A 72,089-nucleotide genomic window follows, 5' to 3' on the forward strand; every position below is an offset into this window, starting at 1 on the left:
TATGTTGATCGAAATGCCCATCCGTTTGCGGGCAACCTTCATGTTACAGAAAGAGCTTTGCTTATCTGTAGGGAAGCCGGCGGTGGGTTGTCAACGCATTCAGAGAGGCGAAAGAGACGGACAGTGAGACGGATTGCCGGAGCCTTCGTACCATGGACAGCTCCTGGTACAGAGACGCTGGAGAATTTCCCCCCCTTCTTGCGTGTGTGCGTTAATAACAATAATAATAATAATAATAATAATAATAATAATAATAATAATAATAATAATTAATCCTGCAGTCCACCCCCTATATTAGCAAACGCCTCCAGCTCCTCCTCTCCCTTGGGAACAACCATCTCGATCCGAGCCCGGGAGATCTGACGTCAGGGATCGCTTTCGTCGTTTTGACGTGTCAAGCCCTCATTTCCATTCTTGCTGTGGCGGGTTGGAGTCCTGCTCAAGCATGAGCCGGGCAGAAACAGGCGACCTGTGATCGCAGCCAGACACTTTCTTGAGAACAGCCAGCTCCTTCTCCACCCCCCGCCCCGCACCAGCCTTTCTCCTGATCGCATAGCAACCAGAGTGGGGAAGGAGTTTTCCACTCTTCCTCTTTTTTTTGAACCACGAATCCTGACTTCTCCAGCTGCCTGACTCGATTCCTTGATCGATTCTCCTCGTTCTCTCCAAAGCGCCCGGTCCTCCTTCTTCTTCGCCGGCTGCCATGGAGAGGCGAGGCTGGGCAGGGCGCAGCGCGGCCGTGGCTTTGCTGGCTGCCTGGAGCGCAGCCGTCCTGCTGGCCCGGGCGGAGAGGCAGTTCGTCAACGAGTGGGCAGCCGAGATCCCGGGAGGTCCGGCGGCAGCCCGGGCCATCGCCGACGAGCTGCAGTATGAATTTCTGGGGCAGGTAAGGCTCCCCGCTTCCCTCCCCACTCCACCCCTCTCCCACCCCATTGCGCAAAGCAGGCAAGTTTGTTTCTCCCGCTTTCCCGAATAGGAACCGGGCGGCGCGCGTAATTGACAAGCGATGCCATTGACTAGCAGCTCGAGATAGTGGCTTGTGCGCTAATGGCTCCGTTGCTGAGACAGAGCTACACACGTCACGTGCTCCTTTCTAGACACTGACTCCCTTAAGCAAGGACTTCTCATGCTATTATTATTATTATTATTATTATTATTATTATTATTATTATTATTATTATTATTATTATTATTATTCGGGAGTGGTAGGTGGGTTTCCTAGCTCAGGATGGCGAGTTCTCCCTCCATATGGCAAACACAGTCTCCGGGGAAAGTCCTCAGAGTTCCCAAGCTTTCTCTCCTGCCACAGGATTCTTTGCTTTTCTACGCACACCACAGCATAATAATAATAATAATAATAATAATAATAATAATAATAATAATAATTTTAAACAGAGTTGAGGAAATGACTTTAGGGATAGCACACTCCCTTGCGTTCTGCGAGAGGTGGCTTTCTCGGGGACAATGCCAAACGGAGTGGAATCGGCAGCAGGCGCTGGGAATTACAACTCAGGGGAGACGAGGAATGCTTCCTTCTCGGAAGCCCCCGCAAGGAGACCTTCCTTGCTTTGCATTAACCCCTGCAGCTCCCCAAGGCGAAGGTGGAATGCCTTTAGCTGGGGTTCCAACCTCAGGATCAGTTTCAGTTGCCAGGATTATACGAAGCAACAATCGAGAGAACTGATAATTCCCCGGGGATGGGTGAAGCAGTATGCAGAAGGAGAATGCGTGTGCAGAGTACTTCCCCCATCCTTCTGAGTAACCACAGACATCTGGGTTTATGCAGGAGGAAGCCGTCATTCCGTGAACCGAGCTTTCAGACAAAGAATGAGCTCTATCTTTCTTCCTTCCCTCCCTCCTCCTTTGATAAAGTTCTACCAGCCCAGAGCAATGAATCCACTTGCCGTTTCTCTCCCCAAACCCTCTGCTCTTAGGGAGATATTTGTGCCTCCGTGGTTTGGTGAAGGTGCCATGGGGATTGAGCAAGAGCAATCCTACACTGTATCCTAAAAGTTAACAGCGCCAGGTGTTTTACACAATCTCCTCTCCCTTCCCTTCCCTCCAGCCCACCTCCTCCCCCCGTCTGTCATGCCATGACGTCACTGTTGTCAGGGATGAGTAACTTCATTTACGTAATAGCAACCTTGCCCCGTTATCTAATTGTAGAGTTTCCTACCTGTATCCTGTACCCCAGCAGTTGACTCCAGTAGTGCAGAAACCAAACCCCTCTGATCTGGTTTCTAAAGAAACAGCCTAATATGTCTGTGTGTTAGTCCAGTGATGCAGAGCACGGAGAGGGTGGAGATCAAAGTCTAACATCTGCTTTCTCTTTTATGATCCTCACTTACCTCTTATGCTTGAAACGAGCTCCGTTGTCACTGCTGGAAGCAAATTTAACTCCCCGCGCCCCCATAAAGGTAGTGCTGACGAACTGCTGTGCTGGCAAATAGAAGTGCATAGGATCTGATTCACTGCTGTATCCTGTGTCCTTGTGTCAGCGACACAAGCCTACCCCAGCCTGTTACACAGCAGTGGGTGTTGACAATATTGCATTGGCAACGACTCAGACCACCCAATGAAGCAGAACAGAGGCACCCAGGAATACAGCTTAATGTAGAGATGAGCAATGAGGGGCAATGTAGCCCAGGCAGTGCTGTAGCTGGGGGGGCTAGCCAGTTTTTTTTTTGCCCCTGGTGAAACCTCCAGAGGAGCGCCATTGAGGCTTCCAGCCTGCCTGTGTGTGTGTGTGTGTGTGTACACAAATGTGTGTGGGGCGGGTGTGCCAAACTGGGTCTTTGATCTGGGTGAAATAAAGCCTAGTTTTGCCCCTGAGTCCAGGTCCAGAGACCATGTGATGAGCTTTTGTACCCCAATCGAGTCAGCTACTTTGGCACAATCTAGTGCAGTGAGCTGTTGCAAAGAGATTGCAACTGATAGGGAGCGTGGCAGAGTTAAATGCCCCTCTTGTTTTGCAGAGGGTTCTCTCTACCTGAGAATAAGCCACTGTGAATTTTTGTAGATATGCACATCTCATGGCCAGGTTTCCTATATACAAGATCAACTGATTCATAGGCACTTCGATACTCCCCTCCTGTCAGAACTTAATTTGAGTCAGCAAGTGTCTCTGATTCCATAGCCATAGCTCATCCCTGGAGCTTGTCAAGTAATAATAAAGAAAAGTCTGCCTTTCTTTTGCCATGTATATATCTTGATTTGGAAGACAGGCTTTCTAGCTTGGAGGGTGTTGCTCCAAGCCTGTCGAGAAGCGCTTTGGCACCTCTCGTTTTAGAAATTTTGATTTGTTTATTTTAAATATTTCCGCCTTGCTAAATTTCCCAAAGATCTAAACACGGATAATACATGGGAGTTGCTGTTTGTAATGCATTTGGAATTCAAGTAGTGGCGGACATTTGCAAGCACTCTAATGAAGATGTATAGTACTTAGATTGCTGCTGCATTAAATGGGAGGCGGTAATGTTGTTCTGAGATGAAGCTAACAGGGGTGACATGTTATATGGCCCAGGTCCTAGTGCTGTAAATATGGCGCTGGCTGCCATCAGCAGTAAACCACTTCCACGTGGTAGGAGCTCCACGACACAGCCGCAACACCTATAACTGGCTTTGGCAAATGTTTGCCAGATCCACTGGGGGCAGTGGCCCTAGCATGGCTATTTACTAACTGCTGGCAGGCTTATATGAGTGGCTACCTGGAGCCCCAGAAGTGATTTCAGTGGCAACCAACCTGTGTTCATACTGCCTGAATCAGGCAACAGTTGTAGCTCTAGGAGCTCACATTTCCTGTCCCAATTAAAAACCCGGTAATAATTGTTGCTGAGCAGAACTGAAACTCGGCTCATTTAATGCTTAACAGAAGGCAGAATCACTCAAGCTCTTATCTCTGTTTTAACACTTCCTGTATTATGCCACTAGCTGGGTAGTTTCTAGGCATGCATTGATCACCTCTCCTCCATCTAGATTTCCACATGATTCCTAACATTTGCTCATAATTGCAATTAAATGGCTGGAGTCTACGACCTGCTACTGTTGCAGCCAATGTGCCAGGAATTTTAAAACAGAACCACGCATGCCAGGCCATTACAACCCAACAAATAGGAGTTATGTTTCTGGTGCCACCTTAGCAAAGGGAATTAGATCTCCATCCATGCTGAAAATAAAACCCACTCCCTGTCCTGACTGCTGAAAGACCATATTTGAATAAGCTCCAAGATTTAGTGCTGCTTTTCTGGCCAAGTAAATGTCCTCTCAAAAATCTGCATACCATGTAACATGGTATGCCAGAACACAAAGTAGGAAAAATGGGGATTCTAAGCAAGCCAGAATTTGTACGGCTGCTGCACAAGATCACTGTGGCATTGCAGAAGCAGGCTATTTCAGCAGAGCAATGCAAACAAAACTACCGTAGACATTTCTACCAATTATCATTTCAGCGATGATCACTTGGTAATTAGAAGTGGAGGGCACTGAACATGTTGCATTCAGGCCGACAGCGATTCCATATATCATTCGCTCTAATATCCCAGAGATGAGCAAGACGACTATATACTGGGGGAAATCAATGTTACGGAGAAAGAATGGGAAATGATGAAATGAGCTGTGGGGAATCCAAGAAGTGCTGTCTAATGAAATCCAGAGCAAGGCCATTGGATAAGAGAAAAGCGAGGAAGACAGAGTGGAATACATCATGAGGTGGCTGTGCTCTGCCTCCACAGTTGGAGTCAGCAATGCTTCTGAGTACCAGCTGCTGTGAAAGGGACGCAGGTGGTGCTGTGGTCTAAACCACTGAGCCTAGGGCTTGCCGATCGGAAGGTCGGCAGTTCGAATCTCCGCTGTGGGGTGAGCTCCTGTTGCTCGGTCCCTGCTCCTGCCAACCTAGCAGTTCAAAAGCACGTCAAAGTGCAAGTAGATAAATAGGTACTACTCCGGCAGGAAGGTAAACGGCGTTTCTGTGTGCTGCTCTGGTTCGCCAGAAGCGGCTTAGTCATGCTGGCCACATGACCCGGAAGCTGTACGCCGGCTCTCTCAGCCAATAAGGCGAGATGAGCGCCGCAACCCCAGAGTCGTCTGTGACTGGACCTAATGGTCAGGGGTCCCTTTACCTTTACCAGCAGCTGCAAATCACAGAAGGGGAGGGTGTTCTTTTATTCATGTCCTGCTTCTGGGTTTCCCACAGGCATCTAGGAGCCATGGTGGGAACAGGATGCTGGGCTGGAGGGGCCTGCATCCTGTTTTATGTGATCTATCTATCATCTATCTATCTATCTATCTATCTATCTATCTATCTATCTATCATCTATCTATCTATATCTATATCTATTTATCTATTTATCTATTTATCTATTTATCTATTTATCTATTTATCTATTTATCTATCTATCTATCATCTATCTATCTATCTATCTATCTATCTATCTATCTATCATCTATCATCTACCTATCTACCTATCTACCTATCTACCTATCTACCTATCTATCTGTGTATCTGGAACTGAAAGGATTTGAACAGGGTCTGATGAGGAAAAGCCTGGGCAAATGAAGGTAGGCAAATGCATTTACATGTCCTCAGCCTTTGTTCTGGTTGAGGATAAGGATGGAGAAGTCCTATGCTCTAAACAAAAAGCATCTAACAGTTAATCATCTGTAAACATAGATGGGTAATAGTGTTGGAACCCATTTGTTCCTTTTAATTCTAAGAAAAATCCTGTCCCCTGTGCATATTTACAACACATTGCTCTATTCAAGACACATTACTATTAGTTTAAAAACAGTGTATGTTGACAATTATTCACGTGTTTAATTGCTTGGAAAATATTGGTGGAGACACAGTTCTGTTCCCACAGTCTTTGCACTTCTGCTTTTGAATAAATATTTTATCCAGCAAAATTTAATGTTCTTATGTTCGAAGCATTTCTGGGAAATTCCAATTATCCGTTGCTATTGACTGTTTGCTCCCTGTGGGAAAATATCTCAGAAATCATCCTGTGTATTGCAGATTGGATCACTTGAAAATCATTATCTATTTAGACATAAGAGCCATCCTAGAAGGTTGCGAAGGAGTGCTACTCACATCACAAAAAGACTCTTGGATGATCAACGCGTAAGTATTGCATTTGCAGTTTCCCGTAGACTGCAATACTGAATACACTTACAAGGGAATAAGCCCCCATGAACCCAGATGGGCTTACTTCTGAGCAAACATACATAGGCTTGCAGTCTCCTCTGGCCTTTAATTTATTTATTAAATTCATATCTCCCCTCTCAAGGAGATTAAGGGATTGCCCATAGTTCCCATTTTTATCCCTAAAACAATCTTGTGAGGTAGGTTAGGCTGAGAAACATTGCCAGGCTCAAAGTTACATGGGGAGGTCCACAGCTGTCACAAGTTTGCTCTGTTGGTGTCAAATGGCCCCCCACCCTCAGTTTAAGGTACAGAAGCTGACTGAACCGGCAGTTGAATCTTAGGCCCCAAGTTTACCATGATACCACTTTAAACAGTCATGGTTTCTCCCAAAGAACCCCAGGAACTGTAGTTTGTTATGTGTCCTGAGAGTTGTTAGGAGACCTCTATTCCACTTATATAGCTTCAGTTCCCAGAGTTACCTGGGAAGAGTGATTGCTTGTTGAACTACTCTAGAAAGTGCAGCTCTGTGGTGGGAATATAAGTCTAACAAATTGCTGAACTCTTAAAAAACTACAGTTTTTAGGATTCTATGGAGGAAGCCATGACTGTTTAAAGTGACATGAAACTCCTTTAAATGTTGCAGATGGGGCCTTATTTCAGCTCTGGCAATGGGATGTTATCCTCCACAGCACCTGAGGGCAGTGGGCTTGCTTAGCAGATGCCCAACAGTCTGTGTGGCACATACACCTCTGATTTCTAACAGGTGGAAGTGACCAGGTGACTCAGGGGAGCTGCTTCCTCCTGGTATCTGCTGCCTAATGGTAGAGCCAGCCCTGAACATAGGAGAGTGAAGCAGACTGCTGAAATTTATGGCAAGTAGACAATGTTTGCATAGTAGGGCTATTGTTGCCTCACGGTGTCAATGTCAAGATTTGCCCCACAAAAGGGTGAAAAATATAATCATCAGAAATTTTGGGGTTCATTGAGGAACTAACCCAAGGGGAGTCTGTGGAAATTGGCAACGCTCAGCAACTTGCCAAAAAACAACAACTTTTGTGTCTGGGTTGTCATTTTTTAAATATGGCAACCCTACTTAAAATGCAACAGATTCCTTGCTTTTTAAAGAAAACAAAAGGTGAAGGAAGAGGGAAGAGGGAAGTTGTGATGACAGTGCAAATTCTATGAAGCAAAGTGTTAGCAAATGAGAAGGTCCAGATCTTGATGTAGAATCTTGGCCAGCAGTTTGACAATTGGCTACTGGAATTATGCACTTAGGAAACAAGACGAAAAGCAGATGTGCATCAGATAACAAAGGGCAACATAGACCAGCTGATTGTTGATATCTTAGTTCTTGGTATAGCCACTGGGAAATCAATTGGGTGTATGTTATTTTGTTCACACCACAGCAGCTTCTCTGTCGTGTCTCTCTACACCGGGGGTGTAACCTGCAACAGCCTACAAAGTGGAGAGTGTTCACACCACACCAGATGTCTTGGTGACATCGTCATCAGACATGATGGCAATCGCTCACATCCTTTGAGCATTCTCAGCAACTCTTTCCCCCTTCCCAGTTCAATTCAGAACTGGATTCAGCCAACTGAGTTCTCTCATGTTGGGGCGAGGGGGAGAAGCTTTGTGTATCCTGGACTCTATCCTGTGCCCACTTTGAGCCCAACTGTGCTCCCAATTACATCACTAGCAGCACAACGGGGTCTGAATCCCCTCCTTGCATTGTGAGACACAAACCTAATTGCCTGACTAATGCAGAAGTCTGCTGTTCCTGTTTGCTGAGTCAGTGGCAGAGATGGAATGAGATCTCTGCCTCCTCTCTCCCCTCTTTCTCTCCTACCCACTCCTTCCTCTTTGGTTCTTGAAATACCCGCTATGGCAAATTGCAGGCCCTAGGAATGCCGGGAAATGCAGGTTTTGTGACACCCCTGTGCTAGCATTTCAACTACGAAGGTGAAAGGAAACGAAAGGGAGTAAGACTTTCCTTGCTGCCATCACTGCAGCTACAGCCAGATATATAGGTAGGAAGAGAAGTTCTTTTTCAGCTTGGATTGTAACCTGAGCCACCAAAGAACTATAGGGCTGGGGTGGTTGGTTCAGTTCAGTATATTCTAGTGCGCTTTACAAGCATGGCAGATTTGCCTTCCAAACTGGATCATTGCAATGTTCATTGGCATCAATGTTTTCCATGTGAAATGTGGTGCTACACATGAAATAATCAGCAGGGAGATCCACTTTGCATAATGGGAATGGGTGTCAGTTAAGTAACCCGCCCTCTGCCCCCTCAAACTACTATCTGTCGAAATTGAGCACTTATCAGAATGTGGTCCTCCAGGCTTTGTAAATGCAACGGCTTGGTTGCAGAATTTGTTTTCCGTATTAGAGGTCAACTCTGACATGTGTGCAGTGCAATATTAATTACATTTGCACTAGCAGCAGCTGCTGAAGAAGGCCAGCTTCCTGGCTCTTGCTACGACCTTTTGCAAACAGGGTTATGCCTAATCTGCAAAGATATATTACAACATGAAATAGAGCATGCCTGTCTTGCGATTTAATGCAAATACCCTTTTCTGGGATAGTTCAGTTGGTAGAGCAGGCTTGAATTACCTTTTAGAAAGAAAATACAGTATGTTGAGTTAGAATCATTTAATATAATTTCCTAAAGTAATAAATCACCATATGCCAAGACTAAACAACAACAACACAGCAACCTAAAAAAAATTAAAAATAATTAAACCTATCTTCCAGTAAGTAGGATGCTCTTAGTGCTTCCATAGACAGACATGCTAAATTAAATAGGGTGTAGTCCTCTGTCATTAATGCTCTTATTCTATTATATATCATTATTAGATGTGATCTAATAGTAACAGTTTTCTTAGTATGGAGATTTGCAATGAGATGTAGTTACAGGGCCAGGTGGAAGAGCATATGGACTGTGAATAAACAACTTTGATACTGGTATAACAAGAGACTATATCTCCCACATTCACTGCTATAATTGTTTTTAGTTCACACAGCTAAATGTTAAACTGTAACTCATGGATAAGGTTTTTTTATTCATATGAGTGAGTCTTGTTGCTTAAAAAAAGGAGAGAGATAATTTTCTGTTACTGATGTGCCAAAAACCTGTATGCCTGTTTCTAATTTTTTTTTAAAAAAAAATGCTTTCTTCCCCTGCGAAAGAGGATTCTGTTTTTCTACTTCACTTTTGGAGTGCTTTAGAATTTCAGTAGCTGTTTTATCATTGCAAGGTTGATCTGGGTGCTTCTCTTTCCATTAAATATTTCTCCAGTTCTCCGCAGCCTCCCCAGTGGCTTGCACTTCCAGGTCTGGAAAAGTCCCATGGGTATCATCCCTGGATTTTAATTAAAGTGTGGGAAGCTGGAGAGGCTGTGGAGATCAGTGTGCTTGCTGGTGTTGTTTTTAAGGGAAGTTCTTCCTTTTACCTTAAAAAAAATATATCCACACTGATTTCTCTATAATTAAAAGAGACATAAATGTTGTGAGTCTGAAATGTGCCTCTGAGATTCTTAGAAAGGGGGTGGGATAGAAATGAAATAAAAATACTTTGGTGTAACAACAACAACAACAACAACAACAACAACAACAACAACAACTCCAGGTTCTTTATAGATGTTTCTATTGGCAAATATATTCCAGGTGTCTTGGGCAGAACAACAGTATGAAAAGAAGAGAAGTAAGCGTTCGGTATTGCGGGACTCAGCAGAAAATATTTTCAATGACCCCATGTGGAATCAACAATGGTATCTGGTAAGAGCTTGCATTTATATGTAGACTCTACATGTCTTAAGAAAAGTCAAAAGTCATCTATGAGCTGCAGTGCAACCATTTAGGCTGCAATCCTAAACATTCTTCATAGGGAGCAAGTGTCATTGCACTGAACCGAGTGGGACTTACTTTTGTGTAACGATCCATAGGATTTCACTGTATGAGACATGCTAGGTATTCAACTCTTTCTACTCCTACTCTCAGCTTCCAAATTATAAAATTAAGAGTGCACAAGAAGTTTTGCAAAATCTTTTCACCTTTTGAGATGGATTTTTCTTTTCTCTAATAAGTTTCTTATTGCTCATGTAACTGGCCACTGGCTACCAACAATCCCCCCCCCCCACATTCAGGTTCTGAAAATGGAAAATTCAACAGCTATCAAAGAACAGACTGGTGGTTTGGAATAATCTCTCGACTGCAATTGTTAGAATAAAATGCATTGAAGTTGCAATCAGAAGCAAACTAAGCGAGCAGGAAGGCATTTCCAGTCACACATTGGCGGCACAATTTCTGCCAACGCTTCCCTTCATAGCAGCCCATTGCGCCATACCCCACACTCTGTGTTTGCTACTGTGACACAGAGAATGGGAAATCCCATCCCACAAGTGAGCATGGTTCCGACCCAACAGACTTTACTTATGAGGAAAGAAGATCAGGCTACCAGGCTACGATTTACAGCACGCTTACTGGGAACCAAATCCCATTAAGTATGATATGACTTGTTTTTGCTTAAGATTGGGAAGTACATTGCAAGAATTATTGGGCATAATCCAAAGTTAAGCCCTGCTGATCTGACTGGAGAGCAGGAGAGCACATGCTTTGCAAGCATAAACTGCCAGGTTCAATCCCCACCTTCTCCAGGAATATATATAAATGTATTATCCTTTATTTTTCCTAGCAAGACACAAGAATGACTCCGTCTCTGCCAAAATTGGATCTCCATGTTATCCCTGTGTGGCAAAAAGGGATTACTGGGAAAGGTGTTGTCGTAACAGTGCTTGATGATGGCTTGGAGTGGAACCACACCGACATTTATATTAACTATGTGAGTTTTATACTTCAGCAATCAATCAGTTATTATTTACCAATGGAGTGGCTAGACTCTTGGGGCTTGGAGGTGGAAAATGAGTTTTATCTCCCTGCTCAGCAATGAGGCTCACTGGGTGACCTTCAAGTCACTCTCTGTCTGCCTGAACTGTCTCACGTAGGTATTGTGAGGATAAAAATGGAATCCTTCAATAAAGGCTAGGAGATTACAAAGATGACAGATAGAGTTAAACAAATTAATAATGAACAATAGTTCAAGTGTCTCTCACGAGCTCGTGTCTGTGTGTAAATATTAAAAAAACTGTTAGAAAAAACTAACAGGAGTAGTCACTAAAATATATTATCGGTATATTTTTCTAGAAAAAGAGGTGCTGGAACTCACCATGAACACCTCCCTTGTTCTCTTAGAATGGCAATGGCATCTACCTGACAGGTGCCATAACTGAGTTCCGGCAACTTCCAGCTGAAGAAAAGCCCTGTATATTATCATGCTGCTGCAATTGCTAAATAAATAAATGGGGGTGTTTTCAAAAAGTTAGAATTAATTTATCTCTGCTGCCTCAGCAATTTCAGAAGTGTTCTTTATCCATCCTCTTCCTTTGTTTCATTTTTCAACTTAGGATCCTGAGGCAAGTTATGATTTCAATGATAACGATCACGACCCATTTCCTAGATATGACCCAACAAATGAAAACAAGTGAGTAACGACTTGCTGTTTCTCTCTTTAATATATGCTGCCGATAATCTCTGCCAAACAAATCTTGGTAGTTGACCCTTGGTGAACTTTGGCCACTTTCATAATATGTACGGTGCTATTTAAATGAACCAGCACAGGGGTGGGAAACCATTTTTCTGCTGAGGACTGCATGATGGCTGCCAGCAGGGATTGAGCCAAAACTGAGTGTGAGCAGATCCAAAAGTGGGTGGCTACACCCCTTGTTCTCCCTTTTTCTCCATATGAACCAACCCGGAACCTGCAATCATCACCCAAGGCCCTTCTTCATATGCCTCCTCCGTGAGAGGTCTGGAAGGTGGCAACACGAGAATGGGCCTTTTCTGGGATGGCTCCCCACTTGTGGAATGCTCTCCCCAGGAAGGTTCACCTGGTACCTTCATTACATATCTTTAGGCGCCAGGCAAAACCATTCCATTTGCCCCAGGCCTTTGGCTAATTAAACAATCTATAGCCTTTAAACTCTCTGTGTTTGGGTGGGGGGGAATTATAGTTTTTGTTTGTTGCTGGACTACAATACCCATAATCCCTGGCTATTGGCCCTGCTATCTGGGGCTGATGAGAAATGTAGTCTAACATCATCCAGTTGCGGGACACAGGTTCCCACCTCTGTTCTAGCCAATCAAATAGTACAATATGGTTTTTCGGCAGGCTGGGCCTTGAATGATGGTTTGAGAAGTCCAGGGCAAGGAGAATTGGCTCATTTCAAACATGGAGTCCAGCTCAAGTAGTTGTTCCAAGCCAATTAGAAGGCCAGTTTGTAGTGACACAATAATGAACTTACACGATGGTTCGCCAGCATCTATCAGGCAAAAATGATATTTCATTTACTACATGGATGCTCTTATAACAGAAATAATATCACCGGAGTAGACGGTTTTCAATGGATTAATGTTTCAAGCCTTTTGAAAATCCATCACTCGGCTTCTCTGCAGCAGTTATCGGCAATGGGAGACCATTATCCTCCAATTCAAATGGCATTATCTCTAAAATCTACTATTTCTGCATAACATCAGCTCTTTATTAATATGTAAATGGAATTCAGACTGGCAGCGTTCAACAGCTCAACTGCATACAAAGCTGTACTACTAAATAAGGCAGCTTTTCATCTACAGAAGGTGAGCAATCATATAGAACACATCATAGAAAACATGTTACCATTTACCCTGGGACTGGCAACAAGGACAAGCCATACATATAAATTCTGTTTTCTTCCTCCTAGATACCTTGGTATCTTGTGTACTGGAAACAAGGCAGGCTTTGCTTTATAGTATTTTCATTTTTTCACTTGAGAAACTAGGTTTGCCCTTGGAATTAATTCATTAAAATTGGCTTATCATTCAAATGAATGGCAATGACAGTACTGTATCTGATCCCTGTGGGCTCCATTTGAATCTGATAGATTCAAATGAATAATCATTCATAATAATAGTTGTAAATGTATGGACTTGTGGGTTTTGTTGCAGACATGGAACACGGTGTGCAGGAGAGATCGCCATGCAAGCCAACAACCTGAAATGTGGAGTAGGAGTTGCATACAATTCCAAAGTTGGGGGTAAGAATCCAACACAGAAATTCAGTTTTAATAGTGTTAAATGTGCTCGAGGTCTAAGCAAAGGATGTGCTCGAGGTCTAAGTAAATGGAGCAACTTGCATTGGCGAGAATGTATTATTAGAGGAAGTCTTCCTTTTCTGTTATATGCAATGGCCATGCAGAAGGGCTGGAAAGTATTGCTACAAAAGTTGCATGCTATAGAAGGCTTATAACCTTTCCCCAGGGTCATTGCTCTATTTTATTTTAACAGAAAATAATATATTCACTTAACCCTCATGTTTTTTCTGCCTGTGCACCTGTGCAAGAATTAGGCTGCTAATATGCGCTTCTTCCTATTTCCCTTTAAAATGGGCTAAAATTCAGTTGTGAGGCTATACAATGCACTTTCACAAATGTGGAAGGGGCCATGTAAATGCTTCTCTGCACAGCCAAGAACTCGGCTCCTATGCCAAAGAGGAAAGGTCACAGTTAGGACTCCCAGTACCAGGCACAACTTGAAAGAAAAAGATCTTGTTCTAATGGAAAATAATAGGTTTTCTAATGGAAAATGCTTCTCTAATGATTTTGAAAGTGGCTTACTAATGGGAAAATTGGTGGAAATACTATTTTTTATTAAAAAAAAAACCCACCGTTGTGGATGTTTAAAAGATACAAAAAAGAAAAAATAGTAGTCAGTCTAGTAATGTTAAATAAATATAAAAATGCAAAAAAAATAATAAACAAATCTAAGTATGTTTTCCAAGACTCCTAAGTGCCATTTGTTCATGTCTAAGTGAAAGAGTAATATGGAAATAGAATAGATAGGGGCTTGTTTATGTTTTGCTTTTTAAATCTGAGAATGACAGGCATGTAGTTCCAATGCCTTGTCAAGAGTAATGTAGCCTGCAAAGTAAAAGATTTATTTTTTTTCTACACAGCTTTTCTCACAGTGCCATCAATCAAATTTCCCAATTACCTTGGTGGTGTCCAGGTCATTTGCTTGTCTTATACTCAAATTGTATGCTAATGTTGTACAGCCCCTTTTTACCCACCCATCCGAATTTTAGAAATCTCGATTAACAGAGGATTCTGAAGCAGTACTAAAGGGGGCAGAAACATTGCTCTTTTTACATATATATTAAAAAATGAAAATGGGACAGCTGTAAGCAGTGGCGTAGCGTGGGTTGTCAGCACCTGGGGCAAGGCAAGTAATTTGCGCCCCCTAACCCGTGGATTTGCCCTAACCCCAGATGTTGCGCCCGGTGCGGCCGGCCCCCCCTGCACCCCCCACGCTACGCCACTGGCTGTAAGTGGAGCAGACAACTGGGCTGGCTGCTGTCACATTTAAATTCCTCTGAGTTAACAGCCTTCTCTCCTGCCTTGCAAGCTATCAATCATGCTACATTCCAATCTGACTTCATCAACCTGCTTCACACCTTTCTAACATCCTAAATGAAGCAACTGCCTCTCAAGACAGAACTGGCCCAGTCATCAGAATGCGAGGCTGCTGATGAAAATGGTAGGAATAGCGTGTCCCTATTTTCAGTGAAGAAATGTTGGAGAGTATGGAATTGAATCTCCTGCGTCAAATAAAGTCCTGGATCAGTCTTCCCCAACCTGGTGCCCCCTGGAAGTTTTGGACCACAACTCCCATTAGCCCATGTCAATTGTATTTTAGTTTGTTTCCGCCCCCCAAAAAATTATTCATTTTATAACACAACTAAACAACACAAACAGAAAAAAGACAATACAAACAAATTCTTGTCTTATCCTTATTTTTTCTAAACATTGTTATGTGAGCTTCCCCAAGTCCCCCCTATCTGAGTTTCATTTTACCTCATCTTTAGCAGTTTACATATATCATAATTTTTAACCATTTTTTAATCAGACTTACTTTTACCATAAAAATCTTCACATTTTATCACTTACAAATAATACTATTTTAAAATACACTATCTTCTACTTCTAACCCTGCAGCCTATATCCACTTCCAAAGCTATTCTAGGATTTAAATATTAACATTTTTTTCAAATATTCTTTGAACTTCTTCCAATCTTCTTCCACCGTCTCCTCTCTCTGGTCTCAGAGTCTCCCAATCAGTTCGGCAAGTTCCATATAGTCCATCATCTTCATCTGCCATTCTTCGATAGTTGGTAAATCTTGTTTCTTCCAATTCTTCGCTGTCAATTGTATTTTAAAGCCCTGGTAGCTTATATTGGATAATAATATATTTCTATTCTATAGCAACAAGAAATGTTTCATAATACTAACGTTGAGAAAGCATGAAATAACCACTAGTTTGTCTCTGTCTCTGTCTGTCTCTCTGCTTTCTCACATTAAGGCATAAGAATGCTGGACGGAATAGTCACAGACGCCATAGAAGCAAGTTCAATCGGTTTCAGCCCAGATCATGTGGATATTTATAGTGCCAGCTGGGGCCCAAATGATGATGGGAAAACTGTTGAGGGACCTGGCCGGCTGGCACAGAAGGCTTTTGAATACGGCATCAAAAAGGTGAGGCCTCTTAACCGAGAAAATCACAGTATTTTTAAGCAGTTCATATATGTCAGGGTATAGGGCCTGGGAACTTGTTTCGTTCCAAGGAGCAGTATTTATGTGACTTGTTTCCTCATTCTGCTGTTTTAGAGATGCTGTTTTAGAAAAACTGGAACTATTCCAGAGAAAAGTTGAGCAAGAGTGGCTGAATGCTTTTACATATCCTCCAACTTTCCTCAGATGAAAATAGGGACATTTCTCACCATCCCTGCCCCCAACTGACCCACCTCAACTCCCTATTTTTTTGTCCACCCAGCCCCCCAGCATTTCCTATCCTAGCAGTCCTACCACTGCTAAACCAATGGGACACAACACACATGATAAGTACTGCCCTCCACCATCTTGAGAAAACCTCTTAATCCCGATTCTATTTTATCATTTTCTTTCGTAGATTTACAAAAAGAAAAACACACACCAATAAATAAATTTTAGAGAGGCACAAGATTAGACACACAAAATATTTTTTAAAAAATAAAAATCAAGACTCCTTCCACTTTGCTCCACTTCTTCTTTCTTTCTGACCAGGGCAGCCCTGTCCTCTGCCTGCCCCTCAGAGCCACGGCGGCATGTGGGGCTGGACCTTAGTGGTAGCAGCCTCATCCTGGCTTGCTCTCCAGCAGCTGCTATGAGCTGTCCAAGGGAGGAGGCCAGCGGCAGTGGCCCTGGAGAGGCCATAGAGAGGCAACAGGATGCTCCCTCAGAGCTGCCGCTGCAGCCTCCACAGCCTCCGCCACTGCTGCCACTCAGGACAAACACCAGCTCATCTTCCTCCACAAGCGGTGGCAGCAGTGGTGAGGAAAATAGGGACGTTCCAGGATCAAATCAGAAGCCAGGATGTCCCTGGAAAATCAGGGCACTTGGGGGGTATGCTTTTAGACTCTAGGGCTCAGCTCAAGATCTAGATAGCAGCAGCCCACGTTGTCTTTCAGCTCGTTTCCTTGACTGCCTGTTTTGCTTCCAATACTAATGGGGGTCTTGTGTGTGCAAAGAGGTGCTATAAAATATTGATGGAAACTTTCTGCTTCATGAATATTGCATTTGTCTCTCTTTAACATGCCAAGATTTTATGCATTATTTTGTAAGCCCATGGAGTAACTCAATCCAATTATAATTAAGATGGTGAGAATGCACATTGAGGGGGGAGAAATTCCGTCATGCTAGCTCTTTAGTCTAGCTGAAGATCATGCAGGCCTTTATTGGCATCTTTTTATTCATGCCTACCTATGAAATACACGTGTACCACACCAGTGCTAGGAGATCAGAGGGCCCAGGGCATGGTTGGTTGCAGTGTGTTTTGTTTGTGTGTGTGTGTGTTGGGGAGGGGGGTGTTGCTGAGCCAAATTAGCAATATCAATTTGTATGCTGTTGGATGGGATTGGTCATTAGCTTGTTGGCCTGTATATGTAATAAAGGAAAATGCTGTAGATTCTGTAGGTAACGATGCTGTTTGCCTGATCCAGGAAGGAAGATCTGTTTGCATTGTACCAAAGGTGCTGAGTTCCGCATGACATGGGGGGTCATTGTGTGCATGTGATGTCACACATGCAACACACACATGTGACATCATGCTCATTGGGAGGAGGCCACAAAGCCCAATGAGGCCCTTTGCCACTGAGGGTAGGTCCGGGGGGGCCCACCATTTTAGGGAGGCCTGGCAAGGTCCTCTGCTGTTGCAGGGAGGCCTGGCAGGGCCTGGCCCCTCAAGATTGGGATGCTTCAGCCCCATAGATTTGACACCTATGCTTTATACCCACATAATGGTGCCCATCTGGGCCCATTTGAACAAAGAGGATGCATCTTTTGATGTCAATGGGAATACTCAGCCATGTCCTAGTAGCACTTGCAATAAATCAGCTGTCTGGGATTAGATTTGAGTAGTGCTATTTTTCTAAAAAAAGAGGTGCTTTTCTAGAAAAAGAAGTGCCCCCCTTGTTCTCTTATAATGGCAATGGTGCCCACCTGAGAGATGTCGGAACTGAGTTCCAGTGACTTCCAGCTGAAAAACAAAAAGGCCTGAGTTTGAATAAGGGCCTGCGTGTAAATCCATTGGAAGTTAATTGTATTTGCTTTTAATATATTGCTCCATTTTTGTAGTTTGCCTGTTGGCCCACATAGATCGCACCACAGGGAGCCCCATTTTAGCTGGCAGTAACAACTTGCATAGACATAGTTATGAAAGCGATCCATCAACAAATGTACAGAAAGCAACTTGGCTGCAAGGCAATTTAGAAGACCAGCAGCCTTTCTAGTGCTTCACTTATCTTTTTCATAGTTATCACCTCAAGAAGGTTATCTTTAGTACTGGGAAAGGTTCCAAAACAGGCAACCAAAATGACCAAGAAGTTGGAGCTACTCCCTATTGAATTGGTGGGGGTTTTTTCATTTTTGCTTTTGCTTAGAAGGTGAAAAAGTGGATAAGGAGAAGTTTTCCTCCTTGCCTTATCCTTAATTAATTGTGCCATATCAGCCCTGGACTACTGCATGGCCTCTGTTGTGGCCTATATGAGGGTGAGTAAACTGATTCTGAATCCTGGCAAGATGGAGGCATTGTGAGCGGGTGGCTCCTGAGTCAGGATAATTGATCAATGGCCTGCTTTGGGTGGGGTTGAATTCCCCCTGAAGGAGCAGGTACATAGTCTAGGGGTGCATCTTTGTAGCTGGAGACCCAGCACAATGTTGCATTTTATTTGTCACATGTTTGCTTGTTACTCTGACTCAGGCATGGGGAGCCTTTTTCAGCCTGAGGGCCTGAGGACAACCTTCTGGGGGCCCCATTCAAGGGTGGGTGGGTCCAAAGGCAACAGTGGGTGGTGGAACAGATTGTGAGCTTTTAGTTATATCTATCTAAGTTATATGTAGAGTAAACCCATTGAAATTAATGGACATAAGTTAGCCACATCCATTTATCCCACCCATGGAAAATCAAAGGTTTCTGACTTTTGACAGATATGTTTGACACAGACACTTTTTCATCCAGGCAAGCAAAGAGGCATTGTCACAGTCCAATGACAAATTCTTGCCAAGCAAAGGCAGTCGGGAAGAGCATGGAGCAGGACTGGGGAGGGATGTGTCTGGGGGAGAATCCTATGGGTCAGATAAAGAGTCTTGGAGGGCCAAATTTGCCCCTGGACCTGAAGTTGCCCACCCCCACTCCAGTCAATCAAATGCATTCCTTACAAACATTACTAGCAATAATTTCTTTCTTACTACTCTTTGTCCTCTTTGGAAATTCACCCAAGCAGATTAATAGTGGACCACACTGTTCTTTATAGTGAGTGTAAGTTCATTAATTCATTTTTTTAAAAAAAGACTCAACATAAACTATCTGCTGAAAGGTCACCAGTAAGCTACTACAAGATCTAGCCAATATTTTTTTTTCATGCTGCTCTAGCTCTGAGTGTTTGCATTTTTATAGCTGCCTCTCACTCATCACCCATGACTCAAAAGGCAATGGGGGCGATTGGTCCCTGACTTTAACTAATGGAGAGTCATGGATTTTGAAACAACAGGAAGGCACAGATTATATATTTTGCTATTCCGCTGCCATGAAAGTACACGCCAAACATAGAACACTTGAAATGCCAATGCACTTGTGTGAATCATACACTAGTCACATGGGTAATAAATCAGCAATATTATACATGAAATTCATGGAAATGAAATGAATTCTTAGCATCTATTTAAGTGTTGTTTTAAAAATATATACCTGGAATCGGTGGTGTTCCCTCAGAGCAATTATTTATGTTGGTTACGTTTTGTTTTTCTGTGTATATTGACTGTATATTGTTCAACTGAGCAAATCATGAGAAATTCAGATGCAATTACTACCACCACCCCTATTGTAAAAAGTGGTGTTAGATACTGCTAAAGCTTTAGAAGTTGTTGTTCTGCGTATCTAAGGATAATTCTGAATGTTTCTTTTTTTAAAAAAGAAATGTTCATATACTCAGTATTGTCTTCTCTGAACGGCTGCGACTCTCCAGAGTCTCAAGCAGAAAGCTTCCTCATCACCTGCTATTTGATCTTTTTAACTAGAGATTTCAGGAACTGAAACTGGAGCCTTCTACGTGCAAACCGCATTCTTTAGTATGGAGCCTCAGCCATTCATCAGCCACACAGCCATGCTATTCAACCAAGCACCCCTCATACCCCTCCATCACTAAAAACCACTTTGTCCCCCAATGTGAAGTCTTCACCGCATATTCCTCCTGTCTCATTCCCCTTAGCCTTAAGGGGTCAAGCCTTTGAAAACCCCTGTGTCTCCAATCCACCGCACCGCACTAGACCACATGTGAGAGTTTCCCTAATCAAGTTATCCTTTCATTTACAAGAGAGAAACTGCATTCATTTTCAACCTTCCATGACTGACCCTTCCCACTTCAGACTGTTCTTATAGCTACTCAGTGAATGTTCATCTACTTAGTATTGTCTACTCTGTATGGATGCAACTCTCCAGAGACCTTATAGCCATGCAGTGAATGAAGTGCTGTACTCTTGCACCAATTGCAAATTGTTATATAGTGTTATATTGTATTATTCCAAAAAAAGGGGATAACCTTTTCTCAATTGATTTATATAGCTCACTTATTGCTGATGTGTTCAGTTCAGCCTACGAAATGGCTGCAACAATGATTTTTTGTGGGAACGTACAGCATAGGGGCTTCTACCCTTGTGATAACCATGCTGTTCCTTTGATTTCCTATAGGGGCGAAAGGGGAAAGGTTCTATTTTCGTCTGGGCTTCTGGGAATGGCGGCCGCCAAGGAGACAACTGTGACTGCGATGGCTACACAGATAGCATCTACACGATCTCCATCAGCAGTGCTTCTCAACAAGGCCATTCTCCCTGGTATGCAGAGAAGTGCTCTTCAACAATGGCCACAGCATACAGCAGTGGGGATTATACTGACCAGAAAATTGTAGGTTGTTTTTACCAGATTTAACAAGCTTTCATTTTTGAGGGGAGGGGAGGAAATCGCTTGATCCATGTTTTATGTTCTAATATGCCAAGTCCTTCTGTAGTGGAATGTAGGATACTGCATTTCCCTAATGATAAGACAAAACAACCTTTCACTTAAGAGCAAAAAGTGATCTATAATTTTGTCTTCATGGTGTTGATTGCTGAAAAAAAGAATGTCACTTATGGGTTAGAGGAGGCTCTCTCAAATCTGTCACCCTGAAGGACCAAACTGCCTCTGTATCACTATTTATTTATTTATTTATTTGTTTGTTTATTTATTTGTACCCCGCCCATCTGGCTGAGTTTTCCCAGCCACTCTGGGTGGCTCCCAATCGAGCGTTAAAAACAATACAGCATTATTAAAAACTTACCTAAACAGGGCTGCCTTCAGATTTCTTTTAAAGATAGGATAGCTGCTTATTTCCTTCACGTCTGAAGGGAGGGTGTTCCACAGGGCAGGCGCCACTACTGAGAAGGCCCTCTGTCTGGTTCCCTGTAACCTCACTTCTCGCAATGAGGGAACCTCCAGAAGGCCCTCGGTGCTGGATCTCAGTGTCCGGGATGAACAATAGGGGTGGAGACGCTCCTTCAGGTATACAGGACCAAGGCCATTTAGGGCTTTAAAGGTCAGCACCAACACTTTGAATTGTGCTTCTTGGACAGGGAATTGGATTGAATTTGCTTTCAGTGTTTGGGTAGAAAATTTGTGGGTTTCCTGTTCCTTTCATGGCAGGGAACATCTCTGCTCATAGACCAACTGATAGATTTAATATTGCAGCGAACAGATCACCCTTCTTGTCATGTGTCTAAAACAGGAGGTAGTATGCAAACCCACTGCAACGCTATCAGAAAACCACATGGAAGTAGCAATCATATTGCTCCTATAGCATGGAAGGGCGGCGGCGGGGGGGGGGGACGGACGACCCTGGTCTGATTGTGAAACAGGGATGAGGGTTAAAATAATTGAAGTGTGATTGGTCAGAAATACTTCCAGTTTGGGGTTGACTTATAAAGCTAAGTAAGTGCAAATAAGAATATGCCCTGTCATTAGTTCTTCACTTCCACACATTGTACCTTTCCTTGCTGACATGTTAGGTACTTTATCTAAGTGGGAAACTTCATTTTCTAATAAATCATCTACTTCATTTTCTGAATGACCGTGTTCTGCTTCTGTTGGAGGGGAAGAACAGCATTCAGTCTCAAACTCTGTGATTTTAAAGCCAGAAAGCTCTTTATAAATTCCTAAGCCCAACATAGCAATGTGCTTTATGATTCATTTGTAAACATGGAAAGTTAACTTGTATGCTCCTTGAGATCTCAGAATAAGGCAAGTTGCTTGACTTGGACATATTTTCCTTCAGTGCAAAAAATGTTTGGATACAAAAACTAGAATTAAAATGCATGCAGCAAAGAAGAGTCTTCCAATCTCATCCACGTTATTTTATTAGAAAGAGTCAAATGTGCCCTCAGGTTGGACTCATTACAAAAATGGGAACTAGATCCAGGCTCAACAATCAGACATGATTATTGAGTTTGTTCTAAGCATAACTCATTCTGGATCCCACCCATAGACAAGAGTGTTTTAGTGCATGGAGACAGTAAACTCAAATTCTGTAATTTATGATGTTTATCTCCTTCAGATAAGTGCTGACCTTCATAATGAATGCACTTCCACACACACTGGGACATCTGCTTCTGCTCCTTTAGCCGCAGGGATCTTTGCTCTCGCACTGGAGGCCAAGTAAGTCTTCTTAAACTCCCTTTTAGTACCCATCTCTTTCTTTCTTGTTATCATCACTGTGAAAATTATGGCAAAAACCCTCCAGCAGTTCAGGTCTTGAAAGTTAGCTGGATTGTTTTTAATCGGCTCTCACTGTTCTTCACACTGTTTAACATATAGGCTCGTCTCCAGACTTAATCATGTTTAGAGTAGATCAATGGGACATACAGGTAGTCTGCAATCCTAACCCCTCTTACCTGTGAGTAAACCCCACAGAATTAAACAGGACTTTACTTCTGAGTAGACATGGTTAGAACTGTTCTGTAACTTACATCCCCCTGGTTCCAGGCATGACTAAATATGGATCCAACCCACGGTAAATATAAAAGCCACTGGCATTGACAATTATTGATTTAGATCCTAGGAATTAGACGCCCTGCAAGTTTCAAGGTGGTGATCTTTCTCAGAGGCTGAATGAAAGAAGGGTGGGAGAGAAATGACAAAGCTTTCATCCATAAATCATTATGATCTTCCTTGTTCAACCCCAAAATTGCCTTCATAAATGTTTACAGTGAAGGCTGCAGATATATATAATAGGGAATAGTATTATGACACAATAGTGAATTGACTTAACAAATGTTATATAATGAAGTAGCATTGATCTTCTAACCTACTATTCCAGCCAACACAACATAATCTCTTTCTCTATAAAAGTCCCTGCAAAAACATGGCTGGGGAGTCTAGTAGGGATCTGCTGACTGATGGAACTATGTGAAGAACAGTGGACAGCATGAAAGCCCCAGGATATTTTGCTAAGAATGCCAAAATTCATGAGCTTAGCCCCACCCACTGGAAAGAATGTGCTGAGTGTGTGGAAGAAAATTCCAGTGGATTGTGGCCAAATACCATTGGGTGAGATATTTAGAAATTGACTAGAATTTTGTTTGTGATAGTCCTAATCTAACCTGGAGAGATATGCAACATTTGGTAGTCTGGACATCTGAATTCGATCCGTTGGCCAACAATCCGGGATGGAAGAAGAATGGAGCTGGACTGATGGTGAACAGCAGATTTGGATTTGGATTGCTCAATGCCAAAGCACTGGTAGATTTGGCTGACCCTAAAACCTGGAAAGAAGTACCCGAAAAGAAAGAGTGCATTGTTAAGGACAGCAGCTTTGAACCAAGGTAAGAATTCCATTGTTAGTTAATAGCCTATGTCTACCAGAAATATTTTATCCTATTAAAGACACTTGAAAAGCCTAGAAGGTGAGTCACTGTTGCTTATCAGGAGAGAGGCAGCAGGGTGGTCAGGGTGGTGCAAACAAAAGTGGTTGCTTCCAATTGGCTCTGTCAGTGCATTTGCATTGTGATTACCTCCCTGCCACCTCATCCTGCTCCCTCCATGTAAGAAGCAATGTTCCACCTGCTGGGAAGCTAGCATAGAGGGTCTGGTCCAGTCAGCAACTCACTTAAGTTAAAAAAAACCAGTGTTCCTGGTCTACTGCTTCCCTTTCGGGTGCATTAGAACAAGAAGAAGGTGAAGAATTGGAAAGGGACTACTATTCATTGGTAGCAAAACATCTGGCTTTGCATGTAAATGGTTCAATCCAGTCAAAAGTCTTTCAGGGTAATGGATTGGCCCTGCATTGCTGCTGCCAGAGAAGACAGAAATGATATCTGCTCTGTGCCACCACCACCCCAATACCAGGCTGCTTTGAAAACTTCCCCATGGTTCTCACAGGTGTATGTAGCATTGTAATCTTAGGCATTGTGGAAAATTTAGCCCATAGCTGCCTGGTACAGAGCAAGCATCAAAGACCAGTGGATCCTTGAACCTGGCTTAGGTTGTCAGTTCAAGTGCTGATGCTGGACCTGTGAAATACTAGGGGTCCCCCATACAGTGGGATGAAAAAACCATTATACACGTTCCTGCTTGTTCACCCAGAATTTATTTCAAAGGAGCTTTACAGGAACAATAAATGAAGCAAAATGTCCATATCTTACCTTGAGACTATTAATATCACAAGTGTAAAAAGGCAACAGAACCTCACTGAATCAATGAAGAGAATAAATTGACATTGGGGGGGAAATAACTTGATAATTTCCTTGTAACATTGCCAGGTTATTAAGATCTAGTGGTGAAGTTACCATTGAAATTCCCACAACAGCTTGCGAAGGTCAAGAAAATGCCATTAAATCCCTGGAACATGTACAATTTGAAGCAACGATTGAATATTCCCGCAGAGGTGATCTTCATGTGACCCTGACTTCTCCATCAGGTACAGGAGACAAACTACCTAGTTCTGCTATGTCTAGTAATTATACCCTAGACACAACCAGTTTCTCTTTTCTTTTAGCTGTTTTGTAGTGTTTTGGGAGCTGCAAAGATTAAGCATCCCTTTGGGAAGTGGGATGCTAGTATCAGCACACAAAAAAACCTGAAATGTCAAACTAAAAATGTGTATCAATGAGGGCACTTTTAGATGGCAAAGCATTGTTTGCCAGTAGCAAGCACAACTGCATGTCAACATGCATATCTTCTAACAAACCTACCAGAACTGAGCGGGTATTTGATCCAGAGATTTTCATGGGTTTGGGGAGGGGTGAGCCAGCCACCAGAATGCTCCTGGTGCATGTTTCAAGGAGAAAACCCAAAGTAATGGAAAAAGAAATGAAAGCACGAAGGAAATTAAAAAGGAAATGAAATATCTTCCCCAATCCATATACTGTGTACCTGCCTCCAGCTCCCACTTCCTGGAAAATTAATTTACTCCATGGTTTTCTTGGAGATGGCCATGATTCATGTTCCCTCTGGCAAATTAGGCAAGGGAAAAACAATGGCTAAAGGCAGAGGTGTTGTACCTGGGCTCTTGGTAGCATCACCTTGCTGAAAGTACACGTGGAACACTTTTTCAGTGATTTAAGAGGATTAAGCAAAAGGGGAGAAGAAAAAGTGGAGGAAGTCAATTGAGGCAACCATCTCTTTTTTAAAACCCAGAGCACTCTGGGAATGAGGCTGCACATCATGGTCTAGCACCATCCCCATTGGGTCTTTCTCAAAGAGTAGCACCTACCGAGATGTTGCTTCTTGTTGCAGAAAGTCTCTGAAAAGGTCCGTCACCACTTTCACTAAGATGCGGGGATACTTCCTTGGCTCCACCTTAGTTAGATTGTGTACATAAATCCCTGCTAAGGCCAATAATGTAAAGTAGAGAGGTCTAGCAGTGTTAAAATTGAAATATAACTCTCCCTTATTGAGGGCATGTGGAGTTTAATCTATTTGCAACTAGCCATTGTTGTCTTAGCAACAGAACTCATCTACAACAGAGCTCTCCTTTTTTATATCTTCCATTTTATAGCTTCTAGGCATTTTTTAAAAATTCTTATTATTTCTCATGACCAATCCTCAGGGCCCCTTCAAGCGCTCATTAAAATTAGAAGTGAGCTTTCTGGTGCTTCATCCATAAAGAAAATAATAGTGTGAGAGATCACAAAACCTGTCAATTTGCAAAATAGGGACGCCACCTCCCTTATCTACTCCTTTAGGTTGTAATCTCTAAGTTGCTTGCTCCAGAGCATGCCGATTGTCATCAGGACTACTCTCAAACAAATGTGTTGCAGAAAGCAAATTGAGAGAAGAGAAAATGATAGAGCACATGGTTTGTATGCAGCAGACCCCCCCTTTCAATTCCTAGCATCCCCAAGGAGGAAACCTGTTTCTGAACCTGCTGTCAATCAATTTAGAGCTGCTACCCACCAGTACACTAAGCCAGATGGACCACTGGTATGACTTAGTATAAGGCATGTTATTATGTTCATTAAAATCAATGACAAAGGCACTGATCATAGCCCATGTACTCCCACCAATACTATATTCTGAATCTTATTCCCCAATCATAAAATCTGAACCAATTACTGAAAAACTAAGCCAAAGCCAAGACTTTCAGGCCTTTAAGGGCCATTTCCTCTACTCATGGCAGTTTCTTTTTTCCTTTTGCCTGTGCAGTATATCGACACATTAATGGACAAGTTGTTAGTTCCATTCAACATATGCAGAACCTACAATCTTGCACAACAATTATATATTGAAGGAGAAGCAGAGCCATGCTACCATCCCCATCCTTGAGTTTGAGCGTCTACCTGGCCCTACTCTTAGGCATGGACATCTAAGCAATGGAATTTGGTGTATGTTGACTCTCCATGCATAGGATTTCACAGGAACTGGAAACCTGGGTGACCAAGACTACAGCTTCTGTGGAAACCTCTTTGCATACTGCTTAGACCTGGCTTCCACTGCTCAGATGTCCATGTCCAATGTGTGGGTTTTGGTAGTGGAGCAGGAGAAGACTTCCAGTGTCAGGGATGGTGCTGGTAGTGTGGCCCAAGTATCTCTTTCAACAGGGAGCTAATGTTTAACTCGTTTTGATGAGTTTTGCAATGATGTGGAAAGCTGCAGATAATGGCAGGGATCCATGGAAGTCCTTGGAGAAACATTTGTTTCTAAACAATCACTGGAGAATCCCTATTTATGTCTTCTGACCCAAGGATCTCTGCATAACAAGCTGAGGTCCCTCCTCACATCCCACCTTATGAGCAGCTTGTCAAGCAGTGCAGGGGGCTGTTCAGTCAGAAGTTGTGGATTTTGTAAGTGACTGATCTCAATGCCTAATTTCTAAACTTCCAGGAAAGTATACAATGTATTCAGTCATTGATTTTATTTGTTCAGTGTGCTGAATCATTTTGGCAGTGCATTATGATCTACAGGAACTCAGTATTCCCAAATCCACATATTACTATAGCTCTTGAGAGACAACAAGCTATTCCTTTATTCCTCAGTGAACCTAAGTGGTACAGACTGTGAAACTCAAGGTCGTTCTGTGTCTCCAGAGCTGACACTGTATTTATCACTGTCTGCTAAGCCTCATCAGTTTTCCTTGTGTGACCTTATCCTGGGATTCTTATTCCTTTCCTCTAATACAGGGACCACCACAGTCTTACTAGCCGAACGGCAAAGAGATAAGTCACCCAATGGCTTTAAAGACTGGGATTTTATGTCAGTTCACACTTGGGGAGAGAATCCAGCAGGCACATGGACTTTAAAAGTTGTTGATACGGTAAGCAGGGGAAGCTACTGAAGCAGTCAAATGCATGAGTGAAATGATACGAGGGGTGTAAGCCCCTTCTGGCCAGAAGCGAGGAAATATAATCAGCGCCGCAAATACCTATCACTTTAGTTTGATTGGAAATTATCGTCCAGGAGTTCAGCTGAGATAAGAAGACATCAATGTTTCTAATAAAAGATCAATGCTTTATTTTTGCACATTGTGACAGAAGCAATGATTCATGAGATAGCTTTAAAGAGCAGGCATGTATTTATTTTGAAGAAATTGGGGTACTGAGAAATAAATGCAACAGGACAATGTATGGATTTCAAAGAGTAACACAAACAGTGTGTAGAATGGTTAAAATGTTTATTCAGCCGGCCTACACACCATTTGTGTTGCACTTGGAGTCACTGCTACCACCAGTTTATTCTCCTCTGTCTCCCACCTGTACAGTGTAAAAGACTAATTATTCTGCTATGACCCCTCAGTCTAGACGCTTGCAAAATGAAGGAAGAATTGTGAACTGGAAGCTGATTTTGCATGGCACTTCAGCTCGACCTGAGCACATGAAGAAACCTCGCATCTACACATCATACAATACTGTCCAAAATGACAGGAGAGGTGCGGAAAAGATGACGGATTTTGTAGAGGTATCAATCTATTCTCATCATACCCATCCTTGAAGCATCCTTGTAGCATTAGAATCAAACAGAAGGAAATTTCCCCTTTTAAAATGTTTTTGTCTTTCTGGAATTCCTCCATTCTTAGGTCTATGTATATCTAATTAATGTACAAAATTGGCAGGCAAAAATATGTGGCAATGGCTACTATGTAGCTTAGATGGCTTTAAAAGGGACTAGATAAATTCATGAAGGATGCAACAGCAACTGTTAGTCATGATAGCTTAATGCAATGTTTGCCAACCTGATGACCTTTAGATGTCCCTGGTGGTTCCTCTTTTGAATGGAAGTGAAGCTCAGCTTCCAACCATTGTGGCCATCTGCCAGAACACAGTGCCCCAGCAATATATAGATATGAAATATATAGATTCCATAGATCCATAGAATGGGTTCTGTACATTTTATAGAAGCATAGACCTTGCATTTTGGATACATTTAGATGACAGGTGGTCACCATTAATGGAAGCATTGCTGGGTCAGAGGAATAAGGGACCCTTTTCAGGCTCTTAGACAATGCCTGACCTGGCTGACCACTGGCACCAGACCTGAACACAAATGAACTTTGATAGCTCACATCACACTGCATGGAGCATTCTGTTTTATAGCCCCTTTGCACATAATAGCTGTGAGGAAAGCTTGAGTGTGCTGGCCCCCAGCCCATGAACAGCTGGTTGTATGAGTTCAACCGCCACAGGCAACATTGAACTTTTGACTTGGGGTTTCCAATCTGCTCAGCGTTTGCTTTAAACATGTGGAGTTCTTTTTCCTTTTGCTAATATTCAATGGCTCCTGACATTTGGCACACTCATACATACATATTTATATTTTTCAGGATCACACCACACTGGAGAACCTGAGTGGAAAAAGGAAGGTGACAGAAAGTACCACTGGCAAAGATAAATTACAGGAAGTGGCCTCGTCAGATGCAATGCTCCGGCTACTGCAAAATGCCTTTCGTGACCAGATGGGTGGGAATCAAGTACCAAAAAAGGTGCTAAGTGAAAACTCAAATATTCCCTATGAACATTACTATCAAGCTCTTGAGAAACTAAACCAAGCCTCTCAGCTGAAAGACTCAGAGGAGTCTCTTTATAGTGACTATGTTGACCTTTTTTACACTAGCAAACCATACAAGCATCGGGATGACAGACTACTCCAAGCCTTGGTTGACATTCTGAAAGAAAAAGATTAAGATATACATATATAGAATAAGGCACTAGGTTGGAAACATTCACAGCCACCCCATCTTCTTAATACTCCTCATTCCAGACTGGCTCCCACTTATTCAATCTGCATCATCATCATCATCACTTTTATGGCTTTCCGCATGCCAACTATCTTATTTAGGAGAAAGAGATTGGGCTGCTTGTTAGATGTGAGGAAATCACACCTTTATGAATGCTTTCAGTAATCCTGAGAACAGGCAGCTTCCTTCGGGAATGAGACAATTTCACCAACTTGAGAAAATACTAGAGATTGAATACAGCAGGCCCTGTCCAAAAAATTATGTTACCAATCGCAGTTAGGGATATTGTTTCAAGCAAATAATAATAATAATAATAATAATAATAATAATAATAATAATAATAATAATAATATTTATTTATATCCCGCCCTCCCCAGCCGAAGCTGGGCTCAGGGCGGCTAACAACAATAAAACAGTACAACAGTATGACACAACACAACACTCTAAAATCATTCATTATAAAATTGATTTGAATCAAACCAATGGTAACCATTGGGCCAGAGCTCCGCGAAGATTGCCAAAGGAGGGAGTCAGGCTGTGCCCTGGCCAAAAGCCAGCGATTATCTAATGTCTCCTTAACTGAAGTGAGTTCTTCAACCCATAGAGAAGATTTCCTTTCAGAAGGAATAAGGCAGTATTGTCACAAAATCCAGCCAACTCCTTTCAACCCCAAATACTGAAGGTTGTCTGTGGACTCAACCCCCCACCCTGCCCTAGTTTGGATTCACATGTAAAAACGCTCCTTCAAAAAAATTTCTTCCGTACAGCCAATCAGTTTCTACCGCTGTGGTTCAAGAACAGCAGTGAGGCATCTCTGGCCCACATACCTAAATATACCCACCAGACCATTTGGGACAAGCCACACCCACCCGCCTCTATAAGTAAAAAATGTAGCTGGGCCCAAGCACTGACAATCAGCTGACTAACTACTTTGTATGTCGAACCTCTTAGCCCTGATCCACTTATTAGGAGAATCCTATACGACACCTAGACACCTAGACCATGCTTGAATCTACACGGATTATATAGATCCTGGGAAATGTAAATAGGATACTACCAGCACTAGCACCAGTCTTCTTTAATAGGGCACAGGAAGAAATGCAGATGTGAATAGCACCATGCCAAAACCTGGGCATCAGGATCAAATGAGTCCAGTTAGGCCCTTTTGCTGGTGTTAAAACTCTATAGCCCTATTAGGCGCTAATTTTACTCTCCCCCCCCCCCTCCAAATATCAAAACTAAGTCCATACATTTCAAGAGACAGGCTTCCTGGGGGAAAGCCCTAATATAACCAGAGAGTACTAAATATAAATAGCAAATGCTGAATCTAACCAGATCTGGCCAGATCTGGCATTATTGTGGTGATTTTCTTGCTGTATGACACATTTGTCAACATCTAGCACAGAGGCTATTTTGTCAGAAATGAAAAACCGGGGAAGAGAGGCACAAGGGCTTTTAAGAACAAATGGAAACTGAATGCAGAAGAAACATTTCAATGAAAGATACCTAGACTGGCTTGGCTGCTTTATTAGGTGAGGCAGTGTCTGTAGGGACCATGGCCAAGGCTGAAAGAGGTAAGAAAGAAAGAAAGAAAGAAAGAAAGAAAGAAAGAAAGAAAGAAAGAAAGAGAAAAAGAGGACATCAAGGAAATAACTAGTGAAACAAAATGCGGGCACAGAGGCCGCAAGAGCAGTGAAAAGGAAATCAAGAGGACAGGAGAGAAAATGTGGGAAAGGGCTGTGGCAGAAAGCATCACTCGCACATCATCTAGCTACAGGTATGGTGACTGCCAGGGGAAATGCTAAATCATCAGGTAAGGTTCAAAAGAAAGTATAAATTGCAGGGTGTTAAGTAGAATTGTACCTTTTCCCCATGTGCACATTTTTTGTGTAGAATAAGGCCATAATCTATTATGTTGAAGATGCATCCCAAAGGAGAAAATACACTGTTGAATCAACAGTTTAGAAAATGTAAACGAGCGCATTAAGATGAAACTAATGTAAGGTGAATAGCTAGGTGAATAAATAGTGACGCTCAACATCTCCCCACTCTACCCCTCTCTTTCCTCTATACAATACAGTCATGGGGAAGGGCCATAGCTCACTGGCAGACCATCTTCCTTGCACGGAGAAGGTCCCAACTTCAAGCCACAGCACCTCCAGATAGGACTGGGCAAAAGTCCTGCCTGGAATTCTGGAGAGTTGTTGTCAGTCACTGCAGACCAGGCTAACAGGACCAGTGGTCAGGGATGATGGGAATTGTAGTCCCAGACATCTGGAGGGCCAGAGTTTGCCTATGCCTGCTGTAGACAATACTGACCAATGAACTGGCTCAATGAGCTCAGGTGGACCAAGGAGCTGACTCAATATGAGGCAGCTACCTATGTAATAATAATTTCAAATCAAACTGTAGTGCCAACCAGCTGTGCATGATGATGTTGGTTCGCACCCATTGAACTTCAAAGCATGCAAAAATGTAGTCTTGATTACAGCAAGTATTTATCTTTTTCCCCCTCCTTGGTGCTAATTACATTGGTTGTCACCACGAGGCACGCTCACTTGCCTTTTGAGAACATCCCTCTAGTAGCAATGAGTTTCTGCATGAGGTGAAAAATTGGCTGTTAGGGGCTTCACCCTTCATGAGTTTAGTTCCTTCTCAACCTTCCTCTTCTCCTTCTATTTGCCCCTCAACATATGCCATGAACTTTACATTGAAAACTAGTGGCAGATTTGATGCGAGTTTTCTATAAAGTTCCCTAGCTCAAATAACATTTAGATCAAGGTTTCCCAAACTTAGGTCTCCAGCTTCTTTTAGACTACAACCCCCCATCAACCCTAGCTAGCAGAACCAGTGGTCATGGATGATGGGAACTGTAGTCCAAAAACAGCTGGAGACCCAACTTTGGGAAACCCTGGTAGGGAACAGAAAGTTCAATGATATAATAACCTAATAGAATGTAACAGTTGAAGTAAAGATGGGATGATTAATGGGAAATTGGAAAACCAATGCTAACTTCCTCCCTCTGCTAAATTATCAGAACCTGGGAGCCACATTGTACATAATGCAGTGCTTCTAGCCCTCATTAGCCTCTAGCTTAGGTTGTGATAATTACTGGCTGCTTCCTTTAGGGAGCAGCAGAACAAGTAATTATTCATTATGTGAAAATTACCACTGCACACCTTAATTAACATCAGTGATGGCCAATACATGATTGTAACCCTTTCTGAATACCTGGTTTTGTTTAGCTTTGTTCATTTAAGATCAGTAACCTGTATTGTAACTAAAATTACATGAGAGCTATATTTAAAGTCCTCTGATACAAATTCTGTTGCTTGAATGCTTCCAACCTAGAGTGCATTATATAGACGTTAAATTATTTTTGTTAGTCTTTTCTTGGTGCCAGTCTGTGTTTTGTGAAAAAGTAAAATGAAAGATAAAGAATGTCTTATCTCAAGGGGGAATTATATTTTCTTTACAGCTATTTATAACATATTAAAGCTTTTATCAGACACAATTTGAAAACAATAAATTATTACAAACTTTAAAAATAATAAATGACAGCAAACCATTTTTTTTTTATTTGAGCAAAACAACTTCGTCCAATAAAGTATTTTTGATGGTTTGTTGGGTAGACAACAGCCATATGTATATGATGTGATGTGATGTTAAAATTTACATTTGTTTAATCATAGCATAATACAACATAATGTGATAGCAGAGCCCAGAGTGTGTGGTCTTAACATTTGTAAAGAAGCACAACACAGAGACGTCACGTGAAATACATTTGCTTGCAAAGACGAGGCAGTGCCATGAAGGGTTGAATCTGAGGAAAAGCACAGGACTGCCTCAAAGTGCCGTGGTGCTCTCAGAGCAGGACTTTGGGGGCAGAGGTATAGGGACCCATGCAGCAGAATGAACCAGAAGTTCCTCCAATGTAAGCAGTGATATCTTGAAGCAAGTGAAGTCGTGCACATTGCCATCTAAAGGAGGGGTGCTGAACCTCTGGCCTTACAGGTGTTACTAAACTACAACTTCCATAATCCCAATATCCGAAGGGTCACAGGTTAGTCATGCAGGATAGGGGAGTGGGTGGCACTGTGGTCTAAAGACTCTAAACCACTGAGCCTCTTGGGCTTGCTGATCAGAAGGTTGGAGGTTTGAATCCCTGCAATGGGGTGAGCTCCTGTTGCTCTGTCCCAGCTCCTGCTAACCAAGCAGTTTGAAAGCACACCAGTGCAAGTAAATAAATAGGTACCGCTGTGGCGGGAAGGTAAATGGCATTTCCATGCACTCTAGTTTCCGTCAAGGTGTTCCGTTGCACCAAAAGTGGTTTAGTGACTTTAGTCATGCTGGCCACATGATCCGGAAAGCTGTCTGTGGACAAACACCCGCTCCCTTGGCCTGAAAGCAAGATCAGTGCCACACCCCATAGTTGCCTTTGACTGGACTTAACCATTCAGGGGTCCTTTACCTTTAACTTTTTACCTATGCAATATGAAGACATCTAAGTCTATTAGATCCCGGGGTGTTGAAACCATTGAGTCTTGAGTCTAAAATCACCTAACAGTACTACTGCTAAACGGAAAGCTGTTGTAATGTATTTGACAGTGGTGGCTATTCCAGTGCAACAGCACCAACTTAAGCAGTTGGAACAAGATGACATTCAGAGTCAACATGGGATATCAGCATTATGCAAGAACTACTGTGATGGCAGTCAGGTGTACTAGACAACCTAAATACACATTTGCCTATGCAATGGGTTGAGCAGGGTCTCCAGCTGTTTTTGGACTACAATTCCCACCACCCTGACCACTGATCCTGCTAGCTAGGGATGATGGGAGTTGTACTCGATGCAAAGCCCTGCCACACCCCCAGGTTGGGGGTGGGGGGAAATCTACACACACACACACACACACACACACACACAGCAGCAGCAGCAGCAGCAGCAAAACTGCATGGTGGAAAACCTCTCCTCTCACTGACTCAGTGAGAGGGGAGGTGTTCCACAGAGGTTGCCAACAGTCTTGGCTATATAGCTGCAAATATGACGTTTTAAGTGCATTTTAAGTGCATTGTGCAAATCTGACACTAGATGGCACTGCTGAACCAATGGCAAATTCCATATATATATATATATATATATGCTTTCGTAGATTTTCACGGGTACAGGAATGCAGGTTTTGGTGTCCTCGGGTGTCTTCCCGTGTAAAAGTTGGGGTGTCTAGGCGACGTTTCGACGAGGTCTCACTCGTCATCTTCAGGCTGGTGCTTTCGGCTTCTTGTTACTGGAACAGAGCAGGATCTCAGTGTTTGAGTTCCTATAAATACTGTAGAGTATTTATTATATATATATATAAATTTAAAAGCATTTTCAAAGCATTTTTAATGTATGTGTAGATTCAGCCACTGTCTGCCCCTAGAGGGCAGGGAAACGGGCAATAGAGCTGGGTGGTAGAACAAGTGTGCTGCTCATTGGCAGGGTGCTTCCTGAGGCAGTTGCCTCACCCTCATGCGGGCCAGCTCTGCTCCCTTCCTGATTAATTATCATGTTTTTATCTTACCCTTCCTCCAAAACATTCATGGCAACTGACCTGTGTTTATGTGTGTATTGTGTGTGTATGTAAGCATGTGCGTGTGTGTAACAAGACAGGGACTTGGGTTGCAATCCTACATAGGTGTATCTAGGCATAAGTCCCATTGAACTCAATGAAGAGACATGCCTCAGAATGCAGCATTCAGGGGGCCTGTTTAGGGATTGCACAGTTTGTTTCAAATCCAGTGCTTTTTTCTTAAAAAAAAAAAAAAAAAGGTTTAGGGGTACAGTGGTTGTCGGAAATCAGGCCTTATCAGGAGAAACTGGCAACTCTCCCTGGCACCCGGCATGATTCCCTGTTGACCTCCCTGGCTGCATTCCCCAGGAGGCGCAGGCAAGGTCTCGATCGGCGATTCTTCTCAAACGTGAGAAGAACACACCCCTTCTTCCCTGCTCCCCCCCCCCGGGCAGGGGGAAGAGATAAACAGAAACGTATTTACATGCCTTTATTTCTGTCTTTGCAGTGTTACAAAAAACATGACTGCTCTCTTCAAGCTCCAGCAGCCTAGAGACAAACACTTCCTGTATAGGAACAAACGGAAGCGCTCATATTACACTCTGAGCTAATTCCGGTGCTTCGCACTGTGAAATGACTGTCCCTCTGTTCCCACGGGCAGTCCCATCATTCCCATCATGTTTATTTTTCAAGCTAGCAGTTTGCAGCTGCATTGCATCCATATAGTAACAGTGGTACCTCAGGTTAAGTACTTAATTCATTCCGGAGGTCCGTTCTTAACCTGAAACTGTTCTTAACCTGAAGCACCACTTTAGCTAATGGGGCCTCCTGCTGCTGCTGCTCAATTTCTGTTCTCATCCTGAAGCAAAGTTCTTAACCTGAAGCACTATTTCTGGGTTAGCGGAGTCTGTAACCCGAGGTACCACTGTACTCTCATTTTTACTCAAGAAAAATCACCATTTCATAGTTCAAATCAGGGGAAATAAATACAGTAAATAGATAAAAGTACAAAGATTCACAAAATGTTTAGGGGTATGCGTCCCCCTGCATCCCCCCCCAGCAAAAAAAAAGCACTGTTCTATATGTGTTTGAAAGACAGTCTGTATGCCCATATCACAGTAGCTTTGCTGATGTTTCTGTAAATAATATGCTTGTAACTCTTATCAAACTATTTATTTTGTTACTTCTTTTCTGCAGTTAAAACACTGCCTTTCTGATCATTCACTTGAGGCATTTTAAAATTTTAAAACAAGGATGTGTGATGTAATAGATTCAGTGACAAAAGTGGTGGAGGGGGGAAGCTAGGAAGGAAAGAGGAAGCCCAATACTGTAAATTCATGTACCAATGATTACATAATGTTATAATGGTGGAATGGCCAAGAGGGGAGACAGTTCTGGCGGGGGGGTGGGAGTGGAAAAAGGAGGAGGAAGATGCCATCTGGTCCCAGCCAGGCTCAGGAGGTGGGCCTTGCCCTCTCATCTCTCCCTAAGATGCACCCAGGCAAAATGCCTTTTGATGGAGACAAGTGTTATCTTCCTCTTACGATACTAGACAAGAACAAGGGCTCTGTAGCCAAACGATTATCGGGGAAATAGCTCTTAATGGTGAAGCTACTTCAGCTATTTAGATATCCAAGAATACGCAGCAGAGAGTGATTTCTTTTCCCTTGCTGTGATATCGGTAGTCAAGAATAAATGGGTTTGCTCTTGTTTTATCTACTAATGTTTTGTTTAACAATACTTCTTATCAGTAAAATGTTCTGAATGCTAAAACATGCAGTAATGCAGGCCTGTACAGCCTGATAAGGAAGTGCACTTAGAATGAAAGATTTGCAGGTTTATTAATGAAGTCCAGAGTTCCTCTGTGGAATAAAGCAATAAAAGCTCGGCTAGTTATAAAGTCAATGCCATATGTCAGTCCCATTAAAGGCAGTGAGCCAGGGCAGAATCCTTTCCTTTGAGGATCATGAAGTCTCTTAACGCATAGCATGGCAAATATTCTTGCTAAGAAAGAAGGGAATGTTCCATCATCTGTATTCCAAAAGCCAAGTCAAATAGTGCGTGGCTCAGTCACAAATTTATATAAAGGAGATGCAAGATAACAGGAGGAAATACAAGGGATGTGAAATATACTCAGAGTCGAGAGTAGATTTCATGCTCTTTATTCAGCTCATAGTGGTGAGGAGGGAATGAAAGTTTCCCCAAAGTATCTGCTTTATATACATTATTTACACAGTGGGATGCACGTGATTGGCTAATTCCAGAATTCTCCTGTAGGCCAATCAGGTTGTGGATTCACTTATATCTGGAGCTGGATTGGGTGGTTCCTGCAGACCAATCAGACTGCTGCATTTTGGATCCTATTGTTCTAGGACCAATCAGACTGCTGCATTTTGGATCCTATTCAACTCAGTACATAACAGGATACTTAGCCCAATCACCACTTTTGCTTTGCTGGAAAAAACTTCCTGCCACTCCTAGGATGCAGGACAAACACAGCATTCTCAGTCTCTCAGGATTCAACTCAAATGTCCCCTCAGCCTTGCTCAAGACTTCTGCTTGCTCAATGGGGCTTTCCTCCCCTCTTTTCGCCCTGCAAAGCAGAAGCTCAACCACTGAACTATGACCCATCATTATTTTTTGCCACAGAGTGCAATGTTGGCACGTATAATTTCACCTGAAACAGAACTGAAATGTAGCCTGCAGAGGCAAAGATCTTTCCTGTTTACTTACCTCTGCAGTGTGTGGGAGGGTGTGATGTTCAGGCTCCGAGAAAAGTAGTTAATTATGGCATTTCATGTTGCACACACAGAGACTGTTATTGGGTCCGTTCCATTTGCCTTTGCCGCCTACTATTTTCTAGGTCACCCAAGGAGCTGATCTACTATTCCTAATTGCTTTTCACATGGCTGGCACTGTTGTCAGTGAAACTACTGGAAAGAAATGAATCATGATAAAAGGGCACCAACATATTTTGGTGCTAAAATTAAGGGTGGTCTGTTGCTCCGGCTAGAATATGCCTCTAACTCTGGAAAACAAAGACACACAAAAATGACTACTATGAGAGTTTGCCCATTTAGGAAATGAGCTGTTGTTAGGGATCCCCCGTGTTTTAACAATGCTTCAAAACAAAGGCCCATGTCACCCACAGTCTTGGGTTATCCATGTAGCTTATGTGCATTTAAATTCTTATTCTGTGTGACAGAATAGTGGTATCAGTCTCACCAGACCAGCCTTTCTCAACCTGGTGTTAGCCAGATGTTTTGGACTCCAAAACCCATCAGCCCCAGCCAGGATGGTCAATGGTAAAGGATGATGGGAGTTGTAGTCCCAAAAGTCTGGAGGTCTCCAGGTTGGGGGAGACTGTACTAGACCATCTCACCCCTACCAACCATTTATGACAATGAAGAAGAAGAAGACCAACTATCTGTTTCTTCTAGTCTAAGATGGGAGAGCTGACTTGGGGTCTTGACACCTTGCTCATTGCTCCTTCATGGTAGCTTTCTATCAAAGGAAGCAGTAGTACCAGACATAGGTATTGCAGCTAACATCTGAACAGGGATCAGGTGAGTAAAGGGGCCAATAATCTTCCTCCATAAAGTTTTGACATGGTCCTGGATTCTGTGTCTGGTACTTTGAACAAAGTGAAAAGTTCCCTCTCTCCCCTGGTTTGGTTGTTGCACAGATGGACTAATGGCGCAACACTGAATTCCACCCCTCAATTCTAACTTGGGCAAAAAAAAGAGCACCATAACACCTTTATCTTTTGGATTTGAATTAAACACTATCTGGATTTTCATAGGATGCTTCTTTTTATCAGGTTAAACTATTTGCCCATTTAACCCAGCATTGTCTGGCAGTAGCTCTCCAGGGACTCAGAGCAGCTTTCATCCCATCGCAGTTGCCGCTTCTCTTGCCTTTTTACCAGACTGGTTGAGACCAAGAGCAGAAAGAGTTGTGCCAACTCTTCATTGAGTGAGCAAATAATGCGTCACAGCCAAGATTAACTTTGGTTAACTCTCTAACTATGGAAAGATTAGTCATCTCCAGACAAATATCAGATTTCTGTTACTCAGAGCACCATCCGCTGTTCTTGCATTTGTCAATTTCACTTCCTATTGATTGTCTTCTTAACATAATCGTTTCCAGAAAGGTTGCTGCCTTTCATCTATCACAGCAAAAACAACAAAGACGCTTGTAGCACCTTAAAACTGAACACATCTATTGCGGCATAACCTTTCATGGACAACAATCCACTTCAGTGATGCATGAAGCGTTATCTGAAGTTGGCAGGTAGGTAGGTAGGTAGGTAGGTAGGTAGGTAGGTAGGTAGGTATAGATAGATAGATGATAGAGATAGATGATAGATAGATAGATAGATAGATAGATAGATAGATAGATAGATAGATAGATGATAGATAGATGATAGATGATAGATGATGATGATAGATAGATGATAGATAGATAGATAGATAGATAGATAGATAGATAGATAGATAGATGATAGATAGATAGATAGATAGATAGATAGATGATAGATATAGATAGATAGATAGATAGATAGATAGATAGATAGATAGATATAGATAGATAGATAGATAGATAGATAGATAGATAGATAGATGATAGATAGATAGATAGATAGATGATAGATAGATATAGATAGATGCTATAGATGATAGATAGATGATAGATAGATAGATAGATAGATAGATAGATGATAGATAGATATAGATAGATATAGATATAGATAGATAGATGATAGATGATAGATGATAGATAGATAGATAGATATAGATATAGATGTTATAGATATAGATATAGATATAGATATAGATATAGATATAGATATAGATATAGATATAGATATAGATATAGATAGATAGATAGATAGATGATAGATGATAGATGCAAATGGACTCTACCCCATGCAAAGCTATTTTGTTTAGATATATTTATCAAATAAAAAGGACGTGGATGGTGCTGTGGTCTAAACCACAGAGCCTAGGGCTTGCCGGTCAGAAGGTCGGTGGTTCGTATCCCCATGATGGGGTGAGCTCCAGTTGCTCTGTCTCAGCTCCTGCCAACCTAGCAGTTTGAAAGCACACCAATGCAAGTAGATAAGTAGGTACCACTGCAGCAGGAAAGTAAACAGCATTTCCATGCACTCTGGTTTAGTTAAGCAATTTAGTTATGCTGGCCACAGGACCCAGAAAGCTGTCTGTGGACAAACACCAGCTCCCTCGGCCTCAAAGCAAGATGAATGCCACAACCCCTTAGTCGCCTTTGACTGGATTTAACCGTCCAGGGGTCCTTTACCTTTTTTACCTAGATAGATACAGTGGTACCTCGGGTTACATACGCTTCAGGTTACAGACTCCACTAACCCAGAAATATTACCTCGGATTAAGAACTTTGCTTCAGATGAGAACAGAAATCGTGCTCCAGCAGCGCAGCGGCAGCAATAGGCCCCATTAGCTAAAGTGGTGTTTCAAGTTAAGAACAGTTTCAGGTTAAGAACGGACCTCCAGAACGAATTAAGTACTTAACCCGAGGTACCACTGTAGATGATAGATAGATAGATAGATAGATAGATAGATAGATAGATAGATGCATGCAGGTGGGAAGATTGTGAGATTAGAGAGGAAAATAATGCAAAATGTACGAACTATTAATTTAAAGCTTAAATGTAAAGTTATTGCAGATTCTTCACAAATCAGTACTGAAAACACAAACATCCTGGAATCGAATCCGTTATCCTAGATTCTATTGATATCCCAAATCGAAGGTGATCATGTTATCACCAATTACAGCCTGTTGTGAATGGCCGCTCTGCTTATTTTGCATGGAATGGTCACAGAGCACACTCTTTGCATTTCATGACCCTGTATAAATCCCCTGTTGACATTTACCCATCTGATGAAGTGTATTCTAGCCCATGAAAGTCAATGGTGATAGCCAATATTAGCCTGACTCAGAGTAGGCCACTGAAATCAATGGACTTAAGCTACATGTATTAGGCTGTAATCCTAACGCCACTCACATGAAGTAACCCTCAAGAAATTCAATTGGACCTAAGGGTGGCACTGTGGGTTAAACCACAGAGCCTAGGACTTGCCGATCAGAAGGTCGGTGGTTCGAATCCCCGCGACGGGGTGAGCTCCCGTTGCTCGGTCCCTGCTCCTGCCAACCTAGCAGTTCGAAAGCACGTCAAAGTGCAAGTAGATAAAATAGGTACTGCTCCGACGGGAAGGTAAACAGCGTTTCCGTGCGCTGCTCTGGTTCGCCCAAAAGCGGCTTAGTCATGCTGGCCACATGACCCAGAAGCTGTACGCCAGCTCCCTCGGCCAATAAAGCGAGATGAGCGCTGCAACCCCAGAGTCGGCCACGACTGGACCTAATGGTCAGGGGTCCCTTTACCTTTAGACATGGCTAGGATTACAGTAGTTCTTTAATGTGCCACAAAACTCTGTACTGGTTTTGCTGCAAGAAACTAACTATCATGGCTACTTCTATATTCTGTAGATAAGATATCTGGGCCAATGGGAGCATTATTTAAATAATATGTTTATCATGCCAAACTTATATGCTACAGGACACTGAGACTCACCGTAATAACAAGCAGGGATTTCTATTAGCAAGTTTAGAGTGTGGAGCTCCATCTAGCGGTTATTATCAATATTATTCATCTAGTGTTCCAGTTACAGATAGGTAGCCGTGTTGGTCTGCCATAGTCAAAACAAAACAAATTCCTTCCAGTAGCACCTTAAAGACCAACTAAGTCAGTTCTTGGTATGAGCCTTCGTGTGCATGCACACTTCTTCAGATACACAGTGTATCTGAAGTGTATCTGAAGAAGTGTGCATGCACACGAAAGCTCATACCAAGAACTGACTTAGTTGGTCTTTAAGGTGCTACTGGAAGGAATTTGTTTTATTCATCTAGTGGTTGTTAATAGTATTAGTACTACATAAGTATTTCAAATGCATACTCTAATCCTCCCCTGGCTGTCTTCCATACTAAGCGGTGTGGCATTTCTATGTGGGGCTTTAAAGAAATGAACAAGGAAACAATAATATTCACAGAACCAACCTTAAACCTATATAACACTTTACCAATATATAACCAAACCCAAGAATGTGTCTACAAACTATTAATGTCACAGACTTACAATTACCTACTTACAATAAACATATTCCTTAAATAAACAGCCTGAGTGAAATTATTATGTCAAAGTTGGTTAACGCTGTAGAATATTGATTTAACTGTGTAATTCAGGCAGACATTCTTCCGTTTATCAAAATGCTTGGGAAACACACCAGAAAGATATTGTGAAGTTTTGTAGTGCACATTTTGAAAGGGAAAAATGGCACAGCCCCATATAATATTACTTTAGAACAGTTTCCGCTTTTGATCGCCCTGGAAGCTGTCGTCAGCTGCTTCTGTTCCAACGCAAGAAAAAGCAAATTTGCTAAACAACTGCAAATCCTCAAAATTCTATGCCCTTGTGACAAAGATATTGAAATAATGACGCAGCTCTAAATTTACATACAAATTAGTATGCATTTTACAATCTGGTCCTATAGCAGTTTACTTAGAATCCATCACAGGACATTCAGTCTTGCCATTTTTTATATTCAAATCACATTTTTAGATTCCTATCACATTGTATGATTATTATTTTTAGTTACATTAGGACAGCATTCAAATGCTATAACTTTGGGAAGTATTTGAGGATATTAATGGCATGAATGTAAAAATGCAATATGAGAAATACCGCTCTGCTTTGTGACAAAATTCATCTTTGGTAGTCCTACTGAATGGAACACCTAAGCATTTATTCAAAAACCTATGGGATAAAAACTCTTATTTATGAATGTACAGTTTCCAGCAGAGATTATCACTTGGGATTGCCCCAATGCTCAACCAGTTGTGACAAATTGCTATGAGGTAGGCCAAACCACTACATCAGTGCCAATTAGCCCGGTGGGTAAATTCTACCTGGCCCCGTAAAGAAAGTTGACCACCATAGCCACAGCAAAGACATTGCCTATCAGCGTAAACCATGGGTGGGGGGGTGGGGGTGGGAACCAGCGCAGTAACAAACAGGCCGTGCCCCAGGTGTGGGCTGCTTAAATGGGCAGGAGGCAGATCCAAGGGAAACCCACTGTCGGCTCCATTGGCTCTGCCCCCTGGCACAGACAGCCCATGTCCCAGCCTGCATCCCAATTCGCCAATGCAGGGTGCAGGTGAATGGAAGGGAAGGGAGGGGCATATGCCCCCGCCGCCTATCAGGAAGGGCACTGCCGTTTGAATTCCACTGTCGGGGCCCCAGTGAAGCCCCTTCCGTCCAGCAATGCCGCCTCACCAAGAGAGGTGAGCGGACTTAATTAATTAATTAATTAATTAATTAAACACCCAAATGATCAGTTGCATTCCTCTGTCCTTAGAAGTGTGGTGTGATGTGATCAAAACAGTCTTTGGATCCACTGCTTCTTGCTGGCTTTGGACATCAGTAGGAAAAGATGCCATAAAATATGTTGTCACAGCCATTCACAAAAATGGCAAGTCAAGTGCCAGAACTGATTCTGGTTCATAGAAGGCATTCTCCGCATGCATGTATCTCTAGGGGGACTTGAGAACAGGATGTAAGGCAAAAATTCACCTGATGAATGGGTGCAAAGGTTTCCATCTACACTATCATAGGCAACACATACATTGACAGGGATTATAAAGTTCATTTCATAAATATTACATAGCGCTGAAAGTGAAAGGACAACAGCTGAGAAAAGGATGAAGGAAGCAGGAAGTGAGAGGATGAATAAGATGATCATGCGATAAAGCATTTCAAACAATTTATATTGATTGGAAAGCGGTAATATGTTTTTTAGCAATTTGGGGGCAGGCTGGTATCTGTGTGGTCCATTGCAGTAAAAAGAGCAAAGAACCTTAGAGACTAAGAAATGTATTATGACATAAGCTCAGACCACTTAAGCAGATGCATGAAGTGATATCCTGAGTTCCAGGAATATGTAGATATTTGGGAGTGGGAATTATCATCAGTGAAATGCAATGCAGAAAAGTACAGATAGTGATAATTAAATTTTAACTGTGGTGAAATAACAATGTTCTCCAAAAATCAACTCTAGAGGGCACTGTATGCTTAGATTTTATTTTATTATTGTTATTATTATTATTATTATTATTATTATTATTATTATTATTATTGAAAAACCAACACATTCAGTGTTTTATAGTTACCTAAATGCTTGTCTACAGCTCACACTAATCAAATTGCATCCCGGCTCCCCCTATACACAGGAGAGAAGTCACAATCTCACATGAGTTTTCTGCTCTGACTTAAACCTGCTTGTGTGAGCAGTTGCATGAAGGCAGGTTCAGAGATGGAGCATTGGCTACAAGTAGGGTGACGGAATATCTTTGTGACTATCTAGAGATGGCCTGTGTTGTCTTTTTATATATTTTTTAATATTTTATTTTTCCAATTTTTCATCTTTACAATGTTTTTACAACAACAATTACATCAAAAAAGAAATGAACATTTTCTTCAACTTTAGCCTGTGTATAGCCTGTGTTGTCTTGGCTGTACTCTGGTAAAGTCCAGGTTGGACAACTGCAATGTGTTGTATGTGGGGTTACCTTTGATGATGGTTCAGAAACTACAGATAGTGCAGAACGCCAATTGTCAACTGGAACAAGAAAAAACATGAACACATAACACCGGTTCTGCCTTGACTACACAGGCAGTACAAGCCTAATTCAAAGGGCTAGTTTTAACACTTTATAATAATAATTTAAAAATTTAAGAATAATTCATTATTTACACCCTACCCATCTGGCTGGGTTTCCCCAGCCACTCTGGGTGACTCCCAACAGAATATTTAAAAAATGCTAAAACATCAAACATTAAAAACTTCCCTAAACAGGGCTGCCTTCAGACGTCTTCTAAAAGTCGGATAGTTGTTTATTTCCTTGACATCTGATGGGAGGGCCTTCCACAGGGCGGATGCCACCATCGAGAAGGCCCTTTTTATAGTTTGAAATTCCTGAGATCATCACCTAAGGCCCTGCTCTGCATGCCGAGTCCAAGAGTGGCCACAAGACAATGGGTATTTTATTTTATTTTTGTAGTAGTAGTAATTTATTTATACACTACCCATGGGATTTATGAGATTCTCTCCTCAGAATGGCCTGCCTGGCACCAACCTTGTCAATGTTTCGGCATCAGCGATATAATATTGTTGAATCTGTGTTTAATATGTTTATGTTATTTTATTGTCATTGGGTTTTTTCTTTAACATGCTAGTAAATTGCTTCAGGACTTCTTTTAGTTGGAAGCAATTCATACAGTTGCATGCCACCCTAATATCCGAGTGGTGCAAGGTTTCAGGTTACCTTGGAATGAGGGACAGTGGAGACTGTGGTGTCTTTATGATATATGGTTTATTTACACACATATACAACCTGAACCTATGGTGGAGGGGCTCACAGTATTAACACACCAAGAAGCTCTTGCTTCTTTTTTTTCTTTTTTTAATAATATTTATTCAAATTTTAAAAATTACAAAAAGAAAAAAGAGAAAAAAGAGAAAAAAAAAATACAATCAGTACAAAAAAAGAACAAATCGAACCTTTACATAGCTTTCTTTCCTTTACTTATTTCCTTGACCTCCTCACACCTCCCGTTTTTGTATTCTAATTCAAATTGTTGTTTCAGCAAATCCTTCCAACCTTGTTTTTATCTTAATAATTTGTCTTAATATACTATAATTTAACGTTCTCTCTTTCACCCAATCATTTTTACTTAATCCTTTATGTCATTTCTGCCAAAACCACATAGTTTTCTTTTTCCAACATCTTTCTAACAATCCTTAATTTTACAATATTTTTGAAGATAAACTTTACATTTTTTCCAATCTTCTTCCACCAACTCTTCTCTTTGGTCCCGGATTCTGCCAGTCATCTCAGCCAGTTCCATGTATTCCATCACCTTCATCTGCCATTCTTCCCGGGTCGGTAGATCTTGTGTCTTCCAATACTTTGCGATGAGTATTCTTGCTGCTGTTACAGATAGGTAGCCATGTTGGTCTGCCATAGTCAAAACAAAACAAATTCCTTCCAGTAGCACCTTAAAGACCAACTAAGTCAGTTCTTGGTATGAGCTTTCGTGTGCATGCACACTTCTGTATCTCGTGTGTATCTGAAGAAGTGTGCATGCACACGAAAGCTCATACCAAGAACTGACTTAGTTGGTCTTTAAGGTGCTACTGGAAGGAATTTGTTTTGTTTATTCTTGCTGCTGTTGTAGCAGAAGCTCTTGCTTCTCCCATAGCCACAGCCTTGGATTTAAGCATGTCTCTCCCTCTCAGACTTCTGCCTGCAGCCTGCTTCTCACCCAGCTCTCCCTCAATACTCTGACTTTTGTCCATCTAACGCCCAACCAGTTAAGGAAAGGGGCCCACCCATTTTTCCTCTGGCATACAGCCACTTCCTTTGTCACCTTAACAACCCATACTTGGGGGGGGGGCATTACCAAGAAGCTGGCCTGGCTAGTCCAACAATTGAATCATTGGTGGATCCAGGAATTAGAAGGGACTCAGGCATACAGCCTACTCCCCACTTACCCCCCCAAAACCCCAACCTCACAACAATACGCCTAATCTGTATTTTAAAAGTGCCAGAATGTCTCCCTCAATTTGAATGCACCCATTCAATGTAGAACAGAACCTGAGATGTATTAAAGTGGTACCTTGGGTTACAGATGCTTCAGGTTACAGATGCTTCAGGTTACAGACTCCGCTAACCCAGAAATAGTACCTCAGGTTAAGAACTTTGCTTCAGGACGAGAACAGAAATCGTGCTCTGCCGTCGCGGCAGCAGCATGAGGCCCCATTAGCTAAAGTGTTACCTCAGGTTAAGAACAGACCTCCAGAACGAATTAAGTTCTTAGCCCGAGGTACCACTGTAACTCAAATACACTTTCTAGTTCATACAGGTATTACATTCTGTTTACAGAAGCAGGTCACACACCTGTGGAAAATGTATGTTATACATCCAATATCAGTGTAGAGAAAAGGGGCAGAGAGAGGTTTTTGTCTTTCTCTCAAAATACTAATTTCAGAGACTCACAATCAGGGGCGCCAGCTCCTGGCAGGAAGGCACTCCCCCCCCCCTCAGGTTTTTGAGGAGAGTCTGAACCCCCTCGATATCCAGCAGAAACAGCACAACATCAGGCAACATTGCACGACATTGCGCTGCAGGACGTCACAGGAGGGATGTCGGCCTCCGCAATCGCGGGCGCAAGCTGGTTCCAATGCTCACAATAAGCACATTGAACAAACTTTCTCAGTGGTGTCCTCCTTCCCGTTTCTGCTCTCCTCAGGAAAATGTGCTTGGCCTTGTCATTGTCGTTATTTAGACACCAGCCTCAGACATTCTTTTTTGCCTAGACTTTTGGTGGCTAAGCTAAATTCTACCATGGCACTCATTTTTTAGTGGGGAGATGTAGGACTTACGCTCCTTGCATTGTTGTGCTTTATGTGTACATTGTTTTCTTTATCTGTTTGTATTTTATCTTGTTGCCCAGTCACTTTGAGACTTTTTATTTTGATCGAGTGACTAACTAATGCTAATAACAATAAGATGACGGTGACATTCCTCAAATTACAGACGTCCACTTTAACAATAAAAGCTGGAATTGTGTCTAACATCAGATACACTATTTGGATACACTATTTGGATTTGGAAGGATTTGATAACAGATTTGGATGGCACGCGCACCTTTGGAAAGAAAAGAAAAAGGGTTATAAATCATTTTAAAATCATATCTTCCGGAGATCGTTATTGGAAGTTTGGGACAGATACAAAAATATATTAGAAATGGGGGTCCCACATTGGTTATCCCCATTAGAGGTTATAGGTGTCAAAAAAAATAATATGAGAAGTGACTGGATTACCTATGGAGATTTGGTGGTGAAGGAAGGGGGGAAGTGGAGATTAAAACCATACGAACAAGTAAAAGAACATGTTTATGATTGGTTGCACTACTATCAAATAAGTGAAATGTTTAAAAAGGATGTGAAAGAAAAAGGGTACAAAGAAAAAGACTCAAAATTTCAAACAGAAATTGTTAATAATGATTGTAAGATAATTTCCAAAATGTATAAAATTCTGTTGGAATGGCATACAATGGATGAGGAAGTAAAAGTGGTCATGATTCAATGGGCCAAAGATTTAGGTTATAACATAGAATTGGATGATTGGCAAAGAATATGGAATGAAAACCTGAAGGTTACCACATGTGTCACATTGAAATAAAATGTTATGAAGATGGTATATAGGTGGTATATGACACCAGTAAAATTAGCAAAAATGTACAAAACTTGTAACAAATGTTGGAGATGTAAGGAGAAAGAAGGTACATTCATGCATATGTGGTGGGATTGTAAGAAAGTAAGGGGGTTCTGGGAGATGATATATAATGAACTAAAGAAAATGCTAAAATATAGCTTTGTTAAGAAACCAGAAACCTTTCTGCTGGGAATAACAAGAATGGACATAAATAGGAGAGACTGTAAACTTTTTCAGTATGCAATCACCGCAGCAAGAACACTGTTGGCCCAAAAATGGAAACAAGAAGAAGTACCGACTTTGGAAGAATGGAGGACAAAATTAACAGACTATGCAGAACTGGATAAATTAACTGGGAAAATCAGATTCCAAAAGGATCACAGGTTTTTTGAGGACTGGGGAAAATTTACGGAGTATTTGAAAACTGTATGTGAGGACTGTACAACGCTAGTGTGCTTTAAAGAAGCTTTGTGAAAATACAAGGAATATTGTTAGAAAGCAAATAAGGACAGAAATATAGTATTTAATGGCAATATTAAAATTAAGGAATGTGAAGATAGGATTTGAACTACGAATGATTGTCAGAGAAGTTGAGGGAGGTCCAATAAGCTAAAATATGTGATGTGTAAATGGATATGATTGGAGTTTTTCATGGAAAAAAAATTTAATAAAAAAATTTATGAAATAGCAAACATCAGATACACTAGATGGCACTAGTCATGTTTTCATTTGCTCAGAGTTTTCTGAAACAGAAGTTCAGGAAATCGGCATATATCCTTTTTAACTGGAGCAGTTAGAAGGCAGTTTAGTCTTGATGCAGGGGAGAGTTACTACTGCAAAAGCTTTCATGCTACTATTTTACATTTTGTGTCTATCTGCTATGCAACCTAATACGAATATATTGGCTCTTGATATGATCAAGTGATCTGTTTGTTAATCATAATAATTGCATGTGGGGCAACCGAGGCCTGAAACCAGACATACCATCTGCTGGAGAGCGAGGATGCAAACCCAGATACCCTGTCCTATGGCTTAACCACACACCCATTCTTCCCTTCTTGCAAGATCATGATGATTACTAGTTGCCAAATTCAGCAAACAACTATGTCTGGCTTCTGTCCTGGGACACCATGTTCTGGCCAAAGTAAGCTGATTTAAGAAAGGTTATTTTACACAGGGATCTCCACTGAAGGTCAGGGAAGAACATATGAGAGCCAGCATGCAGGTCCCTGGCTGCTTAGAGCCCTTGAAGCTGTCAAAAAGCAGCACTTTTGAGCTGTGCCCGTAACAGGCAGGGAGCGAAGTCGTGCCAAGATCCGAGTTTTATACTCTCTGCTCCTGTTGAAAGATGGGCTACTACATTTTGCACTGGCAGCAGCTTCAAAGGCTGTTTTTAATTCACCCACTCTCCACTTCCTCCCAGAGTTGGCATGTCTAGAAGATAGAATAATCCTATTTCCGTGGTTTGGGACACTGAGGGATGAGAACAGGCAGTTTACTGGGAAAGGCCTCTCTAAAGAGGCTGTAAGATTAGCTACTGTGTTGGGAATGGGGATGAAAAGTATTAGGGGGATGTGAAAGGATTCAAACTCCTGCCTTCAGTTCCGGGACAATCTTTTTAAAGGCATACATTCCCGTGGCTAAAAACTCCCTTTTATTCTGAAAACACAACCAGTAAAAATAGAAGGTGTCCCTGAATGCTGTGTTTCCCCCGAGCTTCATCTCATTGGCAGCTTTGAATGCTACAGATTCTCAGCATGCTAGGTCATATTCTTTGCACATTGCCTGATTATGTAAGCATAACTTTTGCTTAGTTCTAATTTCAGCGGCCTGACTCAACTCCGGAGAACTTGGCATTTGTTTTAGGGGTGACTGAACACTAATAACACGAAACAGCTGGATTATGGATTGTTTGTTTGTTTGTTTCCTGGATCCATCTTTTTTTAAAAAAAAAATTGATACTTTATTGAATCTTTTTCGATAATAAAGCAATAAAGTGATACAAAAAGAAAAGAAAAAGAAAAAAGAACAAAACACACAACTGTGTAAAGGGAAAAAATATATGAATATATATAAAAATACCCTAACCCATACATTATTTTATAAAGTTGGCATTATTCTCCTAATACTAATATAAATATTCATAGCCTACTACATTTTGCATAAATTCATTCCAAATATTGTCATATTTATCCAAGCAGAGTCTATGTCTGTAAGCAGTCTGTTTGTAGGTTGCAAGTGTTATCATATTATCAATCCACTGATTGAAGGAGATCATGTCCTAATTCTTCCAGTTCATCAATAACAGCCTCTTGGCTACCCTTAGAGCACATAAAATCCATTTTTTGCTGTCTCATCACTAACTTCCATATAGTAGGCATATGGTTCAGAAGAATATTCTCTGCTGATAATTTTAGGTTTTTTTCTGAACAGTCATAGTTATACAATTCAGCACTTTCTCCCCAAATTTAGGAAGTATAGAACAGTATATAAACATATGTTTCAGGGAGGCTTCATCTTTATTCCAGATATCCCAGTTTGTGACTCACCTTAGTTGAGAATGATATCCAGTTGAAAGGGTAGTCAACTTTATTTTAGGAGACAATGAGATACCTGACTGAGGGCATGCTATGTTCCATTTGGGTCCAATCCAGACAGTATCTTTTCTTAGGAGTTGTGGTGTGAGTGAAACATAAGCTTCTCTCTAAATATAGAGCAAAGTTTAACTTCGAATATATAGATACTTACTTGGTGTTTGGCATCGAGATCCTATAGGCATCAACAATGCAAGTGATGAAAGGCAGAAATGACTGGGCACAATAGCTGCAGGTGGGGGGCGATGGTGGAAATGATAATAAAAACATATTTTATAATTGCTTTCTTTTTGAGTTGCAGTGGCTACATGGGCCAAACTAGCCACACCTCTCTGGAACTATTTGAATTTCAAGAGAAGCCTTTAAAGTGGTTGCCTATGGATTGTGAAGGAGGAGGAGGAGGAGACCACTTACACAACAGAAAGCACATCCAATGTACATATAAAGCACATGATTTCTCAAGGAATTTTGGGACCTATAGTTTAAGGATGCTGGGAATTGTAGCTCCATGAGGCAGCAACTATAGTTCCCATTATTCCATTATTCTTTGCAAGACTCATATGGTTTAAATGTATGTTGTAGCTCTACCTGAGGAGCAAATGCATCAACAACAAAAATAGCAAAGTGATGCGGAATTGTGGAGAACTGAACGTAAAGGAAATGAGAAGCTGAGAGAAACCAAAACTGACAGATCCACCCATCCCTAGAGTTAGGCACACATGGGTTGTAATATGCACCTTGGGACTGTAGAAATTTAGCTTTCTTTAACGTGTGGAGAATCAGCTTTTATTTACTGCTGCTGATTCATCTTCAAAGCACTGCCATCAAATAGTTATACTGTGCATTTAATGTATAACCCAGTAGCTGTGGTACTTTAGATATGGTGCAAAACCAGCCAGACACACTTCATAAGTAAAAAAAAGAGAGAGAGAGATGTTCTTTCTTTATTATTAGCTATAAGGTAACATAAATACTATACTTAATTGGTTGCTGTCTCTTTAAGGGTTATGCTGGCTTTTAAAAGGAGGTTGATATTTTAAATGACAGCTGCTTTCAAATACAGACACCTACATGAGACGGATTTGCAAAGCTCTGTTCTTAGCCTAAAGTTAATGTATATGCCAGTTACTCTTAGTACTAAGGATTTCTGCTAGTTGTCTTATAATTCAGTCTCGCGGCAGTTCTTTTCTCTGGTCTGCTCCAGAAGGTCCTTGTAAAATTCTTCCTCACTGCTCACCGCTCTTAGATAGCCTCTCTGCCAATATTTGGCTTAAGTCAATGATTTAACATCTGGGGGGACAGACAATATTACCAGGCTTTCCCTAATCTCAATAGCCTCTTGCCTGTCTTGTTTCAGCTCCAGCAGCAGATGTAAGATTCCTGCCTTCAGCCATCTCTTCCAGGTTCTTCCTCTGCTTCCACTTTTTGTCAGCAGTTTAAATCTGTCATACTCCTTCCCTGAGCTGTGGGAGAACTAGCCTATTTATATTCCAGCCAGCCTACCCTTCGACCAATCAGATTTCAGTGGCAGAGAATCCTGTCCTATGAGTGACCAAGAATTTCAATCCAACGAGCCAATCAGAAGTGCAATTTTACCATTCTCTAACTCAGTATAAAAAGAACCTTGCAATTCCCAGACCAGTCTTATATAACTCAGTAAAGATTTGCAGGGAAACCAAAATGCTCATTTACAAAGCTATCGTCCTACCAACTTTACTGTATGCTTGTGAAACATGGACCATTTATAAACACCATCTCCAACTCCTCAAAAGATTCCATCAATGTTGTCTCCAGAAAAAAATATACATCACTTGGAAAGGCAGGTGAACGAATGCCAATGTACATTTTGAAGCAAAGATCACCAGTGTCAAAGCAATGATTCTTCAACATCAACTTCATTGGACTGGTCCTGTTGTTCGGATGCCTGATTATCGTCTTCCAAAGCAACTACTCTATTCCCAGCACAAGAATGGAAAGCAAAATAGCAGGGGACAACAAAAGAGGTTTAAAGACGGTCTCAAGGCAAATTTTAAAAAACTAAAAAGTAACATAAGCACTGGTAACTGGGAAACACTGGCCTTCGAGTGCTCCAACTGGAGAACAGCCTTTACCAAAGGTGTCACGGACTTTGAAGAAGCACAAACTCAGGGCGAAAAGGAGAAATGAGCTAAGAGGAAGGCATGTTTGGCAAACCCTCACTGTGATGATCTCCTGCCTGGAAACCTATGTCCCCACTGTGGAAGGATGCGTAGAGCCAGAATTGGCCTCCACAGTCACTTACGACTCACTGTTATCACTGTGTTCATGGAAGACAATCTTACTCAGCTACGAGTAAAAGAAAGAAGAATATAACTCAGTACCAACTAACTGCCAGCCACCAGTGGATCCTTTGTATTTTAAACTTAATCCGTCACATAACTACACACACATAGTGAACTCCTAGACATTGCATATATAACGCAAACACCGTCTCATTAGACACATTTTAAAATGACTTCTCCACAGGGACTAAAACAAAATTATCCCAAAGAAAGGCCACAATCCAGATTCTCCCATGCTCATGCAGCAAAATGCACAGGATCCTCATGTGGCTCTAACTCTTCCTCCTTTGTTGACATCACTTCCTGCTGGACACATTGCAATGCACCTGGTCATTTCCTGGAACAGGAAGGCCCATGCACACCAACCACATGCAGAGTCTACTATCTTGCTCCTTCCTGGGGCCATTCATACAGCCTAGACATGCTCACACCGTTAAGTACAGTAGCCTGCATGCATAGTCCTGGAGAACAGTCAAACCACTGAATCTGCATCAGTCAGTAGTGGGTGGCGTGGTGGAGCCACACTGCTCACCTAATCTCCTTTGGGCTAAGTCGCTGCTGCATACCAGGATGGAGAGTGGGAGAGGGCGGTGAGGTACAAACACGCCAGCAAGTGCGCTGTATTGGCTCTGCTGGTGCAGTTGCACTGTATCAACCTCATCACCTCCTCTTACCACCCCCTGTCCATCTCAATATGCAACAAATGCAACCAGAGAGATGTCAGGTGAGTCTGACCTATACTTGTTACCCACTGAGAGACAGATAGTGATAGGGACTGGGGAGAAAGGGATATTTCAAGGGGGCATGGATTGTGCCTAAAATTAGCATTAAAATGGACAGATTTGACCACCTAAAATTGTAAGCTCATTTCTTCCTGGCAGTTAGTTTTTGGATCCGTAGTACGGTCTGTGTGACTTTAAATGTGCTTTCACAGAACAGCAGACCGAGTGGGGAATATCATGCTGCGTATGAGCATGAAGAATACTAATGCACACATGCTGGAAAACCTTTTGCATTGTGCATCTGACTGTGCAGGCAGAGCAGAAGAGACTCTCTAATGGTTTTGCACTAAGAATATTTTAAGGTGGCATGCTGGCCTCATTGAACCAGACCTTCAACGGCATTTATGCTGGAAAATCATGATGCCATAAACCGGGAGGCCCTAAAACCATTTTCACTTTTCTGCACACACAAACTTCAATATGCAGAAAGAACAATAACCATGGGCAGCTTCAGCTGTTACTCAGAAGCTCAAAAAAGAAGGTGTGCAAGTTCATGGGCAATAAACTTAAGACTGAATCTAGTGCGGGGGGAATTGAAGTGCTGTCGGTAGATGGCTCACCTTTTTATTATATTTAATAATTTTATAATAGTTTTAATTTTAACAACATTACATGCGTAAACTGCCTTGAAATTATTTATTACAAACAATGGTATAGACCTTAATTAGATAAATACACAGAGGTATAAATAAATGTACCAGAGGAGCTCCAGGTGTGCACTAAAGCAGTGATACTTGCAAAGCATTGCTGGTTTAAAGTTTTGACCTGAATGAGCCAGTTTTAAGCACCAAGTGAGTCCTTGGAGGAGTCTGAAGTGATTAAGGAACATTTGTTTTAAAATGCACCTCTGGGTGTGTAGACCAAGCTGCCTGTGTTTACTCCATTGATATAAAAGAGCCTTTAATGTAAATTAGTTATGATGCCTTTGGGTGTTTTTTAAATTTAATTAACACCCAAACCAATTCAACACACAGTTCAACTGGATTCAAAAATAATTATTTTTGTTTCTCAGTACTCTGTTGCATTGTTGTTTAGGCTCAGATTGTTACGTGTTGTCTCACAGAATCTGGGGTATGGTGAAGTGGTTGTGTTCGCTTTGTAAGAAGCGAAGTCCATCTCAACTAGAGAGCAGGATCAATGGGTCCTCTAGCGAGAAAACAAAGAGACCCTGAAACTAATTTTCCACACTGACATCTGGAGCATTTCGGGAGGCGAGCAACACTAACTCTGCACAAAATGCATGTTGGCAAGTTGGAGAACCATGCGAAGATTAAAGCCTTGCAGTTATAGAAGTATCAGTCACAGCTCAAGTTATGTGCAATTCATGAGGAAATCAGGAAATCCTAGATTCCATCTTGCTGCAGAATCTTAAGAGGTAAATCCCATTGACAACCACTGTCTTTGTAATACTTGGCAGTATTTTACCTACGTTTTATCAGTAAAACTATTCAAATGGCAATGTATTTTTTTATATATTTTATAGTGTCAAGGTTGAAGAACTTGACCGAAATGTGTTGGGCCTAATAAATCACATTTTTGTGCTCCTAGAGGTTATCTTTCCTGCGGCCCGCATGCTGACAGACATTCATTTAGCAGGGATGAAAGGCCCTTGCTGCTTAGGGGCTCGGAGCATGGACTGACCTAGTCAGTATGCATTTGCCCGGTTCTGGAGAGACAGGCAGCTGGCCGGCAATAAACAGGAGCTGCTGCTCCAGTGATGATCTGACTCAGGCAAGAGGCTAAATGGGAGGCAGAGGTCCTCCACTTCCTGGCTCTCAGCTGAGCCCTGATCCAGGCAGGCACCTGCACAGACTTCCCCCTCCTTCCAAGTATTCTCATAGGTGCTTTCCTCAGAATAGTATCCCTCCCATTTGGCCATTCGGTTTGTGATTCAACAAGAAACACCGCTGGGTTGCTATTGCAGCTCTGTCACTGCTTAAAGTGGTGACATTTCCCCGCCCCCTGCAAAATAAAAATAAATAATAATGCAGCCATCCTGTGCCACCTCTTCTCCTTCATGATGAGCTAGTCCAACCATGAAAAATATTATGGTTTTGCCCAAGCCCCTCAAAGAATGCAAAAAATCTTCAGGTGCTGTACACTTAATTAAACACACTTCCCTACATGTCCTGCAATAGGGGGACACACACAGTGCTTCTGGAAGAACATGCAAGTCTGCAACAAGGAACACCTGCTATTTCCTGCTTCACACACAACCTAGAAGCAAATTTAGGAGCTGTACAAATCATTTGTGCATCTCTTTTGTATGCACTTCCAGGTGAAACACAAAAGTATCCTCTGTAGCAGCTCAGCGACTGTTACGTTTCCTACACCTGGAGTCTCACAAAACCTGGAGTTTTAAAAACAATGTGAAATCATTCTGTTTCGGTTGGCTTTTAATAAAGACTGAAGTTTTATTTTTCTTGTTTCCCTAAAGCTAACTGGCTATATTATTTGTGGTTGTTTGATTGTTGCTTTCCTTTGAGATGGCAGGGCTGGACTATGCAGCTGAATGAATAATAATAAATGAATAATAATTAAACCCATGTACTATTGTAACCCCTCTGTTAACAAGCACTTCAGTCCGAGGCAGGGCGGGGGGGGGGCGTGTATTAAGCACAATTATTCTATTGTTGGACACATTTCCCTATATAAAGCAGAGGAAGGAAACAATGTACGTTCTATAAGATGAAATCCAGCTACTTCACATTTTTTGAGGGTTAACAAATTAGCTGTTTCTATTTCTAGCATGGTTTTCAAAAATGAATATCAGTGCACAATCCATTCTGCTACATAGGATAGCTCTTTTCTCATTTATGGGCCTCACCGCTTAACCATTCCATACTTTCCATTGTGCCTATTGATATGAATTGCCCAACTTTGTGCAACAAAACTGTGAGGTATACAGGTATTGTCTAACAATTTCATTTGTCAGACTGGCGCAGGAACAGGAGATTCAAGCTGAGAGAACACAGGAAGGGCATTGGTGGAAGCAGATTCAAGTTCCTGCAGTCAATGGGAAGCTGTGCATGCCTCCTCCGCGCCAGAAGGAGTGCCAGAAATACCATTTGCGCATGTGTGCGCATGCACGCACAAACGCACTCCGGCCCACCGCAGAATCTGCAGGACAATAAACTGACCCAAGCCTCAAAAACTTTGCTGACCCCTGAACTAAACCCTGTCATGAATATGGGAAGCTCCTGTCTGAGCACACCCTCAGTTTAGCGATCTCCACAATTCACCACAGAGGGCTGACAACTGCTCTTCTATGGGCACATCTTCATAGTTATTCCAGGATAGCACAATGAGCTCTTACAGTGGTCCCCTCGCCAGTCTTCAGTTGACTGTAGCCAGTTCTATCCAAGAGGGATGCGGGTGGCGCTGTGGGTTAAACCACAGAGCCTAGGACTTGCTGATCAGAAGGACGGCGGTTCGAATCCCCATGACGGGGTGAGCTCCCGTTGCTCGGTCCTTGCTCCTGCCAACCTAGCAGTTCGAAAGCACGTCAAAGTGCAAATAGATAAATATGTACTGCTCCGGCGGGAAGGTAAACGGTGTTTCTGTGCACTGCTCTGGTTCGCCAGAAGCAGCTTAGTCATGCTGGCCACATGACCCGGAAGCTGTATGCTGGCTCCCTCGGCCAATAAAGCGAGATGAGTGCCGTAACACCAGAGTCGGTCACAAGTGGACCTAATGCTCAGGGATTCCTTTACATTTACCTTTATCCAAGAAGAAAACCCTCTTTGTTTTCCCAAGGCATTTCTCCATGGAGTCAATCAATCTGTTACTCAATAATTGACCAAATGATCTAGTAATCTACTTCACATAAGACATTGCAAAAGCAGACTACAATGCCCCAAAAGTATTCCCCGTCATCATTTCAGAAGTTTGCATTACTCAATAAGGGAAACTGAGGCAGCAAGGCATAAGTAAGCAGTCATACCACCGAGCTGCTTATAGCTCTGATCTCTTAGGATTCAGCTAGAAGACTCTCACTTTTCTATTTTTGTTTTGTTCCTTGGACAAGTTAATTGTAAGTGCTTTACAGACTACTAATCCTTTATAGATGTTTTTTAAGTTCATAGGAAATCAGGCAATGCTGTCTCATTTATTGGAAGCCTTTATTGTTACAGGTTGGAAGCCTTTATGGAACATTACTAAGCATCTGTATTCCCAAGCAGAGATGCTTCATCATGTTGAGTGCAAGGCTATTTCTTGTGAGGCTCTATCAAAAGGGTTTTTTCTGCAATAAGCAAGTCCCACCTGGAATCAAAATTATTTCCAATAAGGATAATGATTAAAGGTTTGGGTTAAAATATGTGCCTGTGCCTGTAAAAACAATCTCTTATTTAATTACACCTTTAGTTAGGATGAAACCCAGAAAAGAAAACTGGCTTTTAGACAGTGTCTAATGAGGTATATGCACTGATTAAACACTTTGTGGCCTTCTAGTACCAGACACCTTAAACCTCACACAGTGCGCAGCATTGGGGTCATTTTGTACTCACAGTTGTCCATGGGGGCACAGGTTAATTCTGTGTCCAGGGCAGCTGTCCACCAGCTCCATCTGATATATTGGCTGATACCCTACCTGCCTGCACACTGTCTCACCAGAGTGGTGCATGCTCTAGTTATCTCCCACTTGGACTACTGCAATGCACTCTGCCTGGGGCTGCCTTTGAAAGTGACTCGGAAACTACAACTAATCCAGAATGTGGCAGCTAAACTGGTGACTGGGAGCTGCCGCTGGGACCATATCCTGAAAGACCTACATTAGCTCCCAGTACATTTCCAAGCACAATTTGAAGCATTGGTGCTGACCTTTAAAGCCCTAAATAGCCTTGAACCCTGTATACCTGAAGGAGCATCTCCACCCTGAGGGCCCCAAAGTTACAGGGAACCAGGCAAAGAGCCTTCTTGGTAGTCATACCTGCCCTGTGGAACACTCTCCCATCAGATGTCAAGGAAATAAACAACCATCTGACTTTTAGAAGATATCTGAAGGCAGCCTTGTATAGGGAAGTTTTAATGTTTAATGTTTTATTATGTTTTTATATATGCTGGAAGCTGCCCAGAGTGGTGAGGGCCACCCAGTCAGGTGGGCGGGGTATCATCATCATCATCATCATCATCATCATCATCATCATCATCATTTTCACAAGCAGCATTCATATTCCTGATGAAACAAAAATAGTATTACAGTCTCTCGGTGGAGAAGCAGATTAGGTAATATAATGTCAATCTTCTTTCCATGCTTACAAATTTAATTTGTTAACAGACGGAGTCATTTATTAAGGATTGTTATCTATGCTCCTGTATGGTATCATTCCATTATTATTTTTAAAAAAGAAAATTACTATAATAGCATGAACTTTAACATTTTTATTATTCTTTTATTATTCTTTTGGTAGAGATAAATGTTTTGTATTGTTGGGTTACTAAAGCACTAGCTCCTTTTTTCTGCTCTTAAGATAGCCATAGGAAGGGTTGGGATAAAGCAGGAAGTAGATTGGGAACAAGGCGGAAAAAAGATCTACCTTGGGATTTGCTGCCCCTGTGCATCCCGCAGTCCGAGGCAATTGCCTCACCTTGCCTCATACGTGGACCAGCCCTGTTGTTGCTTATCAGGATGGGGAAAGACAGGAAGGTGGTGAGGTTGGGGCAGCCCTGGTACACTGCCAGAGCCAACCCAGCACTTCTGCTTGTACACATGCAGTGTTCTAACCTCACCGCCACATGAACCAAACTCAATTCTGACTGCACAGTCAGAAAAGAAGAGGGGGGGGGGGAAGTGTGGCAGGAAGCAACACTGGGGCCTTGGGGCACAAGAAAATATCAAACCTAGACATTTTAAGCATTTTTTTTCTCATGTAACCATAATTTCTCAACTTTCTGTGGCAGGAGACTGATAATATTCTAGTCTTTGTAACTACTTTTGCGCCGCACGCTCTCAACTCCCCCCCACCATAAACTCACAAAACAGACTTTTATTTACGACTGCACACCAGCTTGTCACATGTCAATCCCTGTGATAAATCTATGCACCTCAAATTCTCCAGTAAGCACTTGCACAAGCAGTGCCCAGCTCGACGCTTCAGGTCAAGTGGTGCTATAACTGCACAATTTGTCTTAGATTAATGCAGTGATGATGGATCTCTACAGGCCAACAGTCTGTGGCTTCTGCTATAGGAGATGATAAATAATGGCCACATCCACAATCCATTTCCCTAAGACCAACAGATGGGGCCAACTCAGCTAAAGGAGCAGCTATTTTAAAAGTAAGGGAAAGAATATATACTTCACTACGTTGCATATATTTCTGAAAACCAGTTTGGGGCATCTAACCAGCTGAACCTGCTATGCACTTGTTAACTTTTATGACTGATCTGCTTTCATGTTCGGCTCACCAGATACGAATCAGTAGCATCACTGAAAAGTGGACCAGAAACAAATAGAAGAAATTCAGAAGAAAAGGAAATACTAACGTGGCTTCATTCTATAAGATGCCATTAAAGGATATCAACGTATACATTTCTACTCAAATTTCCATTCCTTCTTATTCTGCTGTTTTGCTTCTTTGTTCCTTTGTTATCATTATTATAGTAGTAGTTGTAATATCACTGGTGTGCATAGCATTTTACACATTATAGGACAAATCTCTGCCCTGAGAAGCATGCAATCTGAAAATAGACACAAAGCAAGCAAGCAAACAAACAGAAACAAGTAGATGGGTAGAAAGGTGAAGGCAAGGGTAGAAAAGGGAAGGATGCTGTGTTTGTTTAAGTTACATTGTTTAGCGATTCAGTCTAGACAAAAAGAAAGACTGCTTCTCACAGAAGCTATTGGCATCTGACTGTCTTGGGAAACAGTGGAGAAGTGCCCCTTGGGGTGAAGTCAAACTGTTGGAAGGTTACAGCACCTGCTTTGGCTGTGGGGACCGATATGGAAGAGGCATGTTTTGTTGCAGCTGGGGCAGATGGAGCCGTCTGGTTGTGCTGCTACAGGTACACCATGGCATTTCTTCTTAAACTGTGGAATTTGTTCCCAGGGAATTGTAGCTCTGTGAGGGGGGGAAAGGGGTCTCCGAACAGCTCTCAGCACCCTGAACAGGTCACAGTTCCCAGAATACTCTGGGGGAACCAATGACTGCTTAAAGTGGTATGATACTGTTTTAAATGTATAGCGTGGATGGCTCCAAAGAGGGAAAGGTTCACAGAGATGCTCTAAAAAGCAGATCAAAGCAAATGGTGTAATAAGGGAGAAGGGGTGCCATCTTTTGAGGAAGCAAAACACCTTTGGACGGCTGAAGGTGATGGAACTGGAAGATCAAAGAACATGGGCAGAGAGATAAAGGAGCAAAGAGATAACAGGCTGGAGGGCAGGAAAAGCCATGAAGGACTTTGAAGGTAAGGACAAAGAAATTATGCTGAATCCAGGAGCAGTCAGGAAATCAGTGTAGGGATTTCAGGAAGGGTGTCACGTAATCATAGTGACATTAGAAGTGGCTCATTTGGTAAGCAGAGTGCTAGATAGACATGAAGGGAGCCAGACTAGGCAAGAGATGGCCAGGAGTTCCCAATTTGTCCATGTAATATCAGCCCTCAGTGCTCACTGGAAGGACAGATCCTGAAACTGAGGCTCCAATACTTTGGCCATCTCATGAGAAGAGAAGACTCCCTGGAAAAGACCCTGATGCTGGTAAAGATGGAGGGCACAAGGAGAAGGGGACGACAGAGGATGAGATGGTTGGACAGTGTTCTCGAAGCAACCAGCATGAGTTTGACCAAACTGCGGGAGGCAGTGGAAGACAGAAGTGCCTGGTGTGCTCGGCTCCATGGGGTCACAAAGAGTCAGACACGACTAAACAGCAACAACAAAATGGATTGGTTTTAAGTTATCAATCAAATGTTTATAGTACGTCCATCTGCCATGAGCGTAAACATTCACTGCTACATGATCATGGTCACCATTACTTCTTAAAAAGAGGGAAAGAAACGCAAATGCACTCCGCTCAGGATTCATGCTCAGACATGGCATTTTATCTTATTACAAAGTCGTCTTTTCCCCTAGTCTTCTTTTATCCAATCACTATAACATGTTCCCAACAGGCTTTTCAGTTTTGCTCATATTAATTAGGTGTGTACAATGAAGAATACAGTCACTTCATTAGTGACTGCTTTTCGTATTGTTAGACAGGCAATCTGTCCATGCTCAGAAAATCTACTTGTACTCTGAACGGCGTGTGACTAATACTTGCTCTTTAGCAATGCATCTGCTTTTAATGAAACTTTGGAGGCAATTAGTGACTCAGTGTGTCAAGGAGCAGGCTTTACACATCTGAAAAGGAGCCAAAACCTTGCTGGTGGTGTTGCAAATGAAAGGGGATTAATGATCTCGGTGCTGTCATCAGTTACTTCCATTATCCTGTGAATTATCTCTTGCCAAATTCCCTGTAAGCTGAATAATTCAGTTTCAATATAAAAAAATATATCAAGGATCAGAACATTTTCTGGGCAGCAGCAGCATCTGTTCTAGCCATCAGCTGTTTGTTGACAGACTTCAGAAGCTAGTCATCATCTCCTCCTCATCCTCACAGCACAATGTGCATCGTCGCTGCTGCCAAAGTATTGGGCACAAAGCATCTCAGCCAGGTCACAGCAAGCAAACGGAGGATGTCGGACGTGGCTTTGGAAAGACGAGGAAATGTTTGGGCGGAGGAAAATGTACGTCACCATTGTCCGTCTCGTGCTCACTGACACTCTCCATTTCTCATGACATCCCAGTGCTTTTCTTTTGAGGCCTTAAAAGGGGGGGGGGGAGGGATGGCTCCAGAAGAACAGGGAAAGGAGCACACATATATAACAAACAAGCCAAACATTTTTAACATGTACAAAGGAGCTAACAACTAAAATGAGAATGTCCTCACATTAAGGCGCATACCTGCTAGCTGACATCATTCACAATATACAAGTTAGTACAATGCTTTTCTAAATCCATATAATACGATTATGCTGAAAACGGAATGTTCCCTAGAAGGAATGTATAATAGAGACAAATTCTCCTCTTTTCATGGCTTCATTTACTATCTTTCCTTGATGACTCCCAAATCTGATTTTCCACATTTATCCTATACCACAAACATTTCTTTCTTGATGTTCTACTGGTACCTCAAACTAAACGTGCTGGGTAGATGTCCTTGTTTTGATCACGAGTTCTGCTGATTCTGGCCACAAAACCCTTACACTATAACCTGCCTATGACTGTATTACCTTGCATTGATTCTGGGGGATACCACGTTTAGATGCTTTCATTTTCAAAGAAAATCCCACATCCTCCAACATTTCTCTGATGAAAATAGGGACATCCTATTCCATACACTCCAACCATGAGTGTTAGCCAGGATTTTTGTTGGGGGCAGCGGCAGGCCTTATGTTAGGGGGGGGGAGAACCTCAGTTAGCTATGTACAGTATTTATATTGATTGTTATTGATTTGGGGGGCAGCTGCCTCTCCCTGGCCCACCATGGCTACACCCATACCTCCAACATTTCTCCAATGAAAATAGGGACGTACTAAGGAAAAGTGGGCCATTCTGGGATCAAATCAGAAACCGGAATAGCTTCTGTAAATCCAGGACTGTCCCTGGAAAATGGGGACAAGGAAAGCTAATACATGAGGAAGAGAGTTAGACTAAAACCCTTCTCCCAAATAACATTTAAAAGTGCAGTCCATAGTTCAGCCATAAAGAGCATGCCTGCCTTGACTAACATAAGACAACTTCCTATGTTCCTGTTTGAAGACTGAAGCAGTAAAATCCTGGGAGGAAGATTACCCCTGTGCATTTTCACTGCTTTTGAATCATAAGTGCAGGCATGATGACAAGGTCCATGATCCAAAGAGGAGCATAATAAACCCTACACAGAAGCAAGAACTTCTGAAAACCTCTTCTTGAAAGCAGGTCTACACAACACCCAGTAGACTTCTGAAACTTCAAGGATCTTCAGGAGTGGTTCAGATGCAGCATGTGGAGGTAAGAAGATAGAGACAAAATGTTTCCACACTTCTTAAGCACTCTTTGGCAGTTAGTCATGGTGAAAAACCACTTATAGAATTATTCTGAGGACTCACTGGGCCGGGTAACAACTTATCAGCCCGAGGAACATCTACAGTTGTTTCTTAACTCCAGGAAACATAACTGGGCTGCTTTTCTGAGCTCAAAGCATCACAATCATGCTGAGCTCTATTCTCTGTGCAACAGATTAAAATTGTAGGTTGAATCAATGGATCCAGTTTGTGCTTCCCTCCGAACTGCTTGTATCTGTTTGCTGCACACCCTCCAGCTTCAGCTCAGATATATTCATCACAGTGCTACTTGGCATTCCTCCAATCTGAATGCTCCCTGATCTTTTTCACTACATGATGTAACTCCAAACCTAGATGTCAGAGGTGAGGAATCTCCTGCCTAATTAGGCCTGCCAGGGGTCTGCAAGGCCATTTTTTCCAGAGCAGACCTCATAAGTGACATCAAATGTAGGGTAGATAAAGATTCAGCTGCAAAAGAACAATCAGGCGCTTAAAGTCCACTCCCAGTGGCTCCTTGGCAAGTAAGTTTTGTTGACAACACTGACTGGCTGGTGGGTACTGACAGCAAGCCCCTTTGAAGCAGTCCACTTTCAGGTGTGGTTTGAATTCAAAGAGGCGTGTTTTCCTTTGCAAACAGTTTTGCCTACCTTTGAACCCACACTGAACCCGCAAACAGGCAAAGACAGCTCACCATCATCGAGCCCCTTTGAAGAACGCTTTCTGGTGATTGACAGGTGCATGGCTCGGCTCACCTATAAAAAATGGCCCGTGGATGTGTGAGCTGATTCTCCATCTGGACCTTGGGCTGGAGGGAAAAATCCCTTGCTGGATCATTGAAATGGCATTACCAGTGTCACCTTCCAGGTCTCTCTGCCATTCCTTAAATTCTAGGGGTGCTCCCAGACTGGTGCTTCTTGTGGAATAGTGCATCTCATTCATGTAACTCTTTTTTCACAGCATCCACAAGATAACATGGTGATCAAAATGCCAACCTATATTTTTTCCCTCATTTAATCTGGATTTACTTTTTCCATTGAAATCTGATGTTCAAAAAATAATAATGTGCCAACAACACATTTGCAATTTCTCAGTGACTCATTTGCAATATGAAGCCCCCATGTGGAAGGACCCTAAGTGTCTTTTTCTTACCCATGAATTAGGCTTATCTAATTTTCTGGCTCTACATGCTGCCAGTTGGCTCTGTGATGGCGATGAGGAAGATGTGGCGCTCCATATTTTGTTGGACTATGGCTGCCTTCACCCTCATCACTGACCATACTGGCTGGAACAGATGGAAGTTGTATTCCAACAATATCTGGATGGTCACAGGTTCTCCATCTCTGCTCCAGGATGAGGAAAAGAGAAAGAGTGAGTTTTGTGAGATTTCAAAGTTTGCCAATGAGGTTTACTTTTTGTTGTTGGGTCCAGACCCAAAGGGTTACCCAGAATTCAGTAGTACATGTGGTATAGTCCTGAATGAGACTCTGATAACTTCCAAAATGCATGTGGAGAATTGCATGACTGCATGACTCACTTTCTTAAATTTCCCTATGTATGCAAAGCATAGTTAAAGCCATGGTTTTCTGTGTATGCAAAGTATAGTTAAAGCCATGGTTTTCCCAGTAGTGATGTATGGAAGTGAGAGCTGGATCATAAAGAAGGCTGATTGCCGAAGAATTGATGCTTTTGAATTATGGTGCTGGAGGAGACTCTTGAGAGTCCCATGGACTGCAAGAAGATCAAACCTATCAATTGGTAAGGAAATCAGCCATGAGAACTCACTGGAAGGACAGATCCTGAAGCTGAGGCTCCAATACTTTGGCCACCTCATGAGAAGAGAAGACTCCCTGGAAAAGACCCTGATGTTGGGAAAGATGGAGGGCACAAGGAGAAGGGGACGACAGAGGACGAGATGGCTGGACAGTGTTCTCGAAGCTACCAGCATGAGTTTGACCAAACTGCGGGAGGCAGTGGAAGACAGGAGTGCCTGGCGTGCTCTGGTCCATGGGGTCACGAAGAGTCGGACATGACTAAACGACTAAACAACAACAACAAATGCAAAGCATGAGCACTTTAGAGAGAAAGTTTCTAGCCCCACAACTGCAGCAAGCTCTCTGGTGCCTGGAGATTCAAGTATTTATAAGACCGTTGGAAGATAGATACAACAATAAGTGGGTTTTTTAAGGGATTAATTGACGGATTGGATAAAGCAGACACATTCCTCAGCTCAAAAAACTTTAGACAACACTCCCAATTATTATGTTTCTTAGTGATGTGTTTTTAAAAGGCACTCAGCCATGTTTGGCTCTTTCTCACCACCAGCTTCGCGGATCACCTTTCAGGAATTTCCAGTGCGTTTTTGAGCAGATGCCAGCAGGACGTTGCAAAGTGATGACAAGCCTGTGCCTTGAATTGTTCTGCATGCAAAAGCACTGTTATTTCCAGCCTCTGCCTGGGTTGTCTCAACAGAATCCTCTTCAAAACAAAACAAAAAAACAGAGCACTAGGCATATCCCCTATCCCACTCCCAGCAAATATATTCTGTCGCATTTGCCAGCTGTTAGAATCCTGCTCTAGTTTTCTTTGCATTTCCTTATCTAGGAACCTACTGAGGCACTTTAAAGCTCGCATGGCCACCCCTCTCATTTTAATGGCTTCCCTGTAGTTCCCAGTATTAACTGGGTCTGGTATTAACCATGGTGCTCTGTGACGTATGGCATAAATCCATCCTTTTAGATTAATTTGTATCAAAGCAGAAGCTAAAGAATGGAAGAGTGATAGGGAATATCAGAGCTGAGGGTTAAATGTGGACCTCCAAGGCTTTCTAGCTGGCCCTCTGTCTCTTCAGCCAGGCCCTTTCTCCCCAGATCATATCCTTTACTTGCCCTGCTCTGCTCTGCACCATCCTTGAATGCTTTTGGTTGGCTGGAAGCTGCTCTTGAACAGGATTGATGCCTCTTGCTTCCTGAATGAATGGTGGGAAAATGAGAGGGGAGGATGTAGAAACCTCTGACTAGTCAACTGCCCACAGGTGAGTGTCACATCTCTTGCTCAGACCACTTTTGACTCTGCCCCTGCCCACTGCTGTGAAGTGGCTCCTGGGAGGTTCCTCACAAGGGAATGTGGCCCCCTAGGCTGAAAGGCGTTCCCATCCCTGACCAAGAAGGGAAGCAGCAGCAGCAGGCAAGTGCAGCCCTATCATATACATGGAAGACGAGTCCCACTGAATCCCAACGAGCTCAACTCCCATGTGGAATTTCATTTTCAAACTGCAATTCTTTTTTTGCAGAAGATTTAGAAGTATATTGATTTACAATTGTCAGATGATAAGGTGCGCTCCAGAGGCAATACTAGGGGCATCAAAATGGCCCCATGCATAGTCAATGGGGCTTCTATCATGAAGACCTGGATTTACATCCTACCTTTTGTCAGCTAACTGTGCTTACCTGAAGGAGTGTCTCTACCTCCATCATTCAGCCTGGATACTGAGATCCACCAGTCGGGGGCCTTCTCACAGTTTCCTCACTGTGAGGTTACAGGGAACCAGGCAGAGGGCCTTCTCGGTAGTGGCGCCTGCCCTGTGAAACATCCTCCCATCAGATGTCAAGAAAATAAACAACTATCTGATTTATAGAAGACCTCTGAAGGCAGAAGTTTTTAATGTACAATGTTTTACTGTGGCTTTATAATTTGCTGGAAGATGCCCACAGTAGCTGGAGAAACCCAGTCAGATGGGTAGCATATGTGTTGTTGTTGTTGTTGTTGTTGTTGTTGTTGTTGTTGTTGTTGTTGTTGTATTCCCTACCCACCTCTGCCCCAGTCTCACATCTCTATTTTTAAAATGGCCTGCCAACCATTTTTTGTTCCAAACTGACCTCCACTCCAAGCTTGACCCCTTCTCCTTACATGTGGGGTTCTAGACATGATTTTGCAAGCATATATAAGTAAACACATGTATTGAATCTGGCATGTAGTGGGGGAGATGATCGGGTGGGAGGTTGGAGTAGAAAGAAGACCAGCAGGAAAATGATTATCCATAACAGCACTTCTCAATTCAAAATGGCTGCTGTGGCAACTTTCTATTAAACAGCCATTAACGTTTTGCACCTGGGTATTTCCTTATAAATTCATGTGTTGCCCCTTAATCAGCAGTGGGGAACCTGACACCCTGCAGATATTGCTGGACTCCAACTCCCATCAGCCCCTGCCAGCATGGCAAATGGTATGGGATGATGGGAGTTGGAGCCCAGCAACATCTGGAGGCCCACAGTTTCTCTATCCATGCTTGTAATTACAGGACACTTCTTCTTCCGTTCTGCCATAAATCCCCTTTCATTTCTATGACTAGGTTGAAATCACAATCTGTTCAACACTGCCTTGTCACAACAGGTCTTTGCTATCAGAATTGGGTTGGTTGTCTCAAAAAGGAGCATGAAGAACATCCCTACTTCCGCACAGATATAATTAAAGCTGTTGGGTATTTCAGTAAAAAAAGAGAAAGTCTTAAAAGCAAGGTTACGTTGTAAATGAAAGCCTTGACTTAACCACAAGCATTTATGCCATGGAAAGCAGTGTCTGCTAAAGTGCCTCGTTTGGTATCTTAAATCAGATTAAATGGCACATCAGCTTAAAATAAGACAAAAGTACTCTCCTCTAAATATACCATTAAAGGTTTCCTCCAAACGTTGCTGCCATCCTGAATGATATGGAGCCATAAGAGCAGCATGGCAGCTTTAAATGCACTGAGAAGTAAGAATTCCCAAGCAGTGTTAAGACTACAAGTATCTTCCTTTGCATACATTTCAATCATGGTTCATTACAGTTCCTGCTTACTGTAATATATACTGAAATATACTTGTCTTTTGAAGATCAGTGAAGCAAAACAGCAAACTCAAACATGACATGACATTTTTTCAGTGACATAGGTCAAGTGTGACACGGTGAATTTCTGGAAAGAGCAAAGTTTCAGATAATGAAGTGGTTTCTGTTTTGCTCACTGTACCTGCCTTTTGAGGTTTACTTGCTTGTTTTTAAAAAATGAAATACTTGGTATTTTAAAAAGTCTGAAATCTCTTTTTTTCTTAAAGCTCCTGGTAGCATCTATCTGATGGTTGCAGCTGGGCGTGGTACAGAGCAACTGAAACAGACACAGACCAAGGCAGTCATCTGCAAGTGACATGAGGAACGCTGCTCAGATAACAGGAAGCTCCTAAACAGAAAAGGAGAGTTGAAACTATCTCGGAATTTAAAAAATAAACCCAGCTTGGTTACCTTTTCCTGTCATTTCGGGCTGTGACTTCACAGTCGTTAAAATCCAAATAAAAGAGAAAGGACAGCAGCATTGCAGTCCATTCCTATGTAAGGCCTTTGATATATTCAATAGGGTTTCCTCCCAGTTATATGAGGTTGTAGCCATTTCACTAACCTCTGAATAACACTTAGCGCTCATATTGTACAATTGACCAAAATCTTTACTAATAAAGTTGTGGCCACTTTGAAGCCATTTTCTGTCTTGGGCCTCATCGACACCATGCATTTAAAGCATTTTTATTCCACTTTAAGAGTCCTGGCTCCCCTTGTTCCAAATCCCAGGAACTGTGCTTAGTTGGAGTTTTCTAACTAACTTTCATGAAATTAATTAACTGCCATTCCTAGGATTCTTTGGGAAAGGTAGCCATGACTCTTAAAGTGGAATGGGAGTGCTTTAAGTGTGCAGTGCAGATGTGACTGATATTTTGCTGCTGGTGCGATGTGCTTAGGGTAGTGTTGCACCCCCCCAAAAAAACCACCCTAGCCCCTCCCCTGCTCCATACTGAGGATGCAACTAGATGTGACAGGGCACCTGTGCATGTTTAATCTTTAGGGTCACTAAAGTGCCGACACACTATTGCAATACAAATTGCCAAATGTTGCAGGAACTCTCATCACTGGGCCACTTAGGACAAACTTTTGCCAATGGCTTACAAAACTATTTCGTCACGCATGATGCTTAAAATGGTTCTTGCTTCAATTAGATTCGTAATGCAAATATAAACACTGGCCAGAATTCTCATTTACTTTACAAATGCCTCATCTTCACTTTCTCTTTCTCTGCATGAAAAAGAAACCAAGATGTTAATGTAAAAAAAATAAAAATTTTAAAAAGGTTCAAAAGTGATTTAAGCTTCCTGTGTTTTCTGATTATCCTAAGGCAGTCGCCGCAGTTTTCTTCTGTTCCTTGAGGTCTGGTTCTACTTACATTAAAAGGTCATTTTAAGACTTCCTTCTCTTTCTCCTCAGAGAATTTGTATTCGTTCTATAATGACAAAAATTAAACGCTTGAAACCACATGAAGGGAACTAAAAAGAAGAAGAAGGAAGTACATTGTCTCCATTTTGGTCACTTCACATTTCTGTTTCTGTGTTTTACCAATACATATTTTATTGTAAATTGTGGCATTCACAGGGAACTTCTGCAGCAGCAGCGGGGGTAAGGGGGGAGAGAGAGAATTATCTATGGACCAAGCTAACCACTTGAGTTGATGCATTCTGCATGGGTGTGGGAAGCTGAGTCACTGCATCCAGTTTAGAATATTTGCTGAGTCGTGGCATTTGCACTACTTCGTTTCAGAACTACTGGAAACCTCCCTTAAGCTATGGCACCAATAATTAAAGCAGCATCATTGTGCTCGTTTCCCTGGACTTATTATGGACAAAGAGAATAAACCCATATTCTATAGTTATTATGTTGTAACCTTTTTCATTTCTTGACCAAAATTTCCTTTTGTCTAAAGGAGAACTAAGCCTAATACCCCGAGTTTCTCTTCTTCACTTAAATGTACTGATTTGATGTAATGAAACTAAACAAAGACCATAAGTATGATAAAAAGTGATTCATTATTACAGAACCTCCTGCTTATATATAACTAAATCATATGATGGCCATGTCTGCATTCATGTCTCACTCCATTCTGGTCTGGTTCTCCATTACTTGAGCTCTAGGTATGTATCCTACAGATAGCATTGCAAATGCCCAGGAATAGGACTTCTTCAAACATTAAGAATTAGCTATATGCATATGTGCTTAGATCATGGTTTATGTGGTCTTAGAGTGCTCACTTGGCAACACTTCCAGGCTCCAAATAAAAAGGTGAGAATATCGGTCTATTATTCTGTGCTCCTGGGTGCTGTGGGTAATTGACTCTGCCTCTTTGACCCTTATTTTGCATCAACCTCTGTTTCCCAGCCACCATTTTCTTCCTGGCTTTTGTTGGTGGATCTAAAGGTCTAAGGTTGATCCTACAAGTCTGCCCCTTCCTACCTTATATATTCTTTAAAGGAAAAGCATTATTATCATTTAGAAACATATCAAGATCTTTTGAAAACAGAGCATTCTAGCATAATTTCACATTGGAGGGGTGCTCAACTCTCTCCTCTCTCTCTGCCTATATGTATCTGAAGGTATCTGAAGAAGTGTGCATGCACACGAAAGCTCATACCAAGAACTGACTTAGTTGGTCTTTAAGGTGCTACTGGAAGGAATTTGTTTTGTTTTGACTATGGCAGACCAACACGGCTACCTATCTGTAACTCTGCCTATATGTATTATGGAATAACATTGATTACAAATTTAAATATACGGGATTGAGGCAAAAATGCAACCTGCCATGTTTAGAGAATGGATTCTAGCTGGAGGACTTTGAAAGGAAAATATTACATTTATGTAAATCAGTTAAAATAAGAACGTCATTCCTAAGTGAAGTAAGAATCATGCATGAGAGCAAATAAAAAAAGGAGAGGAGAAGGAAAGAAGAATTACAAGAGGGAATTTTCCTTTTCTCACAGACATATGCTTTCGCACAACCGGCACTATAAATCATGAGAAAGCAACAA

General features: G+C 42.1%; 1 protein-coding gene across 1 annotated transcript; it reads left to right on the forward strand.

Moving 5' to 3' along the window:
• The first annotated feature begins 347 nt into the window (after positions 1 to 347).
• Positions 348 to 29,839, forward strand: PCSK1 (proprotein convertase subtilisin/kexin type 1). Its single transcript, XM_081880652.1, has 14 exons — positions 348 to 886; positions 6,011 to 6,115; positions 9,809 to 9,919; positions 10,836 to 10,982; positions 11,605 to 11,681; positions 13,184 to 13,272; positions 15,593 to 15,765; positions 20,513 to 20,725; positions 22,407 to 22,507; positions 23,440 to 23,673; positions 24,610 to 24,767; positions 27,469 to 27,602; positions 28,082 to 28,243; positions 29,106 to 29,839. The coding sequence occupies exons 1-14, from the start codon at positions 704 to 706 to the stop codon at positions 29,463 to 29,465; spliced, it is 2,247 nt and encodes a 748-aa protein (XP_081736778.1). The 5' UTR covers positions 348 to 703; the 3' UTR covers positions 29,466 to 29,839.
• Positions 29,840 to 72,089: the final 42,250 nt, after the last annotated feature.

Source organism: Podarcis erhardii (genome assembly GCF_964252035.2).
Source record: "Podarcis erhardii genome assembly, chromosome: 11".
Taxonomy (NCBI): domain Eukaryota; kingdom Metazoa; phylum Chordata; class Lepidosauria; order Squamata; family Lacertidae; genus Podarcis; species Podarcis erhardii.

What these genes read in the sequence shown, in the direction of transcription:
- PCSK1 (XM_081880652.1), top strand. Translation starts at nt 704, where the DNA reads ATGGAGAGGCGAGGCTGGGCAGGGCGCAGCGCGGCCGTGGCTTTGCTG. An exon ending in AGTATGAATTTCTGGGGCAG is followed by an intron (nt 887 to 6,010) that starts GTAAGGCTCCCC and finishes TGTGTATTGCAG; the next exon opens with ATTGGATCACTTGAAAATCA. An exon ending in ATACAATTCCAAAGTTGGGG is followed by an intron (nt 13,273 to 15,592) that starts GTAAGAATCCAA and finishes TCTCACATTAAG; the next exon opens with GCATAAGAATGCTGGACGGA.